We start from the raw sequence: 70,023 nt of genomic DNA, 5'->3' as shown, positions 1-70,023 counted from the left end.
GTGGCTGCCATGGATGCCAGAAATGAGAGGATAAGTAGAGGGTGGGAAAGAGCCCCAAAAGGGAGAAAGGAGGACCAGGACCCAGGCAGGTCCTAGTCCAGGCTGGAGGTGCTCCACCCCGATGGCACGGCTGCCTCTGACCAGCCCCGGGCAGCAGAGGGAAACAGATGATTTTGAGGAAGGAGCTCCAAAGCACAGAGCCCTGAGGTGTAAGGCCCAGGGCAGGAGCCCCAGTTGCCCAGATCTAAGGGAGATATGTTTCCATCTCCCCACACTGATAGTAGATGGTATCTTTGCCCTTAGCTAAAATTCACTGTTTCTCTGTCTCAAACAAAACAAAACAAAACAATACAAAAAAACAAAAACAAAAACACATCAAAACCAAAACCAAACAAAAAAAAAACCCTTTCAGAATCTATAAGTCAGGAGACCAGGTTCTCATGGCTCATCTCTATATGTATGAGGCAGCTACTGCCTTTCTCTGTGCCTCAGTTCCTCCATCTGTCCCATGATGATAATTGTGACTCTAAGGTACCACGTCGCCCAGCTTCCTCTTAGGCCATCAACACAGCCCAGGAGCTCAGCCCATGTTCTGACTTCTGCAGTTGTCTTTATAACTTAACTTGAAGTATTCTCTCCCATGAAACATACAAAATATTCAATAATGACAGAAGGGGATTGGAGATGCAGAAGCCAGGAGGCCTGGAGAAGTAGCCAGACATGGTGGTGAGGGTAGCGGGGAAGAATGCCACTGATCTGGGACAGGAAGAGTAGACAGAAAGGGAAGGAAACCAGGGGGGGTCAGGGCATTTCACTCACGTCTAGAGACCCATGGGTGACAGGTGTGGCAGCCAGGTGTCCCCACACCTTAGAGAGAAACAGATGGCCTACCCACTTCCTACTTAGTGTTTCCCCACCCAAGAAAGTTTGAATTTACAATTCAAAGTTTGAATTTCTCCCCCAGCCACTGATCATATTCCTATGAAACTGGGAAAGGTGTACTATTCTTTTGGCTCAAATGTGAACCAGTGGGAAGCTACCAGGTAAAGCAGAATCTAGGCAAATGTGAAAAATATCCATCCACTGAGGAAGTAGCTGGAGGAAATAACCAACATGGTAGATCTCATATCTTCCTATCGATACTTATCTAAGAGGTGGTTCATGGATAGATCAGGGTTATGCAATTTATTCCTTCAAAGGCTGAGTGTCCCCCTAAAAGAAGACATCCATTTACCATGAGGTTAATGAAACAGAGACTGTGGTTGGTCATGAGGAAATGCTTCACCGTCTGGTAAAACAAAAAGAAAATTGAGTGTTGGACATTAAGAAATTGTGAGTCATACTCCCCGTGGAAGAAAACAGGAAAAAGAAAAGCTGAATTTTTAAACTTACTCAAACTCTTTCCAAACCACCAACACTTAGATAAAGTGCACTCCACCTCTCTCATGAAGGAAGATAACAAAATGTTGCTTCCGGTACTACATTCATCTAGTTCTGGAATCTAAATGAAAGCAGTTCTCTCAGTTAAGTCCAGATAAGGCTCTTTATATACTACGGATTAAGTAAGTTTAGTAAGTTTAACAACCGCTAATGCACCCAACATAAAATAGTAGAATGAGAACAGAATAACTGCAATAAAAAAAAAACCCTCCTATTTTCAAAAGAGAAACATGTAAAGCAACATACAGGCGGTCACTGGTCTACAGAACATTTTGTATATCCTATAAGACAAGGATGTGGGGACTTCCTACCTGGTGATGGAGTGACTTCCTTGTTCAGTGAATCTGGCTGATCCATTCTGCTCTCTGGGAGCCTCACCCTTGCCCATTGTTTCCCATGGCCATATCTCAGAGAAATATTGCAGAGGATGCCCTTTGCGGGGAGGGGGATATACCCCTTTTCAGGAATTCACTTCATAAGAATGCAGCAGGACATCCATATTGACGTGAGCAATCAGTGACCACTGTTGGAGAGGCTTAGGTTTTTTGTTTAGTTAAATCCTTATCCATTTGTTTCAAATAAAAGCATAAGCTAATAACCATAGTTGGAAATCTTGTCATGTTTGTCTTTTATTTACTCTGCTCAACCTTAAATGTACACCTTTAATCTGAATATGTATGTCTTAGTTTTGAACACTTTCTTCTTTTTATCTCTTTGAATATTGCTTCTCTACCATTCTCTCCATTCCCCTTCTAGAACTTTCATTGGCTACTTATTAGATCCTCTATTTATAGTCCCCTTGTCTTCCCTTTCTCCTGTATTTTTCTCTTCATCTCTCTGTGCTGTGTTCTGGGTGAATCCCTCAGTACTATCTTCCAATTCACTAATTTTTCTTTCAACTGCACCCAGTCTGGACTCCATTTTGTTTAACGAGTTTTTTAATTTCAACAATCAGTTTTTATTTCCAGGATTTCTACTATATATATATGTATATATATATATATATATATGTATATATATATATATACATACATATATATATATACATACACACACACACACACACACATATGTGTATATATATGTATATATATACAATATATTTCTATTATATATATTTCTATTATATATATATATATATATATATATATATATATATCTGGTAAAGCTAAATGATGTGTATTTTCTGCTACCCTTTTAGTAAATTAAGCAGAACAACCCTTTGATTGATTGTGAGGTATCTTCATGTCCTGAGCATTTGGCCTCATTGTTTATTTTAAAAGATATCAAAAGAGAGCTAGTCTGAGCCAACAACAAGCACCTAACAATAGCTGTCTTGTTTGGTGTTATTTTTCCTTCTGTGAATGAGAATCAAATTATCAATCATGGTGCTTTCATGTTAATTTATTTTTAAGATACTCTCCAATCAGACAGCTCACTAAGGGCCAATCCCTACAAAAAGAAGACACACAAGTTATATATTGGCGGAGGAAGGAAAGGAAGGAAATTAGCATGATTTACTAACCTAGTGTGTGCCTTATAATTTTCACGTAGGAAATGGAAACTGATATCTCTATTCTGGTTTCTGCCATTTTTTGGAGGTGACTGGGGTGTCTATGAACTTGGCTTCAATTCCTTCTTCTCCCTATAACCACCTGGGAGTGTGGGGTGAGAGGCACTCTCATTCTTTTCCTGCTGAGCTACCCTTCCCCGGTCCTTCTCTGATACACTCATGCGTACACCTCCATGAGGTTTGGAGTTTGGAATTACCTAAGTATCTGCTTCTGAATAATAGCTCTGTCGATGGATACAATCTTAAAAGAGTTGAATTCTCTGTCACTGAGAAATTGGTAATGAATCCTGACTTTGAGAAGAACTCACAGGAAAGCACTGTACTTGAGCAGTGATCAGCGTGCATAGAGGATGGGACAGTACCAGATATCTATCATCTGTAACCTGATTACCATTGGTCCTCATCTTAAAATCATATAACGTTTGCACTGAAAGGTACTTCAGAATAGATTTAGGCCAATCTGTTTCACAGAGGAGAAAACAGAGTCCCAAAGGGAGGGAACCCATCCAAAGTCACACAATAAATTAGTTACCACATGTGAGATGTGACTTCTCTGAATCTAGTCACTCCCAACTTATCCCAGGAGCCTGTTCTATTTGGCTATCCCCCTCTTTTTTTGTTTTTTAATAAATTTATTTTATTTATTTATTTACTTATTTTTTGGCTGCATCGAGTCTTCGTTGCTATGCGCGGGCTTTCTCAAGTTGTCGCGAGTGGGGGACTACTCTTCGATGTGGTGCACGGGCTTCTCACTGCGGTGGCTTCTCTTGTTACGGAGCACAGGCTCTAGGCACGCAGGCTTCAGTAGTTGTGGCACACGGGCTTAGTTGCTCCGCGGCATGTGGGATCTTCCCAGACTAGGGCTCGAACCTGTGTCCCCTGCATTGGCAGGCAGATTCTTAACCACTGCGCCACCAGGGAAGCCCCATCCCCCTCTTGATTTGATCTGGATCCTGGATTCTGACTGCATCTTCTCCATCCAGCCTCTATCATCTCGCCCTATATCCAATAGTCTTAAGGACATTTATTCATTCACTTACTCAAAAAAAAAATGTATTGAGTGCCTACTATGAACCAGGCACTATGCCAGGCCCTGGGGATACAAAAGTTAATGGAACACATAGATGCAGCACAGTGTAGCAGATAAATGTATGAATGTTAGTGTTAACCTAATCTGGATTCAAATCTTGGTACCACAATTTACTATCTGTTGCCTTGGGCAAGTCAGAAGACCTTCTAGTGTCAGTTTCTGTAAAGCAGGCACCATTAACATTTTTCTTCTTATAATTGTCATGGGGAGTAAATGCCCATCTGGCCCAAGGCCTGGGATATAGTAGACACTTAAAAATGGTAGCCATTATAAGTATTATTATTATTATTATTATTATTATTTCAAAATAGTGTCTCTCTCATACACACACATGCGTGTGAGCACGCATGTACGCACACACACATACCTCGGAGCTCACAGAAAGTTATCAAGTCTTCTGCTAACTCAGATTATTTATTATATCTCGAAAGATCTTAGTCCAATTGACTGTCTATGTAATCTACTTCTGTATTCTAGAGCCTCTGTCACTGACTCGCTGTGTGACCTTTGTCAGAACACTGCAGCTCTCTGAACCTCAATTTCCCCATCTGTACAATGAGAGGGTTAAACTAGGAGGTGAAGGTCTCATCTAGAACTGGTATTGCCGTGACTGAACAGCCCAACACAGACTGAGGGCCCTGCTGGTAGCCTCTCCTACTCTCAAGGCCCGTCTTGGCTATGCTCACAAGATGGCCTCTTAAGACCGAGGGTAGGAAGAGGGACCAGGAGAAAGACTGGTGGCTATTCCTTCTTAAGGAAGGCCACCATACCTCATCTCTGGTTCTTGGCTGTAAGACTCACGGTCATGCCTCTGATTGGCTCTCTCTCCTTCACTCACAAATACCATCTGCCTTGCCATCCACTGGTGCTGGGGGAAGGGAGAGTAGGGGATCTCTGACATCCTTTATGTTAGATGCTCTTCTCTGGGCCTCGCTTTACCTACTTCTTTGCCTATTGATTTGTTTCCACACAAGACTATGATTTCTTTGAGGGAGAAAATATGTCATTAAAAGATCACAGACTTTGGAATTACACTGACCTGGTTTCAAATCCTGACTCTCCCACTTAATAAATGTTCCTTTACATAATTATAGCTAATAATTACTGAGCATTTGTTATGTTCCAGGCACAGTGCTGAATACTTTGCGTGATTTATCACCCTTAAACCTCATAACAATATATTAAGTAGGTACTATAGTCATCCAATTTGGCCTGCCATACAAGGTGAGAGGAAGAGGGAATACTTTGGGTGAGGTTGATCAGGGACTGCCTAAGAACTGACGTTACTTGCCCAGACATGGAAAGCAGCCAAGAGGTACCGTGAGTCCAAAGCTGGGGTCAGAGGTGAGAACCCCTGTGAGGGTCACATCTATAGTTTGTGCAATTCATGTGCCAGATGTGCAGATGATAAATGCGCTCCAGAGAGAAATATCAGTTAGCATAAACTTTGTTTTTGGTGTCATCTTTTAAAAAGGATAGGGAAATCCCTGGTGGTCCAGTGGTTAGGACTCGGCACTTTCACTGCCGTGGCCTGGGTTCAATCCTTGATGGGGGAACTAAGATCCCGAAAGCCGAGTGGCGTGGCCAAAAAAAAAAAAAGAGGATGTATATTTTTATTTTGATGGAGTCAGTTTTACCCATCTGTCCCTCTATGGATTGTACTTTTTACGTGAAACTATCCTTACACAATCCCTTCCATTTTGTTTAAATATTTTTACAAGTTTTGTCTTCCACATTCAAGTCATTAATCCATCTGGAATTTATTTCTTGTGAATGGTTTGAATTAGGGATCTTGTTTCCATTTTTTCCTAATATGGAATGCCAATTGTTCCCCCGTATCATTGATCCCTTATTAATTTATAAAACCACATCTATTTTGTACCAAGTTTTTGTATATAGATGGATGTGTTTCTGTGTTCTATTATTACTCAATTTGTTTATTCTCAAACCAGTCTTCCTTGGTACGCTTTTCATTAACATCTACGTTTTACATACCTTGGTGCTTTGCAGCACAAGTCTTTTCTGTTTTACTTATTCAGAATTGTTTTGGCTATTCTTGCACTTTTCCTCTACTACATAAATTTTAGGATCAATTTCTCAAGGTCCTCAAAAAAATCTGTTGAGATTTTTATTACAATTACATCAAAGCTATAAATTACTGAGTGGAACCAAATTATTTACCATATTAAGTCTTCACAAATATAAAAAATGAGTATCACTCTATTCAAGTCCTCTTCAAGTCATATAATAAATTTTAATTTTTTCATGTAATTCTTGCAAACTTTTTCTTGGTTTATTTTTAGGTAGTAATAAAATTCATGACTATTGTGAATAGGAGCTTTTTCTCTCTTTAATTTATTTGATAGTTTTTGGTGTGTAAGCAAGCAATTGGTTTTTTGTATATTGACTTTTTAAAATAAATTTATTTATTTTATTTTTGCCTGCTTTGGGTCTTTGTTGCTGAGCGTGGGCTTTCTCTAGTTGCGGTGAGCAGGGGTTACTCTTCGTTGCGGTGAGCGGGCTTCTCATTGCGGTGGCTTCAATTGTTGTGGAGCATGGGCTCTAGGCGTGCGGGCTTCAGTAGTTGTGGCATGTGGGCTCAGTAGTTGTGGCTCCCGACTCTAGAGCGCAGGCTCAGTAGTTGTGGTGCACGGGCTTAGTTGCTCCATGGGATGTGCGATCTTCCAGGACCAGGGATCGAACCTGTGTCCCCTGCATTGGCAGGTGGATTCTTAACCACTGCACCACCAGGAAAGCCCTGTATATTGACTTTTGTAATTGCAAACTCAATATATTTTCTCATGAATTTTAATAGTTTACCCATGACTCTCTTGAATTTCATCTGAAGACATTCATATTATCTGTAAGCATTAACCATTCTATCTCTTCTTTTCCCACCCCTATTCCTCTTTATTTTTATGTCCAGTTTTATTGCATTGGCCTACGATCACTAATTTGATATTGAATCAGAGTGGTGATAGAGGGCAGTCTGGCCTTGTACTGACTTTAAGGATGCTGCTTCTAGAGTTTCACCACTGAGTATAATACTTCCTGTAGGTATTTGTAAATACCCTTCATCAGGTGAAGAATATTCTCTTTTGTTCCTAGTATAGTGTGTATTTTTATCATGAATGAACATAGAACAATATGGAATGATTTTTATGAATCAATTTAAAGATTCATTTGAATTTTTTTCTTTAAACTTTTAATTTACTTAATCACATTGATAATTTCTGGTTCTTGAACTACCCTTAAACTCCTGGGATGTACCCTATCTATTTACAAGGTTTTTTAGCACACTGAGAAATTCAACATCCTAGCATGTTATTATACTTGTCACTTTGAAATAATGTCAAGCGTATAGAAAAAATTGGAAGAATAGTACAAAGAATTATCATCATATTCCTTTCACCCAGATACACGAAATGTTAATATTTTGCCACGTTTATCCTTCTCTTTCTTCCATGTGTGTGTGAAAATAATGGTTTATTCTGACCATTGAGAGTAAGTTGTATACATCACACTCCTTTATACATGAAGACTTCAGTGTATATTCCTTATGAATAGCTTGATTACATCATTACAGTAGCCCTGATGGAACATTTAAATATTGGGGTACATATCACTTTACTGTAACTTTTCCTTTGCTTTTACTTCATTCCTATAATTACAGTTAGGACACCATATTAACTTGTTTTTGATATTGCATGTGTAGCAAAGTTATATTAGATATTAATTTCATTTCAGATTAGTAAAGGGGATATGACTAAAAAAAAAGGCATCAGGGTCTATAGGGTTGAAATCACTTATATGAGAGCCTCTGACTATGGTACAAGTTTGGGTTTGACTCTAGGCAGCAACCCCTCATCCATTTCCAACCCACCCAGAGATCCCAGCAAACAGGGAGGATCCCAGCAAACCATTTCAGAGATGGAGAGCAGAGGCTGTAGCAGAATCTATGGATTGACTTACTAACATCCATTTCAACCTCTTTCCTGTATCTCTATATAGACCAGAGTCTGGAAAGTTAAAAGCTACAATTCTGAGACCAACACTCCGCCCCACTCCCAGAGCTGTGGTTCTGGATGTGATTTGAGTTTCACCAATCAGCTTCATTCTCTAAAGTGTCCGACCAGAACTTAGTCTGGAAGGAAGCAAAACGCAGGGCACAGACCATGGCAGAACAGCATTCCTGAACTGTGGCCAAGGCAACATGACTCAGGATGTGTTGGGGCGTGGGGAGGAATTTATCCCGGAACCTCAATTTACAGCCTCCTTCTCCAGCCCTTGAAGCGATTTTATAGGGACACAAATTCATGATAATGAATAGCTTTCTGCTTAAGCTAGCCAGAGTGACTCCTGGTTTTGCAACTGACCGTTAACCAATATCGAGGATGAGAGAGATACAGGGCTTGCCTGTAGTCAATCAGCCAGTAGATGGCAGAGCTGAAGTTCAAACCCAAGACTCTTTAGGATGTGGCCTCCTGCTCTCCATCCTCAAGCAGCCCTCACTTCCAGGACCCTGATCAAAAGTAACTGGGGTAAAAGCACTTCTCAGGGAGACCCCATTGGTGAGGGAGTGATTCCTACCCTAGGGTATAAGGACAGCCAAACACATGATCCCCAGCACTGACTGGATGAGATCAGCAGCAGTTTATCGGTTCTCAGCTCGAGGGAGAACACCACACACCACACAGGACCACGTGAGGTTGCACTTGGGAACCGAGTGAGCAACCACGGGTCGTGGGAGGCAGGGTTAGTAGTATCAAGAGGGCGGGGTGTTCCCTGGTTCCCATATGAGGATGTGATTGGCTTGTTGAAATAATTCCACGAGCTAGCAGGGAACTGAAAGGCGTTACTCAGGGGTAAGCAGGAACTGCGCCTGGCCCTTGATAAGGGGGTTGTTTAGCTAGAAGATCTTACCAATGGGAGCAGAGTTGAGAGGGGACCCTGAGGTTAGGACATTCTAGGTCTCCTCCTATCTTACCATATGTCAAGGCAACACATCATATTGAATCCTAATTTGAAGTCTTGCACCACAGCTCCCTCGCACAAAATTGTTAAAGTGATGGAAGAAGGTGTTGAAGTTAGAAATGCCAGGTAGATGCTCTCCCTAAGGGTGAACGGGCAGGTGATCTCTTATCCATGGCCCAGGGCAACAGAGGTTGTGCTCACAAATGGGTTTTGTGTGAGGTCAGCCTCCTTTGATCTTTCACAATGGGGATACATGGGAAATACACACCCTTGCAGTTGTGTGGGGGTTTGAGCATCCCATACTGGCCTCTGGATACATCTAGGCTTGCATCACAACAGGGGAGCACAAGGCCACAGGTTATCTCCATCACTATGCTTCTAACCAGCTACTCCTGTAGGTGCAGTAGAGCCTGAGGATTACTTTCAGGGATGGGAAACCCAACTGTTGGCCAACGTTGGACTTGCCCTGCCAGTACAACCTGTAACTTAGTCAGCTTCTGGCCTGTTGGCTTCCAATCAATGCCATGAACTTGCAAGCTTCTGGAAAGCAGCTGACTTGATTGAAATCACTCACCCCAGCCCTTCCCCCAGTCTCCTCTCTCCTCCCAGACCTCTGCCTTTTGGCTGCTGGTACTAAGTCAAGGGAAAGCCTCCCAATTTCACTCCAAACATTCTCCCCATTACTGATAAAGTGGAAAGAGCCCTGGACGTAGGTCTGCTCCCAGAATGGCTTTGGGAACATCTCTTCCCCTCTCTGGCCTCAGTTGCCTTTTCAGTGAAATGGAACTGGTGATACCAACCTCACAATGTTGCCATAAGAATTACATGGGATCGTATAGGATAAAGAGCCCATCACCATCCCTGGAACATAGGATGGTCTCTGTTCAGGTATGTGACCCTGGCTGCCTGAAATCCCACCGTGAACAGTGTGCCCTCTGGGTGAGCCTTACTCCCTTCCTTCCAGGCTTCTTTTAAAGTGCAGATGCCCCTGGGAGGGGCACACAGAAGTCACTGGTCCCTCAAGGCATCAGAGGCTGTGCAGATGTTTCCTCCCATGCTGAACGGAGATGATGAAGACCAACATGGGGAGGGGAGGGGTCTGGGCGTGAGGGGCCCAGGCTGGCTGCCCAAACACACCTGCCTTCCCAGAATCATCTGCCACTCACTTCCTGGCCCACTGAGCTCCCTGCTGTTCTAAACGTTTAGCCAATCCTGCCTTGATCAAACAGGCAGAGGATCACAGCCACCATGTGAGCCTGTGGATGAGGCCACTCCCCACCCAACTGTGTGCCTGTGGGGGTAGGGAGAGTCAGAGATGAGGTTATAAGGGCTGGAAAATAGGCTCTAAGAAGCATGTCATTGTGTCTGTCTGTGGAATGTCAAAGAGCTGTAAATTACCCAGATATCCTCCAATAAGGGGTGCTGAAATGAAATATGACACATACATAGAATGGAATACTATGCAGCCCTTACAAAGAATGAAGCAGAGCATGGCCAGAGGTCTTAGGTGCAAGCAACAGACACACCAAGCCTGGCTCACTAAGCAGAAAGGGCTCTATTGGAAGGCTAACAAGAGGACCATTTCACAACGCTAGGGGGCACCATTCACATTGTGTTCTGAGTATATGCCTCTCTCCCACCAAGACTTTTGAAATTGTGCAACTTGGAAGCCTTGCCAGGATATCAGGTAGTTCGTGGAAATAAAAGTCAGAAGCCAAGAAAATCAGCCAAGGTCACCAGCAAGAATCATCTGGTTAGGGTTCCATCAACGGACTCTCAATACAGTAAGTCCATACATACGAACAAGTTCCATTCTGAGAGTGCGTTCCTAAGTCCAATTTGTTCGTAAGTCCAACAAAGTTAGCCTAGGTACCCAACTAACACGATCGGTTGTATAGTACTGTACTGTAATAGGTTTATAATACTTTTCACACAAATAATACATAAAAAACAAACACAAAAATAAAACATTTTTAATCTTACAGTACAGTACCTTGAAAAGTACAGTAGTACAGTCCAACAGCTGGCATACAGGGGCTGGCATCGAGTGAACAGGCAAGAAAAGTTACTGACTGGAGGAGGGAGAAGAGGTGGGAGATGGTAGAGGTGAAGGATCGTCAGCAATAGGAGATGGAGGGCAAGCTGCAATTTCACTCTCACCTGACGCTGATGGCAGAGGTTCTGCTTCCTTGCTGGATTCAATTCTATCTACCGTCTTGAAAAAATGGTCCAGTGATGTCTGGGTGGTAGCTCTTTTTTTCTCTTCATAGATGACACGGTAGCACTGGATGGCATTCTGAACGGCTGCTGTAACCTTCGTGTACCATTCTACATTTGGGTCCTGTGACTCAAAAACTAACAGTGCCTCCTCAAATAAAGAAAATTCCCTTGCCGCTTCCTGTGTTGTGAATCTCTGGGGTTCTTCAGTTACTTCTTCTTCCTCTTGTCGCTCCACTCTCTCAATTATTTTCACTTTTGTTTCCATCATTATCACTTGGCACTTCTTAGCAGTACCAGCTTCAACACTGCTGCTTTTACACTTGCTTCCGGACATCCTGGGCTACTGTACAGTACTGTACAATAAAGTACACAAAAGCACAACCACTTGTACGGGATACACGCATGTGACAATTTACGCCAGACATGTGAACTAACTTACGTGATTGGACATGCGAACACACGTTCGCCTCTTTGAAAGTTCACAACTTGAAGGTTTATATGTAGGGGACTTACTGTACTATCACTGCACTGTCTTGAATGACTTCCCAACTGTCCCTGAACCTTTGCCTTGTTCCCTCAAGATTCATAGCCCAAGGAGAAAGCATAGAATTTATTAAACCTCAGCTGTGCTTTTTTGTTTTTTACATTTTGTACATACTATGTACCAAGCAGAGTTCTAAGAATATAAAATGGATTATCTCATTCAATCCTCACAAAAACCGAGTGGCATAGGGAATATTATCATCTCCATTATATACAGATGAGAAAACTGGGTCTCCTTTGACAGAAGCACAGAGAAATTCAGAAACTTGCCTAAGGTCACACAGCTCATGGCAGAGCTGGGATTCGGATAGGCAGTCTGGCTCCCATGTCTGTGCTCTTAACAGCTGCACTGTGCCATCATGCCCACATTCTAGCTTCCAAAGAGTGGATAAAGGAGTTCTGGCTCCTGCAGCCTCCCCGAAAGAGAATCAGGAAATGGACAAGGGAACCAGCCCTTATCAACACCTACACACAGTTAGTAAATAGCAGGGCTGGTCTTCAAATCCAGGAGTGTGTGGTTATTGCCTAGGAAATGAAGCAGCTTCTAGGCTGGGGTGGTAGGGTCCGCCAGAGTGGGGGGAGGGGTGTGAAGGGGGAGGAAGGTCTTTCCGAGAAGGGCAGGCCTGGCTCAGCACAAGTGCCAGCCGCCAAGGCCTGTAAGGGCTCTGGGACCCAACTCCAAATCAGAGCTCCAGGCGCCATCCAGTGGCTACTGTGGAGATTGCAGGAGAAGAGCAAGCGAGAAAAGAAACCCCACAGGAGCCAGTCCTGGCCAGCGCCAGGGAGGAGGGAAGGAGGAGGCCTCACCTGTGCCACCCCCATCGTTGAGGTCCCTGTTACAATCAGACCCCCTCCCCTCAGGCTACTGCCTGATCCAGCTACGGTTCTCTCACTGTGATCTTGGGCAGACAACTCTGCCCTCTAGGCCTGGTTTCCCGGCCGTAAAACAAAGGGGTTGGACAGGCACTTTTGCTCATCTGACCCTCAGGTCCAGGTGAGACCTCAATCATCCTGTCACCCTGTAGGTTAAGGATTGGCTGGAAGTCACCTCCTCTGTGATTTCTCCCTCCTTACCCACCCTTTGCTCCATCCCTTCACCTGAAGGGTCCTCTTTCCGCTACCGTTATAGTCAGGTGGACTTCACCCCCTCCAGCCCTGGGCTCCCCCAGCTCGGGGGCTTTTCTCAATCATCTTTCTTCCTCCTCACCATGGTCAGTGAGGGGCCAGGCATATGCATGCTTAACAGTGCCTGCTCTGAGCTCTGTCCTCCTGGCTTCAAGCCCTGTGTGGTAAGCAGAATAATGCACCCCCCCCCCCAAAGATGTCCACATCCTAATCTCTGGAACCTGTGAATATGTTACTTTACATGGCAAAGAGCGTTTGCAGATGCGATGAAGAGCTTGAGATGGGGAGATTATCATGGATTATCTGGGTCAGCCCAGTATAATCACAAGGGTCCTTACAGAGACAGGAAGGTCCGAGTCAGAGAAGGTGGTATGACGCCAGAAGCAGAGGTTGAGGTGATGAGAGGAATTCGGGTAGTCTCTAGAAGCTGGAAAGGGCAAGGAAACAATTGTCTCCAGAAGGAATGCAGCCTTGCCAACCCCCTTTAGACTGCTAACCTCAAAAACTATTTGTGTGTTTTTTAAGCCACTAAATTTGTGGTGATGTTACAGCAGCCACAGGAAATGAAAACACACTGGTTCAGCTTCTTTTTTCTTAATCATTTTTATTTGTTTTATTTATTTATGGCTGCGTTGGGTCTTTGTTGCTGCACGCGGGCTTTCTCTAGCTGCGGCGAGCGGAGGCTACTCTTCATTGTGGTGTGCAGGCTTCTCATTGTGGTGGCTTATCTTGTTGCGGAGCACAGGCTCTAGGTGCATGGGCTTTAGTAGTTGTGGCACACAGGCTCATCAGTTGTGGCTCATGGCTCTAGAGCACAGGCTCAGTAGTTGTGGCGTACGGGCTTAGTTGCTCCGCAGCACGTGGGATCTTCCCGGACCAGGGCTCGAACCCGTGTCCCCTGCATTGGCAGGCGGATTCCTAACCACTGCGCCACCAGGGAAGCCCTGGTTCAGCTTCTTACTTGTCATGTGACTCTGGGAAACTTAACCTCTCTTTGACTCAGTTTCCTTGTCTGTAAATGGGAATGATAAAGGCAATAATTCCTACCTCACAAGGTTGTGAGGATAAAATGAAAATACCTGCAAATCACTTTGAATAATGCCCAAGACTAAACATGTTAGCTATTAATAGTTAAAAGCTGCCATTAACTGAGAGCCTAATACATAGTACCAGGCACAAGGTCAGATGCCTTAGAATAATTTCCTCCATTCTCACCATCACCCTTGGGCATAACGATTTCCATCCCCATTTTACACATAAGGAAACAAACCCAGAGTAATTTGCCCATAATCACTCTAGGACTGGAAGCATTTTCATCTTTGCACTTGGGAAATTGTACCGGTTTGTGCTCTTTACCTAAAGAGGGTTCGTTTTTATTTTGTTTTTTTGGAGGTAAAGCACAGGCTGGGAAGGCTACTCTGGGCCAGAGGTCCTGGCTGACACCCCTCCTTTTCCTATCTAGTGCAGGGAGATAAAATCCAGGCGAAACTCACCTATCCTCCCCGCTCCCGTCCCTTTAGGGGATTCGATTACTGCCTCCCGCTCCTCACCAACACCCCCGCCCCCGCCCCGCCCAGTTCGAACAGTTTTTGAGCCAGACTCGGGGACACCAGGAGATGGGCACGGCCAGAGAGCGAGGTGTCCGATCCGCTGGGGGATGGAGGGGCGCAGACTTGCCCAGACCCCAAGGGTACCCGTGGAGCCCCCTCCCTTCCCGCAGCCTGCATAAGGAGCCATCTGTTCTCAGCTGAATAAACAAGCGGGGGGAAGCAGCCCCAGGTCCCCTGCCCCCCGGCCCGACCCCCGCACAATGCGCCTTTCTCCGAGGAGACGCCGCCCGGGCGCCGCCGGAGCGCGCTCCGTCTGGCCTCCCCTCCGCCTGGCGGCACAGCAAGACACGCACACCGACCCCGTGGAAACCAGATTTTTTTTTTCCTTTTTTTTGGTAAGAAAAAGAAAACAAAAAAAGAAATCCTACAAAGAACTGAGCGCAGCACGCGTCCCCCACATCCCCTCCCACGATCCCCCGCAGTCCGGCTTCTGGTCCAGGCGAGGCCAGCTCGATAGCAGCGCTGGGAGCCCGCCAGCGCCTCCTCCCCGACAGCCCAAGCCTGGGGGACCCAGGTTCTGCCCGGCCCCAGCGCCCGGACAGCGCACGAGGGTGCCCAGTCCGCGGGGCCGCCCCTTTTGCCCGGGTCCGGGCCACCCGCGGCCCTCACTTCTGGGTGGCCAGTTGGTTCTCCAGATCCTCCAGGCGCGCCGTCAGCTGGGCCAGTGAACGGTTAAGGAAGCCGCCGGGGGTCGCGGGGGGTCCCTTCTCCCCTCCAGCCCGTGCCCCGGGACCCAAAGGATATGATTCTGCGACAGACTCTCGAGCGCCTCCAGCGTGCGGCCCTGGAACTCCACAAGACTTTCGCACTCGCAGGGGCTCCGAAGCTCTGTCCCCGCGCTGATGCCCTCCTCTGGCAGCCGGGCACAGAGAGTGGGGCAGTGAGAAGCTGGAGGAGGACCAACCAGCCCTGGCTGAGGCTCTCCGATATCCCTCCACCCGGCCTACGGCTGGGTGTTCGGGTTTGGGATTCAGACAGACCTGGGATGAGTACCAGCTAGGTAGCTGTGAGATATTGGAAAACCCCCTCAACCTTTCTAAGCCTTAGTTTCCTTATCTGTAAAAATGGATACAATGAGAACACCTATTCGTCCGGCGGTGCTCAGGATTCAGTGATTTTCGTGTGTGTATGTGTGTACACATCTTAGAAGGTTTCTCAAACCTTGGTGCTCATTGGAATCACCAGATCTTGTTAAAATATAGATTCTTGTTCTTAACAGGGAAGGGGCTGAGACACTGCATTTCTAATAAACTCCCAAGTGATGTTGATGCTGCTGGTCTGTGGACCACACTTTGAGTAGCAAGAGTCCACAGCAGCACTGTCCAAATGAAACTTTATGTAGTGATGGAAATGTTCTGTATCTGCCTTGTCCAGTGTGGTAGCCACAAGACACAGGTGGTTATTTAACACTTGAAATGTGGCTAGTGCACTTGAGGAACTAAATTATTTAATTTAATGTAACTTAATTTAAATGGGCCTATGTAGCTAGTGGCTACCTTATTGGAGGGTGCAGATCTAGAGCATTCCCTGACGCAAGGAAACACTTTATAGGGTATTTCAACTAGGCCAATGGTTCTCCAAGTGTGGTCCCTGGACCAGCAGCATCGCCTAGGAAGTTATTAGAAATGCAAATGATCAGATTCCACCCCAGACCTACTGAATCAGAAACTCTGGGGTTGGAGCCAACAATTTGGGTTTTAACAAACCCTCCAGGTGAGTCTGATGCACACTAATGTTTAAGAACCACTGATCCAGGGGACTTCCCTGGTGGTCCAGTGGTTAAGAATCCCCCTCCCAATGCAGAGGACACGGGGTTAGATCCCTGGTGGGGGAACTAAGATCCCACATGTCGCAGGGCAGCGGGGGGACTAAGCCCGTGTGCCACAACTACAGAGCTTGTGTGCTGCAACAAAAGATCCCATGAGCCCCATGCAGCCAAAAATAAAAAATAAAATAAATAAATAATTTTTCAAAAGACCCACTGATCCAAGTCTATTTCCTCATACATTTCAACATCTCTGAAATCAAAATAGTTGCCTTACAATTAAATTTGGCATCCTTTTTTTCTTAGCAGTATAGAAAATAATGAATCTTACAACGGGTGGTATCTTAGAGTCACTGAATTCTGTAAATGTGTGCCATTTTTAATATTACAGTACAATGCCTGGCACTTGGCCTTCAGTACAGAGTTGCTGTTATGATTTAAAAGTTATATCTTAGTCTGTATGTCATGTTTATCAATGATATTGACAACAGTTCCAGAAAGGCTCCTAACTTTGCAGATGGGGAAATCAAGGAAATAAATATATATTAAATATATATACTTAATACACATCTTTGTGTACCTGAAACACACCCAGTCCTGCCACTTTGCCAGGTCTGTAAAGTTGAATTCCAACAAGGTAAAGGGCTTATGATGTGGCTCCCCTTACCAGTGCTGAGTTGGGTGTGCCTTTGAAAAAATTCCCCCCAAATTATTCTGAACGCCCACTAATTTGGGGAACAGGTAGTTTAGTCCAGTGCTTCTTGCACTTTAACATAATACTAATCCCCTGAGGGTCTCGTCAAAGTGCAAAACTGTATTCGGTAGGTCTGGAGAGCGCTGGAAATGCTGTAGTTTTAACAAACCACTAGGTGACAGCCCTGCCGCCGGTCCACGGACAACACTTTGAGTAAGGAGGCTCTGTCCAGCAAGCCCATCCCCTGGCTGTCACTCAACGAAGGGGAAGGGAACGAATAGGACCGGGAGATCTCGGAGGGTGGGCAGTGAGGGAAAGGGAGGGGTCCCGAGACCGATGTGCTCACCCGGGCAGATGCTGCCTTTGAGGTTCTCCAACAGGTGCGTCATGGTGCTGAAGTCGGGGGAGTAGGACACGTGCAGCTCGGCTGGCTCCGAGGCGATCTCTCGCAGCTCCTCCTCCACCGCCTTGCCTACGCCCACGGCGTACATGACGATGCCTGCAGGGTCGAGGGACTCAGGGGGCACCCTAGATCTCAGGAAAGCCGCCTCCCCGCATCCAACCCAACCTCAATCCAGCGCGGCCCGCGCCAAGCCCACCTTCCTCCTTGGCGCGCGCCGCCCACACTGAGACATCATCCTGGGAGCGGCCGTCGGTGAAGACCAGGCCCACGCGGGGCACGTTGAGCGCCCGGGGCCGCGCGCCCTGCGCCTCTGAAAAGCTGTGCTCCACCATGTAGCGCAGCGCAAGCCCGGTCATGGTGCCGCGCTCCATATACTCCACAGCCAGGACCGCCTGCTTCACCTCGGCCGCCGTGCCGTAGCGGCCCAGTGGGAACTCAGTGCGCACGCGGCTGGAGAACTGCACCAGCCCCACGCGCGTGCCTTCTGGGGACACGTCCAGGAAGTCCACGATCTGGTTCACGAAGCGCTTCACCAGCTCGAAGTTCTGCGGACGCACGCTCTTGGAGCCATCGACGAGCAGAACCAGGTCCACGTGGCCTTCCCGGCACCCTACACCCACCCGAGGAGAAGAGCTGGGGTTAAGGGATCAGATCCTTGGCTGGCAGCAGCCACCTGCTCATTCATTCACTCGCAAACATTTATTATATAACAGATACTATGTGTGAAGTCCTTCCTATGCCAGGCACTGTGCTAAATAATAATAATTATTATTATCATCAGCGGCATCATTATAATCTTTGCCATTTATTAAGTGCTTAGCACAAGCCAGGCAATCTGCTAAAAGCATCTTTTTAATCATCATCATCACCACAATAGCTACCATTTATTGATCATCTACTATGTATCAGACAGAATTCTAAACACTTTACCACTACTAACAATAACAAATAAAAACAAAAACATGACTATTTGACAGCTTTCCATGTACCAGGCACTGGGCTAGGTGCTTTATATATTTTTTCTCAATTCTCCCAATACCCTTGGGTATTATCCCCATTTCCTAAGAATCTGAGATTCTGAAGGATAAAGTCATTTATTTGCTCTGGATTCCACCACTAGTAATGGCTGAGCCAGGATTTGAAGCCAGGTCTGTCTGACCCCAAAACCCAAGCTCCTAATCACTCTACAAGATTGCCTCCCCTGTTCTGAGACAGGGACCTTGCTAGGCCCTGAAGGAGGTTCGCCGATAAATGAAACATAATCCTGATCCATAGGATATCAGGATAGAGCAGAGCAGTGAGACATGCCATTTGCTACCATCAAGGAAAGTGCTTGAATAGAGGGGCTTGCAGGGAGCAAGGTAGGAGTAATTCATTCTTCCTGGAGTTAGTGAGGAAGGCTGCATGGAGGTGGTGACATGTGATTTGATCTTCAGGGATGAGTAGGAGTTCTCCAAGGCAGGAAGGGACATTCTAGATGTTGGGGGCAATGTGTGTAGAGGCATGGAAGCCGGGAGCCCTGGACACGTTTGGGAATGGGCAGGCCAGTATGGCTCAAATGTTCAAGTTTGGCAGGAGACAGGCTGATGGGGTTGGCTCAAGCTAGATTATAATGACCTCAGGCGGTGGTTTCAAAAATTTGACCACGACCCACAGTAAAAAAAAAATAATAATAAATAATAATAATAATATAACAATACGTCATGATGCACTTACACTCAGATATAATTAAAATTAAGTTTCGTGAAACAATACTTACTCTTTCTACATCCATGCAGTAAACTCTATTTTCTCTCTCTCTTTTTTAAAAAAAATTCTAGTTTTTAACCCACTAATTTGATTTTGCTATCCACTGTGGTTACACCCGCTGTCTGTGTATCCACTGTGGTTACACCCGCCATTTGAAAAACTCAGGGGTAAGGCATTTGATCTTTATTTTGTAAGCACTGGTGAGCCACAGAAGGCTTTCGAGCAAGGGAGAAGTGTGATCAAATATGTATTTTTGAAATTAACCTTGGCAGCAGGGTAGAAGATTGAGGGGAAAGACATGGAGGCAGGGCATGGCACACCCTCCAACTCCACCACCACCACCAGCACACACACACACACTCATACCACATTCTTGGGCCACAGCAAGGACAGGACAGAGTCAAGGATACTCAGAATGTGGGCAGTGGGTCAGAGGCAGACAGAAGCCCCTCCCACCCGTAACTCACGGCTGCAGCTCTTGCCATCTGCCTGGAGCTGCCACCGCTCAGGGCACAGGCAGCGGTAGGAGAAGCCCTCACTCACGCACTGGAACTCGCATCCATGGTCTACGCCATTGCAAAGGTCCTGGGCTTAAAGGAGAGACAAGACAGAACGAGTCAGGGTGGACTCCACCAGCTAAGATCCCTCGTCCCTCTGCACAAATGCAGGAGACCCCTCCTCACCCTGACAGCTCCTGCCGTCGGGCAGCAAGTTGTAGCCCCCTCTGCAGCGGCACCGTGGCCCACCAAAGGTGCTAACACACTCATGCTGGCAGCTGTGGTTCCCAAAGCTGCAGTAGTCAATGGCTGGTGGGAAGGAAGAGACAGCAAGATGTCACTTCTGACTGGAGCCATCAGAGACCTTGGTCCAGGTGCTAATCGGGGGGTTCGCTCACCCCTGCAGCTCCTCTGGTCCTGCTGGAGTACAAAGCCAGCTCGGCAGCGACAGAAATAGAAGCCCGGGGAGCTGATGCAGTGATGCTCACAGCCATGGGTCCCTTCAGTGCACAGGTCGAGGGCTGAGGAAGAGGTGAGGTCAGGCTATGCCCTGGGGCTGCCCTTCTCAGCCCTGACAGCACAACCACCTGGGGAGCTTTTTAAAAATGCCTATGCCTGGACCCCAACCCCCCAAAATCCTGACTTAATTAGTCTGGGGTGGTACCCAGGCATCTGCGATTTCTCCAAGCAAAGGCCCCCTTCCTACTGAGCCAAGCGGCCCTCCCAATTCAAGCCCCAGATGTATCCCAGTGGGCCCATGACTGAGCCACGCATAAGAATGGGAATCCACAGTTGTAGAAGACAGGACCCCTGCCCTCAAGATGTTCACTAACTCACAGAGGAGGACCAGAGTTAGTGAGGCTCTGCCACTTTACCTGTCTGAGCCTCTATTTCCCCATCTGCAAAATGGGGATATAATGGAAGAGAACAATTGCTATTTACAACTGCCTTCTGAGGAGGGTGAACTATTGCCCCGCTGAGTATCTTCATGGTTTCGATGTGCAAATATGGCCTAGAGCTGAGCTGGGGAATAGGGGCTGGAGAGAGATGAGATGCCCTGCATAAAAGTGTGAGAATGTGGGGTTCCTAGAAAAGAGATGGGGAGTGGAGAGAGGAAAAAAAGAACAAGAGAGATGGTGTGGAGATGAGTTACTGTGGGTTGAGTTTGCCAATGGAAAATCCCCTATAGTGGGGTGACTGAGGACTTTGAGGATCAAGGGTGCCTAATATTCAATTATACATAATGGGTGTTTCTTTTTCTGTGTGTATGTTTGACTTCACTTAGATGTAAGTCACACCTCTGTCCACCCCTCATCTTTAGTAAAATAGATGTATGCACGACTTAACATATACACACACATGCCCTTGTGTGCACAAGTGTGTCAACCAAGGAAGAGGCTGATTTACATGCACAGGACAAGAACAGCATGTGTGGATTGAGAAACTGCGCGAGGACCCATAAACTGAATTCAGCAGAAGCTCAGAGCTAGAGGTGACCACAGAATGTAAGCACTTGGGGAATTCCCAGAGATCTTGGGAAGGGTTTTGAATGTTCACAGGTCATCAAATGGGGCTTCACGCCAGCCTTTTCTAAGCCCCAGAAACAAGAAGACCCCAGCTGACATCTGGGTTATTGGAAACAGAGGACCTCTTTTTCCAGAATGTTGTGAGGTTGAGAGATGATGCATGTAACACTCCTAGCTTAATGTCTGATGCTAACCTGGCATACAGTAAGTGGCAGCTGCCGTTATGATCAAAGGATTGGACTTATATACACAGGGGGGGAAACCCCAACTGTATAAGCAAGGCATTGTGTGTCATAGCTTTTCAGAAAGCAAAAATGAAGAACCAGGCCTTGAGAGATCTGCAGGTGCAAAGAGGAGTGGCAAGAGCAGCCCAGGTGAGCAGCCCGGAAAGAACTGAGATGCAGAAGCAGGAATGAGCAGCGTACATGGGGGTGGGGAATGGAGGGGATGTATGGAGACCCCAACTCTGTCAAGTAACAGAAACAGTAAGGATATGCCTGTGAAATTACACACGTTTGGGAGCTGTTTTGGAGCCAGGTGGGAGATGAGCCTGAAAGAGGGGGGAGAGAAGGCTATAGAAAATACACTTAACTGTATTAACTGTATGACCTCTGTGAGGTCAAGATTTCTAGCCCTGGTCCCACCAAGGACTTATGTGACCCCAAGCGACACCTTCCCTTTCCTAGACCTGTAAAGTGAGGGAGCTGGACTTTGACCTCCAAAGGCCCTTCCAGACCCATTGTACTGATGCTAGGCCAATGGGGAGCCACAGAAGGCTCAGGAGCAGTGAGACTGAAGGGTGGGGGTAGCTCTCACCCAAACAGCTCTTGTCATCTGCTGCTAGCCGGTAGCCGGGGTTGCAGGCACAGTGGAACGTGCCGGGGGAGCTGACACATTGGTGCTGGCAGCCGTGTCCCCCCTCAGCACACAGGTCCTTTCCTGAGGACATGCAAGAGTAGAATCAGCAGGGGACAGATGGGGAGAACCCTCCAACAAGAGAGAGCTGAATGCGGTCAGAGCAGACCCCGTGCTCAAGGATGTCTTTAGATGGGACATGACTCGGTTGAGAGGGGCCAATCCAGGTGGAAGGGCTTAGGGAAAGTATAGGGCCTCAGTGGCCCCTGCGAATAGGCTCGGAAGACCGGAGCACCGGGCCAGAGCTGTCAGTGGGATAAGGGAGGACTACAAGGTGTAAAGTAGAGGAAGAAGAGAGATGCTAAATCAAGGTAAGCGGCATAACTCAAGGTGTGACGAGAACAGATCTTGCAGCATTATGCGAGGGGCTAAAACGAGAGTGGGAGGGGTCATCCCCAAGTGGGCGGGGCTTGACTCCGGAGTGGGCTACGGCTCTCAGCCTTGAGGGGTGGTGCTTCTTGTGTAGAGAGGCGGTTTTGGAGTTAGACGTTAAGCCTGTGGTAAACCACAACAGCCCATCAAGGTACGCGGGCACGCGAAACGTTGCTCCTTGTGGGCGAAGCCTTGAGCAAAAATGGGCAGAGCTGGAATTCCACACAACCCGCGGTAGGCCAGGGCAATTCCACGGCCTGTTGGGCGGGGCTAAAGATGGCGTGGGCGGGGCCAGCCGGGAGGGGGATGGGATTCACTGTGGTGGGAATGGGAATCGGAGCGGTTGGAGAGTTCGAGTCTCGCTCCAGCGCTCCCCTCACTCACGACACAGCCGGCGCTGGAACTGAAGGCCAAACTCCTGGATACGGTCGAAGGACTCGACGAGGAAGACGTGCTCGTCCAGCGGGGGAGACGCCATGGCGCGCAGGGAGGCCACGTCTGCGCGCTGAACCCCCACGGCGTAGATCTCGATGCCGCGGGCGCGCGCCTGCGCCGCCACTTCGGCCACGCGATCCTGGGGCCGCCCGTCGGTCACGATGACAGCGACGCGAGGCACGCGCGCCTCCGGCGGGCGCGCGCCCTCGGCCACACTGAAGGCCACGTTCATGGTGTACTGGATTGCCAGCCCGGTCATGGTGCCCTGCGCCAGTGGCACTAGAGCGCGGATGGCGCGCTCCATATCCTCGCGGCGTGAGAAGGTTCCGAGCGGGAAGACGCTCTGCACTTGACTCGAATACTGGATCACGCCGACGCGCGTGGCGTTGGGCCCCACGTCCAAGCTGCGGAGGAGGCCCACCAGGAACTGCCGCATCGTCTGGAACTCGAAGGGGCGCACACTGCGCGAGCTGTCAATCACGAACACCAAATCCAGGGGCCCAGTACGGCACCTGGGACCTGCGAGGAGATCAGGGAGGACTTTCCTAGGTTAGCCAAGCCTCACCTCCCGGGAGAACCCCACAGAAACCCAAGGGGGAATGGTGCTGTCCCGGTGTAACAGCGCCCAGCACAGTCTTAACCTAGCAAATGCAGGTTAGCTCCATCCACTCACCCAGCATTTGAGGAGGGCCTGGGCTGGGAGACTGCACCAAATCTCTATCCTACAGCTCTGAAGGCTATACTGAGGAGGTGTTATCCATTTGGGAGGAGGGCGAGGGGACGTCGCAAACTCAAATGCCTACAGGAGCTAGGCAGGCAACATAAATAAATGAGTGAATGTGTTGGGTTAGGACGGAGGACCCAGAGAGCCCGTATAGCTCATAAAGTGGGCAGCTCCAGACAAACGTTGCCTTGCAGCCGTGAGGACCCCATGTTGGCAGATCTTTGGTCTTTTCAAGAGAAGCCCGAAATTGGGGTTTTTATGTGAAATCTCCTGGTTTTTTTCAATTAACTTTTAAAAATTAAACGCCAACTGGACAGTTCTGCATGAGCCCAACTTGGGTACCTCCAAGCCACATCCTACAGATGGGAAAACTGAGGCCCAGAGAGTTGAAGCTGTGAACTCGAACCCAACCCCTATGGTTCCAAAGCTCTTGTTTTTCTCTCCCCAGCAGGCAGTTGGCTGCAGATGGAGAACCTGCTTTTGCTCCCCTCCCCCTGCTTCTGAGGGCTGGGCTCTGGCTCACCTGCGAACTGGAGCTGGGTTTCCCAGGGCTGGAGAAGGAGTAGCAACATGGGCAGCAGCGAACATAGAAGCCCCCCCATTGCCCTCGGGGAACAGAGAACAGAGGTATCAGAGCCTGAAGGGAGGAAGGAAAATAGCAAAGCAATAGAATTTACAGAGCTCTTATTCTAGGTGATGGGCATTTTGAGGGGGAGGAGGGTCATGGGTTTATTTTACTAATCTCCCTAGTTTTGTGTATGTTGAAATTTTTCGTAATAAAAAAATTTCATCACGGTGAGATTGCTGGAAACACAAGGAATTCCGCTTTGCAGAACTGCAGAATAGTAAATAAATAGAAAGTAGATTAAAAAGATACAGAATTTAAAAAGGAAAAGCCTTGGGACTTCCCTGGTGGTCCAGTGGTTAAGACTCCGCGCTCCCAATTCAGGGGGCCCGGGTCTGATCCCTGGTCAGGGAACTAGATCCTGAATGCCACAACTAAGACCCGGTACAGCTAAATATATAAATAAATATTAAAAATAAAATAAAATAAAAAGGAAAAGCCTTTCCTTAACGCCAGCCACGATGTTAAACGTTTTTCACGCATCGTGGCATTCTTTGAACCCTCTCGACAATTCTATGGGTCTAAGGCTGTTGTTGTTCCCATTGCAAAGATGAGGAAACAGGCTCAGAAAACTTCAGCGCTAGTACCCAAAGTCGCGCGGCAAGAAAGTGGCTGTACCAGGATGTAATCCTACGCCTGGGGGGTTCCGAGAACCAGCCCGCGTGAACCTTTGCAGAGGGAAACCATTCCCCACCGCGCCCCCTCCTCTCTGCACACAAGGCGCCTCTGTGTGACTGTCCTCCCGCCCACCCCCCCACCCACCCCACAGCCAAACAGGCACCGCCCCAATGCAGGCCTGCATCGCGTTGGCCTAAACCCTCCACGCAGATGAAGTCGCGACTTGGCGCCGCCCCTTCCCGCCAGCTCTCAGGAGAGACCGCCAGGCGGCGCCTTCGCGCGTCTGTCTGTGTTGGCTAGGTGGCCGTGGGAAGCCCACATCTGCCCAGCAGGTGCCCCTGCCCAAAGCAAATAGGGGGCTGGGAGCCCCAGGGCCTTGGAGATAAGGCCCGGGCAGAATATATCCGGCGCTAGGGCCAAAGAGCAGAAGTGCGCAGGGTTCCGGGGACAGTGGCATTGGATGCGCCCCGGACGCGAGCCGGCCCGGGCCACGGAGCGCAGCCATGGACCCTGCGGGGGCAGGTGAGCGCTCACTCTCCCGCGGCCCTTGGCGACGCCCCTTGAGAATCATGAAGGACTCCCATTGTACAGATGGGAAAAGTGAGGCCCAAGAAGGTGGCCCGCCGAGCTGCAAAGGAACCTAGGACTCCTGGCTCCCCTTCTCCCTTCTGAGCTGTCTGGCAACCTGGCCCCTAGGCGTCACCTCTTTTCCTGCCATTCGTTCCCTGGGGTCCCTATCCCCCCCCACCCCCGCACCCCCTGCTGAAGCTGTGTTAGCCATTTTTCTGTTTCTTGGCAGAGGGGGCCAGCTGCCCCTAATCCAACCGCAGCCCCGCCCCCCTCCCCAATTCCGTGAATGGTCCTATTCTGAGCAAGGTCGGGTGCCTGGAGAGAGCGACAGGCGCCCTTCCCGTCCTGGATCCTCACCGTCTTCGCCTTTCAGGCCTGGTAGAGGAACAAAAATCCCTCTGGCAGGACCCGTTGTGGGAGGGTGACTAAGCCAGATGTGCCAGCTGGAGGTGGGAGGGTGTGGAATGCCTTCTCCAGCTTGGGCCACAGTCTAGGCAGGCGAGCACCCCTGGGGAGTATGAGGGTAAAGGCACAAGGGGCCTTCGCTGCCTCCCATCCGTTCCTACCTGCAGAAGCCTCTGAGCCCCAAAACCTTGATTAAGTTTCCCCTTATCCTGCACTTGGCCTGAGCCAACATCTCGCCTTGCACCCCACCTCCACCCAACCCTAGAAAGTCGAAATAGCGCTTGCCTCAAAGTTCATCACCTTTCCAACCCCTCATTCTACAGAGGAAGGAACCAGGACCAGAGAGGGTAATGTCTTGCCCAGGTCACACAGCAACGTGGCAAGGTGATAAGGCTGACACTAGAACCCGGAGCGCCTCTGAGGCGATTAATCATTGCTTTAAGAAGAAATGCCCTTAGGGTGGGGAAAGTGGACTCTTGAGGGAGGAGAGGTCTGCGAATAATTCCTCAAGAGTTGGCTGAAGAATAAACACTTTGAGGACGTTCCGGGGAGCGGAGGTGGGGGCGGGGAGCCGGGGGGTAGGTTCCTGCAGGGAGGAGGTCAGGGAAGAAGTTCCCCCTCTCCATTTTGGCGGCTGTGCTGGTGGGGCCTCAATTTGGAAAGGACCCTACATAGGTGGGAAAGGGCACGGCAGGTCGGACGGGGGCATCGTAGGCGTTGCAGCCGCGCTTAAATACGGTCTCCAGGTCTGGCTGGATGCCTGCTCCCCGCAGACCCCTCAGCGCACCCAGGCCCTCTGACTCACCTGAGCCTGCCGGACAGCTCGGAGGCGCGGCCGCAGAGCGGAGCCGACGGGCGGAGCCTCCCGGGCAGTTGGACCAGGTAACGGCGCGGGCAGCGCGCCCAAGGTGCGGACGGCCAGGCAGCTGGAGCGAGCGGAGGCGGCGGCCGCATTTAACCCGGGGGCTGGCAGGTGGGGAGGGGGAACGCGGGCCGCGACCCCTCCCACTCGTAGGGAGCGACCCCCCTTCCTCCGAGGGCTGGGGCGGGGCCAGCGCGGCGCCCCCTGCTCCGCCACCCCTGAGCTGCAGACGCCTGCTGCGGGGCCGGAATCGGGCTACAGTTGGAGGCTGGGCGGCTACGCTCTCCGCAGCTGGAATGCGTTGGAAGCCGCCGAGGCCCTTCCCCGGGGAGAGCCCCAAGGGGCGGAGCGGGGCCGGGCTCGGCCGCCGGCTGCTTGGCTCCGCTTCCGAGGGCGCGGCCAGGCTCTTGTCCCCCGCCGCCCCCTCCAGAGGTGGGGAGAGGCCCCGCACTTTGATCCTGCGAAGAGGGTAAAGGGTTCAGAAGGGCAGCCTCAGGGTTCATTGCTCTTCCCAGGCCCCACCTGGTGGTCCCTCAAATTCTGCCATCACCGACGCCTTTCCACGGTCTCTGCAATTACTTAGGTCTTGGGCCCATCACCCTCATCAAAACTCCCAGGCGGAGACGCCACCAGGCCCCTAGGCTCTTACTGGCCCACTCCACAGGGCCGATGGAGGCCCTGAAATCAGGAGAAGGAAAGCTAAGACAGCAACAGGCGCCTTCTCTTGGGAGAAAGGGGGTTGAGAGTGTTGCTTTAACCCGGAAAAGATGAAAATATTCCCCCAGGATCCTGGGCACACAGTTTGGGGGGCCGTCCATTTTTCCAGGCATCTGCAGGTAGGCAAGAGAGCACTCTGGTCCAGGGGTCCAGCAAAAGCTCCCCCCCCATCAAGACTGCACTGGGGTGGGTCCCCCCAGGGTGCAGGGAAGCCAGGCGCCCTCACAAACTCTGCCTCCATCACAAGACGGGCACAAGCGGGGCCTTTGTGCCTCTGAGGCCTCTCCCCAATGCTCCAGGCTGCAATGGGCTTGGAGCCAGACCTGCGGAATGGCGCCTGGGTGGTCCCGGGTGGGCTCCAGGCAGACCTCAGTGAGCATCACACAACCCAAATATTTAGCCCACAGCTTGCCCCCAAGTCCCCTCCCTTGCCTAAGGCTTCTTCTCTTTGACCCCGAGGGGGCAGACCTAGAACGGTCCCTTCCTCCCATTCATTGCATTCCACCTGCCCCCTTCGGGCGCTATGCCACCTCGCCCCTTGACGCTCCCTGCTGCGGGCGGCTGGCCTGTCCCCACTCCCAGGTCATCCCCAGAGCCCGCCGCGGTCCTGAGGGAAGGTGTGCGCCAGTGCCTACAGCAACAGTGCGAGCAGACGGTGCGGATCCTGCACGCCAAGGTGGCCCAGAAATCATACGGAAATGAGAAGCGGTAGGTCCCTCAGTGGCCCTCCAAGGTCCCTGCGACCCGACATTCTGCCCTATGTGCCCCTCCCTTTTTAGTGTCTTTTAGAACCTGGAGCGGACTCAGGGCTCAGCTATTGGCCAATCAGGGGCCTTTTCCTTCAGCCACCATCAGCCCTGACTTTGGTTTATAGCAGAACCTCCCTGCGAATCTCTAGTCCCCATTCACTCACTCATTCACCCATTCGTTCATTCTTTCATTCCACAACGACCTACTGAGTGCTTATCATGTGTCAGGCTCTCTGGCACTGCTGGGCATCAGGCATACAGTTGAACAAGACAGCTATGGTCCCTGCCCTCCTGGCATCTTCACTCTAGTGTGGGAGAGACACACAATGAACTCCACACAAATCAGTAAACAAGAGGCTTCCAGATTGTGATGAGAGCTGGAAGGGAAATAGAACAAGGTAAGGTGATAGAAACTGAGGAGCGGGGATGTACTTTAGCTAGCAAGGTCAAGGTGGTAGAAAGGCCTTTTAAGAAGGTGACATCTGAACTAAGACTTGAATGTGAAAATGGAGCCAGACATGAGAAGATCGCGGGGAAGCGTGTTCCAATTAGAAGGAACAGAAAACACAAAGACCTTGACACTACTAGCTTGGCCTGTTCCAGGACAAAAGAAGTCAGAGTGGCTGGGATTAGAGAAAGAGGTGGGCATTGCAGGAAGTAAAGTTGGAGAGGTAAGCAGGGGCCAGATCATGTGAGGACTTTGAATTTAAACCACTGGAGGATTTTAAGAAGATGAGTAACATACTCTAAAAAAATTTTAAAACAGACACATTCTGGCTGCTGTGTGAAAAACAGGTTGAAGGGGGTAGGAGTGGAAGCAGAGAGACCAGTTGGAAGGCTGATGCAGAGGTCCAGGCAAAAAGTGATGGCAGTAGGGACTAAGGTGGAGGTGGTGAGAAGTCAGTGGATTCTGGATATGTTTTAAAGGTAGTGGATAGGACTTACCGATGGATTGAATGAGGAATGTGAAAGAAAGAAAGATTCGGGTGTTAATGGGGTTCACAGTCATGGAGAAGCCTGGGGAGAGCGGTGAGAAAGGTGTGTGTGGGGGGCGGGGGGGGGAATCAAGGATTCTGTCGGGTCTTTGCTACCTTTGAGACGCCTACAGGACAGTCAAGTGGAGATGGATACACGAGTCCAGCGCTTACATGTCTCCGCAGGTTCTTCTGCCCCCCGCCCTGTGTCTACCTCGCAGGTCCCGGATGGAGGGTGAAGCCAGTGCAGGGCCAAGGTGAGGGCGGACTCCAGGGATGCCGGGCGCCTCCCTCTGTAAGGCGACCCTCAGTAGGGCTCGGGAGCGGGGCGGTTCTCAGTCGCAGTCTCAACGCGCCCTCTGGCGGCGAGAACTAAGCTTGCCTGACACCTGAGTCCCAGAGCCCGCTCGCGTCCCTTTCCAGCCCACCAGGCAGGGGAGACCGGGCCCGTCGTCTGCGGTTACATGGGACTGGACGGCGCGTCCGGCAGCGGCGCCGAGACGCAGAAGCTGAATTTTGAAGAGCAGCCGGACTCCAGGGTGAGAGCGCATGGGAAGGGGGTTCGATTCTTGCTCCCATCCTTGCCTCTCTCTTTGGTGCAGGGGGGCTCCTTTACTCCCCTGCAGAAGCCAAAAGATAGGTGGGGATGCCGAGAGAACGGGATTCTGCCTTGAGGGTGAGCCCAAGAGCTTGGACGTGCAGCTTCATGTCACGTCCGACGGGGCGGACGTCAGATAACTGGGGAAAGTCAGTTCATCCAGGGACTTAGGGCTGGGGTGAGACGACCCCATCTCCGCCAACCCTGTAGGAATTCGGTTGCGCCAAGACCCTGTACATCTCGGACGCAGACAAGAGGAAGCACTTCCGGCTGGTGCTGCGGCTAGTGCTCCGAGGGGGGCGGGAGCTGGGCACTTTCCACAGCCGCCTCATCAAGGTCATCTCCAAGCCCTCGCAGAAGAAGCAGTCGCTGAAAAACACCGACCGTGAGCGGGGTGGAGCCTGGCCGCTGGGCGGGACGGGGAGGTGCCCCAGGTCTGGAAGCTGCTAGGTTTGGGAGGGGGGAGGGGGAGATGCCTGGATTGTAGGGGTGGGGTCAGGGTGGGAGAGGTGGAGTCTGAGCCGGAAGGGGGCGGGGTCTGGGTGAGTAGGTGTGGCTTAGGTCGGGGAATGGGAAAAGTTGGAGAGGCAAGAGCAGAGGAAAGGGGACAGAGGCCGACTTGAGTTTGGGGTTCCCCAAAATGGCCGGCAGGTGCTGAGCTAAAGACAGATTAAAACTGATAATGAAAGGGCAGAGGAAATTCAGTTAAAAATATTTATTCAGTGCCTGATGTATATGCAAGTGTCTGTTCTGGAGGAACGGACAGCCTAGCAGAGGAGAGAGACACACATAGCTGATCAAAGAGACAGTTTGAGATAAGTACTGCCTTGGCTGCCAAGTGACAAGTCCCAGGGCTGATGGCTTTGAAAATATGAGGAAACAAAGCCTGAATGACAATGACAACATCACTGCTACCCTCGCTGGAAGATGGAAGGGAGACATAGGGGATGGGGGACTTTCTTGGCAGGTATATACATACAACACCCTGTTTGACGCTCATCCTTGTAAGGTGAGTCGTAGATGACGAAAATGAGGTTTGGAACATTCATCCGTTCATTTAAGAAATATCTGGGCCTGGGACTTCCCTGACGGTCCAGTGGTTAAAACTCGGCACTTCCACTGCAGGGCACGCGGGTACAATCTCTGATCAGGGAACTAAGATCCCACATGCCATGCAGCGTGGCCAGAAAAGAAAGGAAGAAAGAAAGAAAGAAAGAAAGAAAGAGAGAGAGGGAGGGAGGGAGGAAGGAAGAAAGGAAGGAGGAAAAGAAATATTTGGGCCTGTCACCTTACAGGTGACTTGCCTAAGTTTGCCCAGCTAGAAAGTGGCCCACCCAGGGTTTGAACTTGAGTCAATGTGACTGTGAAGCCCAGCTCCCACCCCTACACCTTACTTACTGTCTGTTAAAAACCTTGAAGAATGTCTCAGATCCAGGCAGTGCTCTGGCTGGCCCTTGGTGTCAGGAAAGGGCCAGGGAGGGGTAAAGTGGTATAGTGTGATGGTTTTTTTTTTTTTTAAAGCTTGAATGCATTATTTATTTATTTATTTATTTATTTATTTATTTATTTATTTAGGGCTGTGCTGGGTCTTCGTTTCTGTGTGAGGGCTTTCTCTAGTTGCGGCGAGCGGGGGCCACTCTTCATCGCGGTGCGCGGGCCTCTCACTGTCGCGGCCTCTCTTGTTGCGGAGCACAGGCTCCAGACGCGCAGGCTCAGTAGTTGTGGCTCACGGGCCCAGTTGCTCCGCGGCATGTGGGATCTTCCCAGACCAGGACTCGAACCCATGTCCCCTGCATTAGCAGGCAGATTCTCAACCACTGCGCCACCAGGGAAGCCCCAGTGTGATGGTTTTGAGTGCAGATTCTGGAGCCAGGCGGCCTGGGTTTCAATCCTGGCTCTGCCACTGGCTAGCTGTGTGATCTAGAGGGAGTTGTTCTCTTGAATAGAGATAATATTTTCTACCTCAGAGGGTTGTTAAGAGAAGCAAAAGGGCTAACACATTTTAAGCATTTAAAACAGTACCTGAAACACAATAAGCTTTAGCTATCATCATTATGCAATGGATAGGAACTTGGGTTAAGTATACATTGAGCACCAACAGTATACCTAGCACTGTCAGGGGAGAGAGGGCGATGACCCAGTGCTTTCTCCCCAGGTGGTCAAAATCCAATTAGAAAACAAAGTGGCTGCTCTGAGTCTGTTAAAAGGCTGGAAGAGATCAATGTCAAGCCCTAGAAATATACTGCTGTTTCACACCACGCAGCCTTTGCTTATGCAGCCCCCTGAGCAACTCCTACCTACTTCATGCTTCCCAGCTGAGAGTATAACCTCCTCCAGGAAGCCCTCCTTAACCCAGCCAGCCCTCACTATATCATATTGAAAATTTATATTTATTCCCTGTCTCCCCTCTGAGACTGTGAACTCCTCTAGAGCAAAACTGGGTCTACTTCACCCTTTGGCACCCAGGACCCAGCACAGTGCCAGCCACCAAGTAGGCACTTAGTAACTACTTGATAAAATTCTGTTTATTGAACTGAAGGATGCCCAGGCAGCAAAAAGAACCAGACAAAGGTACAGAAGCAGGATTACAGCAGGTGCTAGATAAATAGCAGTGACATATGAATGCCCAGTGTGTCTGGGAATTTGAGCCAGACTGGCTCAGGGGACAGAGGATGGGAACTTACCTGGCAAGTCCAAGGGACCAAGCCAGGCAGGGGCACTGATTCCACCTCCCCTCACAGTGTGCATATCCTCGGGCTCAAAGGTCTCCCTCTTCAACCGCCTGCGCTCCCAGACGGTCTCCACGCGCTACCTCTCTGTGGAGGATGGGGACTTCGTGGCCAGTGCACGCCAGTGGGCTGCCTTCACTCTCCACCTGGGTAATCCCACCAGCAGGCCTCGGGCTGGGCACTTCACATGCATTCCCTTTTTAAATCTTCATCACAACTCCTCAAGGAAAGTAAAATTTGCCCCATGGAACTGAGGCTCAGAAACACAAAAAGACTTGCCAAAGGTCCCAGTGAGTTGGTGACTGATCCAAGCTATTCAGACTCCAGTGTCCAGCCCCTTCCCTCAACTCAGCCCCCACCCCAGGGGGCAGACATTTGCAAGGATGGCCACAAATGACATCTCCAGGCTGAGAATCTTCAGCCTTAGCTGCCTTCCTCTGTGCCAACCTTGCCCATAAGACCCATGTGCAATGTGAGGTGGAGCCAGAGGCAAGAAGGGTGGAATTTGGAGCAGAAGCTTGGGACCCCTGAATCCCTCCTTCCTTCCCTCCTTCTTTTTACTCCCAGCTGATGAACACTGTTCCCAGGGAGACTTCCCGCCTCGAGAGGGCTACGTCCACTACGGCTCCCTGGTGCAGCTGATCTGCACGGTCACGGGCATCACACTACCTCCAATGGTATGGGAAGGGAGGGCACAGCTGGAGGGGTCCCCCCAGATCCACACAGAAGGTGTGACCCACAAGTGCAGCGCTGGAGAGTGAGAGCCCAAAGCATGATAACACCTATCCTCACTTGGGATACTCAGTGCTTTGTGGGGCTGGATGGAGGTCAAGCGCTGGCGTGGGGGGAATATGCCAGTGTCCTGCCTGGCTATCGAAGTAGCAGAAAGAGGGAAGGGAAGCCTGTGGGCACCCAGGCAACTTGCTGCCACGCTTCCTCCCACTCTTTTGCTGTAGATCATCCGCAAAGTAGCTAAACAGTGTGCACTCCTCGACGTGGATGAGCCCATCTCCCAGCTGCACAAGTGTGCATTCCAGTTTCCAGGTGGTCCTCCAGGAGGGGGTGGCACCTACTTATGTCTCGCCACAGAGAAGGTGGTGCAGTTTCAGGTGAGAAGCAGAGAATATCAGCACCAAGGCGTCCCAGAAAGTCAGAATACGGAGAACGTAGAATGTAAGGTCACCATCACCATCATGGCTGCTACTTACTGAGCAATACTGCCTCCCGTGTAATGTTAGAATCGTAGACCATCAGGACAGAATCAGAGAATGTAGAAAAAATAGTGATAATGGTATTGAGCAATACTCCTTCCCAAAGGATATTAAAGTCATAGAATGTTGTGATATAAAATTGTAGAATGTAAATTAAAATAATAATAAGTAATAGTATTGAGTATTATTGAGCAAAGACTATTAGAATCGTAGAATGTTAAGACAGAATTGTGGAAAATTACTATTATTATTATAGTAATAATATATTACTATAAATATAAATAAACTATTATATTATCATAAGAGAGAAAACCATAACATGTAGAAAATAACATTATTATTGAGCAATAATCCCTCCCAAAGAATCTTAAAATTTTGGAATGTTAGGGCACAGAATTGCACAATGTTTAAAAAAATGGAATATTCTAGAATTCTAAGAAAATACACCTTTAGAAACCAGCTAGTCCAGCGAGCTGATTTAACTCCAAAGAGAGAACTTAAGGGTTTTGTCCAAGCTCGCACGGCAGGTAAACCGCAGAGCCGAGGACCGGAACGCTAGGAACGCGGAAGCCTCTGCACTGAGCTGGATGGACGCGCTGACAGCCACCATCCGCGGCTTCTGCCCCATCCCCTCGGATCTCCCCCCAGGCCTCCCCCTGCCCCAAGGAGGCGAACAAGGCGCTGCTCAACGACAGCTCTTGCTGGACCATCATCGGCACCGAGTCAGTGGAATTCTCCTTCAGCACCAGCCTGGCGTGTACCCGGGAGCCCGTCACTCCGGTGCCCCTCATCAGCACCCTCGAGGTGAATCGGGCGCTGGGGGGCGCTGGCGGGCGCTGCCGAGCGTGGATACCGCCTGCGCTGGAGGGTGGGAGTGCAGGTGAGGGAGGGCTGCGGGCTCTCGGCCACCGCTTCTCCCACACCCCCTGATCTCACCCTCCCCCAGCTGAGTGGCGGGGGCGATGTGGCAACCCTGGAGCTCCACGGTGAAAACCTCCACGCGGGGCTCAAGGTTTGGTTCGGGGAAGTGGAGGCCGAAACCATGTACAGGTATGAGGAGGGGGGGACTCCCATGGGTCCCAGGGAACGGAGCAGGTTAGGGGTGGGGGGATGCGTGCCATCAGTATCACTGCAGCCCTGACCTCGATGCCCCACCCCCAGGAGCCCGCGGTCCCTAGTGTGCGTGGTACCAGACGTAGCCGCCTTCGGCAGCGACTGGCGCTGGCTGCGCACACCCATCACGGTGCCCGTGAGCCTCGTGCGCGCCGACGGCCTCTTCTACCCCAGCGCCTTCTCCTTCACCTACACCCCCGAGTACAGCGTGCGGTCCGGGCCCCCGGGCGCCTCCGCGCTCGCCGCTGACGCCGATGCGCTCCTGGAGAGCATCCATCACGAGTTTACACGCACCAACTTCCACCTCTTCATCCAGACGTAGTAGGCGCGGCCTGGACGCTGGGCCTGACCCCCGGCCGGTTTTCTGGGTCCTGGGCCCTGCCCTCTGCCCTGTGCTGCGGAAGTGAAGGCTGCAGCCCAGGCAGCAGAAGCCTCTCGCCCTAGAAACTCGGCCCTGCGGGTCTAACACGGGTCACTCACTCGTCCTTTTTCAGCTACGAAGACACGACCTGAGTGACGCTCCCTTTGTGTCCAGTCAGGAGTGTGGCTTTCCCTGTCTTTGTTTCTGGTTCACTCTCTAAATCAATCACACACTCTCTCTCCCTCAGTAACTTTGTAAATCTCTCTTATTTGTGCATCCCTAGCGCTCCATCTTTGTCTTTCTCCATCTCTCTATGTGTCTTGCATACAGTGTCACACACTCTGAAAAGTGTGTGAAATTCCAAGCCTAGAGCATTTCCCCTCCTGGCAGCTGTGTCTCCCCTAGAAGAGGAAATCCATAGTTTCACACATCCGGGCAAGGGACAATGGGCTCCTGAGGCACGGCCTGCTTGCCCTGATGCACCAGGTCTTAACGTGGAACCCTGGATCCCACTCATAGCACTGAGTCCCTTCTGGAGCATGAGGGCCCTGCCCTGGAGTACTGGGTTTCACCCTGCAATACCAAGCCCTAACCCTCCATATTCTTCCTATGGCTGGAGCCAGGCACAGTACCCATGCGGGCTGTTTGGTCTCTGGTCCACAACTTTGGTGGCTGGTTAGGTCCCTGGTGTGGTGGTCAGGTCTTGCCATCTTAACTGTCTACCCAGGCATTTCTCTCACAGGCCCAGTAAAATGCAGTCCTGAGGGTCAGAGATTGCCCTGCTGTGCTAGCATCAACTCCTATCCAAGGCAGAGTCTGATCTGTATGACCCACCTCCACACAGAGGGAGGTGCCCCAGTGTACTTCGCCCCCCATATACACAGAGGAAAGGACCACACGTGCGATGGAGCAGATAGCTTACATTTGTGACCCTGTCTGGAGGAGGAATGGGGATTCAGAAGCAGCCAGCATCCCTGAGTCCCTGTCCCTGCCCTGGGGACCACCTGTTGCCTCTGGGGATAAGTTACCCTACTAACTATCCCTCCACCTCAAGCAAAGTTGCACCCCAGGCCCAGGGGCAACCACAGGACACAAAACAAAACTTTCCGAGGACAACTCCAGGCAGAACTCCCAGGATCGACTGGGCGATAAGCCAGCCAAGAAAGTAGCTTCTTTGCTTGGAGCCCAGGGACCGAATCAAAATTCATCCCTGCCCAGCCTTCCCACCCTCTGCCAAGTCCACGCTCTACAGGGAGGGTCCTGGCTCGGGCTTTTGGAACAATGAGGCAGATCTCAGAGGTGCCAGCTACTTGTACCAGCCCCTGGGGGTGCTGAATGGGGAGAACTGGTCTGAAATGTGGGTTGAGAGCTCTCACCCCTCTGGGTCTTCCTTTGAACTCTAAGTTCATTTCCTGTGACACTCTTCCCCTAGAACATGGAAACCCCCGTGAAAAAGAAGAAGCTGACATTTCCCAAGGGGGCGGAATGGGCTTTGCTCTTAGGCTCCCCAAAGTCTTGGCTAAGTTCTGTCCTCTGTCATCAGCAAGCTGAAACCCATGATGATGGGAAAAGAGAAGCTTGTTCAAAGCCTGTCATGGCCCCTGAGAGTGGATCCTGGCTGAGGAACGCAGAGAGCAAATTGGTAGGAAATGTCCTCGACGTGAGTGCCTGCCCTAGGAGAGTTTGAGCTCACTGCCCCGTGATGATGTTGAAGCAGGAAGCCACTTGTAAAGAGGCTAAGAGGAGTTTCATAGCACATCACATGGGGAGTTAGGGCTCAAGGGCCTTTCCAGCCCTGCCCTCAAGAACTTCCTCTACCACTCCACAAGGCAGGAGTCCCAGAAGCCAAGGACCTAGTTGGCCTGAAAGCCCAGGCCCAGCCATGCAGCTCTGTCTTTTTTTGCACTCCCCTTAGGGCACCCCAGGACCCTTGTTCCACCTACGCACCCACCTGAAAGTCTGTGGCCTCAGAGCTCCAACCCTGGCCTGTCTTCTGAGTTCCAGCTGCTGGACTGTCCTTGGAGGTCTTCCCTGCCGTGAGCCTGAATCCATCTAACATCAAACTCCCCTCCCTCTCCCCCTCCCTTTGCTAGAATAGGTTTCTTCCTCTACTCCACTGCTGCCCTGTTCTCCAAACTCAGCTCACAGAGTAACTTCTTCAAGATTTCCACAAGGCAAGACTGGCTACATAATTTGTAGGGCCCAGGGCAAAATGAAAATATATGGCCCCTTGTTCAAAAATTATTAAGAATTTCAAGACAGCGAGAGCACAGCATGAAATCAAGGCAGGGCCCTGCTAAGCACAGGGCCTTGTGTGACTGCCAAGGTCACAAGCCCACGAAGCTGGCCCTGGCCCCAGGCTTTCCACCTTTTTCCCATAGAATCCCACTGGGACCATGTACTGCCCACCTTGGATCAAAGGGCTTTATATATGCGTCAATTGTCCCCTCTAGACTGTGACCTTCATGTGGAAAGGAGCTCATTCTGGTGTGTCTTAGGAGGTGCATTACAGCGCCTTGAACACTGAGTCGGCGCTCAATAAATACCAAATTGTATGGCATTGCATTGGCAGGTATTTGGATTTTGCACGTGCAAAGTGAAACCAGCAGATGGCACTGTTCTCCTCTCAAGAATTGAGTTTTCATTTATAGTTTGAAGAACTGTTAGGGTCCTTAAAGATAATCTTAACTCTTCCATGCTCTCAGGATTAGAACCCCACAGGGTTGAGAGTCATTGCTGTGGTCCATATTTCCTTCTCATTTTACACATGGGGAAACTGAGGCTCTGAGAGAGAAAGTCCATGAAACTGAGAGCAGCTTGATGGCAGCACCTGATTTGAATCCTATACTTTTAATGCTAAGTCTGGGGCTCTGAGATTCTTTTAGCTTTCTACTTAATACTCTTTAATACTCTTAATTCCCTGCTACGTGTAGGTAGAATGTGTATGTTACAAGGGGCGGGGGGTGGGGGGATGGGGTAGGGCACATAGTGTACTCTCACTATGAATAAGGTCAAAATCTCCGTTTCAAAAATCTCCCAATTTACCAGCTCTCATGCTGCCTGAGACCCCACTGGGAAAAAGCTAATCTTCCGGTTTAAGCATTGACCTTTGGGTTTCACTCTCTGTTCTGTTTCTTTTCAGTTGTTTCCTCAAGTAGAAAGTCATTATAACCAGTGTGGGTACAATTCTCAGACCCCTACTCCCTGAGGAGGATGCTGACAGCTGTGGGCACAGACCGTGAAGATGGCAAGGGAGAGAGGAATTAGCTTTAAGGGGAATGAAACCAGTAAGATGATATATACTAAGTTTTGCAACGTCAGCCCTGACCATATTCACCCAAAAAGGCCCCCCAGGCAGACCTGGCTCTGTTCCAGACTCCAAGGGACAAAGGCAGGCCGGGCAGCGGTGCTACAATAATGATTTCTGTGGTTAAGTGGTAAACACCTGTTACGGCTGGCTGTTCGCCTCCTGGGGGGACGGGAGGGGCAGATAAAGTTCAGGGATGGGGGCGGGGGGTAAGGCAGAGCCTTGTGACCAAGTTCTCTATGGACTCACTCTGGTTATAGGGCACTGAAGTGGGCCCCACTCTGCCAAGCTCATCCCCAAGCCCCCATCTGGTTCTAAGCATCCTCCTCCAGACCCTGGCTGGGGTCCGGAAGTACACCAAGAGCCCCTCATCCAGGGTGGGAGTATCCTGGGCTCGGCTGGTTGTGTCCTGGTATAGACGTATACAGATGGTCCCCAACTTACTATGGTTCAAATTACGATCTTTTCACTTTGCGACGGTGCAAAAGCAATACGCATTCAGTAGAAACCGTACTTTGAATTTGGATCTTTTTCCGGGCTGGCGAGATGCAGTCAGATTTTCTCTCCTGATGCTGGGCAGCGGCAATGAACCTCAGTTCCCAGTCAGCCACGTGATCGTGAGGGTGAACAGCTGATACACTGACAACCATTCTGTTTCTCACTTTCAGTACAGTATCAATAAATTACATGAGAGATTCAACACTTTATTATAAAATAGACTTTGTGTTAGATGATTTTACCCAACTGTAGGCTAATAGAAGTGTTCTGAGTACATTTAAGTTGGGCTAGGCTAAGCTAGGATGTTTGGTAGGTTAGGTGGATTAAATGCATTTTCAACTTATGATATTTTCAACTTAAAATATTTTCAACTTACGATGGGTTTATCGGGACATAGCCCCATTGTAAGTCGAGAAAGATCTGTATATACGTACACTATATGTATATACATACATTGCCTTCTCCTCACACTAGTGACTCGTATGTATTTTCAGAGAAGTCACCTTAAAATGAAGGAATGCAGAGCTAACAGTGACATTTCAGACGACAGCCAAGCTGTATGTACTAGGTGGGTGAGTTTGTCTAGTTCAAGGCACTTAACCTCTCTGTGCCTCAGCTTCCTCGTCTGTAAATGGGGAAAATAGGATTGGTTTCGCAAGATGTCATGAAGAATAAGATAATACATGGAGAGTACGTTCAACAGTGGCCCAGAGTTAACCACTTTATATGGGCTAGTTGCTGCCATTGTTACTCCAGAGGCACTTTTAGAGACGATCCAAACACTGCAATTTTCCTCCAACGTACAGATGAGGAATTTGATGGTCCAGAGGAGGCAAGTGACCTTCCTGTATTCATGGTCCATGTTCCATAACTAATTACCACAAACATAGCAGGTTGAAACAACATGGCTTACTGTCCCACAGTTTCCATGGGTCAGGAGTCCACACACAGCTTGGCTGGGTCTTCTGATGAGGGGCTCCCAAGGCTGTCATCAAGGTGTCAGCCAGGGCTGCAGTCTCTCCGAGGCACAGGGCCCTCTTCCAAGCTCACGTGGTTGTTGGCAAAATCCACGTCCTTGTAGGTGCAGAACTCAACGGCAGCTTGCTTCTTCAGGGCCAACAGGAGAGCGTCACTCTCATCAGGAAGGTCCCAGACCCTCTTATACATATCTTCAACTGATTAAGCCTGGCCCACCCAGGATAATCTCCCCTTTTACTAACTCAAAAACCAACTAATTCAGGACCTTAATGACATCTGCAAAATCCTTTCACCTGTGCTACCCAATGTGCCCTTACCATGGGGGTGACATCCATCATATTTAGAGGTCCTGCCCATACTCAAGGGGAGGGAATAGACAGGTTGTGTACTCCAGGGGGCAGAAATCTTGGGTGCCATCTTGGAATTCTGACCATCCCACTCCCCAGAACCACATAGCAAATTATTGGCAAGGGGAAATCTATTTGGCCTGTAGGCCTCCCTCTGCCCCAGGAAGGAACTGCCCCATACAGGGGTCAGTGCTTCTGCTGCTTCAGAAGATTGGCAGGATCATGAACAAAACTGGCCCAATATTGTCCAAAACCACTTTGCATCCCCTGCCCAATTCTCAGAAATAATATTATACCAAGCTCCACTCAGAGTTAGCATTCCACATAAATTAACCCCTGTCCAGAGTTGACCAGCAGTGGTGCTATAAGAACCAGTCTTTAAGATGGCTTCTGATGAGTCTCGCCTCCTGGTATTCCTGCCCTTCTGTAGTCCCCTCTCACAATGAATAGGGCTGACCCCTTTGATCAATGGGATTTAGTAGAAAAGACAGTGTGTGACTTCTGAGGTTTGGCCATAAAATGTATTATAGCTTCCACCTGTCTCTCTTAGATCACTCTTTGGGAAGAGCCAGCTGCTGTGTCATGAGGACGCTCAAATCAGCCCCATGGGGGTCCACATGGCAAGGAACTGAGGACTCCTGCCAACAGCCAGCACCAACTTGCCATGTACGTGTGCCATCTTGGAAGTGGATCCTCCAGCCCAGTCAAGCTTTCAGATGACTGCAGCTCTGGCCAACATTTTGACTACAATCCCACGAGACTCCAGAACCACCTAGCTAACTCCTGACCCATGGAAACTATGTGAGATATTTACATTGTGATAAATCCCTAAGTTTGGGGGTAATTTTACACGGCAATAAAAGATACAGGGCCTTCTGGAACTAATACCTCACCCAAAAGATGTGTTTATGATGAGAATAAAGTACCACTTATGGAACACTTTCTATGGACCAAGTTCTGACCTACCTCCCTGGAGCCCATTGGAGCCCAAAGTAACAGCTAATGAAGCTGAAATCCAAATCCTGGGATCCTGACCTAATCTCACACCATCCAACCTAGCCCTACCACAGTCAATATGTTCTATATCTGTTCTATCCAACAGAGTAGCCACCAGCCACATGTGGCTATTGAGTACTTGAAATGTGGCTAGTGCCACTAAGGAACTGAATTTTAATTTTTTGAATTTTAATTAATTTTAATTTAAATACTCACATGTAACTAGTGGCCACTGGATTGGATAATGCAGATCGAACAGATGGGAGGGACTGGGACTTCCCTGGTGGTCCAGCGGTTAAGACTCTGCGCTCTCAATGCAGGGGACCCGGGTTCCATCCCTAGTCGGGGAACTAGATCCTGCATGCATGCCGCAACTAAGACCCAGCGCAGCCAAAATAAATAAATAGATAAATTAAATTAAATTTTTTTAAAAAAAGGATCTTACCCACCTCAGAGGGTTGTTATGAGGATCGAGAGGCATCAATGGTATCTGACCAGAGCCCACCAGCTTCGATGCCCAGAGGCCAAGCAGGTGGACAGACCGTGGCAAAGCAGAGAACCTGCATCTAAACGGGCACCTGCCCATCAGCAACTCCCAGTGGTGGCCATGCAACCTCAGAGTTGCCAAATCTTGATTTTTTTCCCCCGAAGAGAAGTAGGGAATCAGTCTGGATTTTTATGGGAAACATCCTCACTTCCATAGTTGGCAACTAATTCAAGGATTTCTGTGTTTGTTTTTTTTTTTTTTTCTGTGTTTGTTTTTTAAACACGGTGCCTCCTAAACAAAAGTCCGAGGTAGGCAAGACATGACCCACAGGCCAGTGTGCACGTTCTGACTTTCCTCCCTCCTTTCCGGCGTCTTACATCTCTGCCTCTGGTGTCTGGCAGCAATTATCTCAGGCTCCACTGAGATCAAGGGAAAGGATGACGACTGATGAACTTAAAAATGATAGAGGCAGGCGATCTAGAAAGTACCAGGTTTTATTATCTTTTTATCAAAAATTCAGTAACAGACAACAGTGTGAGGTGCTGACTCCCAACATGGCCAGAGGAAAAGGACACCAGGGGAGGAAGAGGACCCAGCCAGCTGGGACACTGGGGTTATGGTGATGAAAGGCGAGGGAAGCAAGGGTAATCCCCCCCCCAACCCCAGCCAATGGGGTCAGGAGATGTGGCCTGCCCTGGCTAAGCCACTAGGCCTCTCCTCTCTGGAGAGGAAGGGTCACAGATAACAGGGCCCAGAGCCAGGGCCTGATCAGCCCTCCCCCATCCCCCTTTGCCTAGGGAGACAAAGGTCATCCCAGCAAAACTGGGGCTGTGACTTGTTAAACCAGTTTAGTTCTCAAGCTGTGCTGTCCAACAGATGCCAGTGGGCTCTGCCTATATGTTTGGTACACCAGCCACCAGCCACATGTGGCTGCTGAGCACTTGAAATGTGGTTACTATAACTGAGGAACGAACGTTTAACTTTGTGCAGTTTTAATTGATTTCTATGTGGTTAGTGGCTGCCATATTGGATAGCACTGCTCTCCAATTTTCTCTTAAATTAGGAGACAGCAAATGAAGGAACCCTAGCTAGGCTCAAAGCAAAAGCTAGAGAGACGGTTTCCAGCCCAATCAGGAGAAGGCACCAAGGAACAGGACCAGAGAAAGAGGCAAAAATCCACTCAGCCACACAAAAATTCACTCACTCAACCACCCAGCCAACTTCACATGGGAATATCATATCACGCTATTTCCTGAAAAAATATATTTATCTATTTTGCTAGAACCAAGGAAGAATAATAATATATTACATGAAAAAGAGACACAAATATCCCACCATCCCCTAAGTTATGTTTTGGGGTCTGCTAGAAGACTATATTTCAGCAAAAGCTTCTTAGAGGAAGCAGCTTTAGAAAGGGCCAAGGTCATGAGCAGGGAAGTATGAAGAATTAAAAAAACAAAAAACATGGGGAGGGGATTTAAAGAAAAAGAGGCAAGAGGAAAGGAGAGGCCCTCTCTGAAGCTATAAATAGTAAAAAAAAAAAAAAAAAAAAAAATTAATAAAAATTATATCTCCAACTCTTCTCTCATTTTCGAGTAACAAAAACAAAAAAACATTAAATACAAACTTAGCAGGTACTGTGGAAAGGTGCAAGAGGGAGGAGAATGCCTCGGCTTCTGTGTACTCTTGCCCAGGTAGAGAGAGGCTCTGTACAAAGGAATGAACCATAAAAAAAAAATCCCACTAAAAATAGACTTATGAATATTCTACAAGTCCATTTCACAATGAACTTTCAGCTCTTCTCCCCACCCTCCCCAAATAAAAAAGGTTGATTTCCAAAAGTCACTTGGAAGAGCCTAGAATGGCCCAAGGTGTACCACAGACTCCCATAGTGTGGTTGCAGGTGCCCTTTGAGGGACACATCTCCAGGTGCAGATAGATGGTTCTAGTTCCTTCTCCCAGCTCCTGGCAGAGGGGTCAGGCTGTGGAAGGAAGGGAGGGAGGGAAGAAGGCCGGGGGTGGCGGCCGACCTCCAGCAGGATTCACACAATAGCTTAGAAAGGCTCTGGATGAGGCCTGTTCAGTATAGGCTCTCAGCTGGGCCTCGATTCTAAACCGGAAGATGAAGAAACGATCCAATCCCAGACTTGGCCTTGAGAAAGGCCAAGTTTAACCCTGTTTTTCTGCTGGGACAATGGAGGCCCAGAGAATCAAGAAGAGGCAGGCAGGAACAGTAGAAGATGATGTCACTTCTGACACTGAAACCCTAATCGGAGCTGGAGATGCTGATAGATCAGGACTGGGTTGCCCTCCCCCTCCCCTAACGTCCACCCTTCAAAATCCTTCAGCGGCCCTCCCCCGTAAAGTCCAAGCAGGTGCCCAGGAGGAAGCTTCAGGCGTAGAACTCGTTGGTGGGGGCTTTTTTGTAGATAGGTTTCTTGCCCAGGTCGTAGCTGCCCTCATCCTTCTTCTTCATGCGGTACACCAGCAGCAGGACCAGGAAAATGGCAAAGAGGATGCCCACGCCACCGCCCACAATCAGAGCTGGAGAGGAGAGAGGGGAGCAGCGAGGTGAGAGCTGGCTGCCTGTCGCGACCTCGGGTACACTGGCCACTTCCGCCTGGTCGGTTCTCCTACCACTACACATCCTCGCCATCACTCCCCTGGGTGTGCTCTGCTGATGCCTTACTGAATTTGATTCTCACAACCTCATTAATGAGAAGAGGGTCACTGTAAGTCACCAAAAATACCATAGAACCAGAGTGACAAAGGCACCATTCCAACCCACATCTGCTTGAGTCCAAAGCCAGGTTCTTTCTCAACACTAGGCCAACTCCCAGCTCAGCCCTGAGCCAGGAAGAAGAGAAACTGCAGGCTGTGGAAATCCCCCTTAAACCTACTTACCCCACAGTCCTTAGCACAGCAAGCTCTCTAGCTGACCCCGTGTGCATGCATCCCTGTGCAGACCTACATTTCTATAGACTGGTATATACATTCTGTACACACGCAGGTATACGCTACCGTACACAGTTACCACATGCGAATGTGTCCACACTCCTACGTTATAGATAATTATATATGTGGTTTGGGACTTCCCTGGCGGTCCAATGGTTAAGACTTCGCGCTTCCACTGCAGGGGGCACGGGTTTGATCCCTGGTACGGGAACTAAGATCCCACATGCCGCGCGGTGCGGCCAAAAAAAAATTATACATGTGGTTTATGTCCCTACGTGCAAACTCAGTGCTTAAGGCCTACGTTCCATTCCCATCTCTGCCACTTACTGGCTGCAGGATCTAAATAATAAAATTCCTTCATCTCTCTCATTGTAAAATGGATACAATAGTACCTTTCTCATAGGTTTGTCCCCAGGATTAAATAAATTAATCCACTTAGAGAGCTCAGAACAGTGCATAGCATATGCTCAATCCTCATTAATGATGAACCTTTGTGGTTTATATCTGTGTCCCTAGCACCCTGAATCATTCTGGCACAACAGCGGGTGCTTAATAAATGACACAGTTTGGCTCAGAGAGGAACATTGGCCGAGGGCACCTGGTTAGTGTCAGGCAGATGTGGGCTTTTCAGGGGAACGTTATGTTCTCTGTATGACACCAGGCTTCCCGGAGGGCTCACTCCTGTTTGTTGAGCGGGCAGGGATATCTCCCGGAATCCTTTCTGTAGCAGATTGAGTCCCCTAATTCAGTCTTAACCTAAGAAGATTAGTTTTCTGCCCCTGCACACACTCCAAATCCATGCACAGAATGGGGACAGAGTGGCAGAGAACCAAATCAGGCTCTTTCTTGACTAAAATGACGAAAAAGCAGCAGCAAAGTACCCCCAGGAAATACCGGAAAAAGGACGTGGACTATCAGGTATCAACCCCCTTCCCGTTTCTATCGCCTTTCCCTCTGATGACTCCTCTGTTAGACCCTTGGTCTGTGCTGGGATTCCCCACAAGGTCAAGGCTCAAGGACAGTCTCAGAAGTGCCTGTGGTCCTAGGTTCCAATGCCAGGTCTACCACTGTCTGGTCTCGTGCCTTTGGACAAGTGACTAGGCTTCTCCAAGCTTCAGTTTCCTTATCTGTAAGAGTATAGATAACCATACCTGTCGGATATGGTTGTTATATGGATTATATGGATATGTTATATCCGTTATATGGATAACCATATGTCGGATACGGGGACTCAATGAGGCAGGTGCATGAATCACATGGCACATGACAAGCACTTGATAAACTCCCAGGTGCTGTTAAAAGCTACTGGAATGGAGGGTCCCACCTCAGCTAGCTCAACAATATAACTTTTCAAGTGAAGATCTCACACTTGTGTAATTCTCCAATGGAAGTATTAAGAGATGACCCGGTTCTCTCTTGCTATGTGACCCAAAGCCAGCGGTTTGCTTTCTCTGGGTCTGAGTCTCTCTATGTATAAGAAACAGTTGTTTGGACTAGATCAGTGGTTTTCACGTTTTTCTTTAAAAGCAGTAGAACGCTTAGTTGGTAAAAGCCGAAACCTTATGCTTATCCCACATCCACCAGCTAAAAGTGAAACTCTGTGGGTGAAGAAAGATGGGGCAGGCTTTACCTCTGAACTTCCACCAAATAGTTTGAAACTTACAAAGACTAAAAGGTCTCTAAGGGCCCCTCTAGTTTCGACAGCAGCCCTCACCCCACCCACATCACATGTAAAGTTCAAAGAACATTGACTCAGGGACCCGTGGGCCAGGGTCAGCACTGAGCTGGGCCCAATGTCCCCAGGGGTTATACCCTACAAGATGCAGGCAAGATCCTTTATCTGTCCTGGTTGCAGGCAGCGCACAGGGCTCTTTCCCTGTACCTCCAGCCTCCTCGGAGCTGCCGGCCCAGCTGCTTGCCAGAAGACAGGAAAAACCCAGCCTGGGCCCAGGGTGCCCCTTCACCAGGCTGGTTCATCCAGGCTGGCCCTCGGCCTGTAGAACCTGGCCAGAAAGGGAGTTCCCTCTGACAAAGCCCCCCACCCAGCTTTGGAGACCCCTACAGCTGCCAGGGAAGAAGAGAAGGAGCCAAATACCACCCCAGCTGAAGGCCCCATAGCCAGGCTAGACAGAGCCACTCCTGAAGTCTCTCCGCGGGACAGAGCTTTCGCCGCACAGCACATTATAGTCAAGAATGCTACAGCTCTTGCCAAACATGTACTCTCTCTAGGCCTCTGTTTCTTAATCTGGCACATGAAGTTTCCCTGGGTGCCACCTACTACTAGTACACTATACTATACCATCTACTATTGTGAACTATACTAACAAACCAGAACAGCCCTTTACAGTTTGCCAAGTTATTTTAGATTCTACTTTTCATGAAGTCATGAAACCCAAGGGGGTAGCCCTGTACCCATTTGCAGACAAGGAAACTGAGGGTCACTTCATCAATTGAGGCTGGAAAGCTTCTCAGCCTAGGTCACAGGGCTGCCAAGTGACAGCAGGGGGAGGGGAAGAAAGCCCAACCCAAAGGAGCCTCTGGGCTTTCAGGGGAAGTTTTCAAGGGAAGTTAAACTTTTAATAATTGACTCCCCAGGTGCTAAACTCAGGCTGGGAAAGTGCCTTGTAAATGAGAGGACTTAGGGCAAGTGAATGACTCAACATCTGTTTTTTTTAGCCCTTGATATGTAATTCTTCCTCTCTGTCCAGCAGGCTGCACACAGAGTCAGAGGGGAAGTGTCATCCTTCAAGGCCCCAGGGCACCCAGGGGTTGTAAGGAAGGGGTACCAAGTTGCCTAATGGGCTAGAGGCATCCTTGCCTGCAGCTCTATTCCGCCCCCACCTGAAGCCCTCCCCCCACTTTGGGGTATCTTGTGGGACGCATGGGACCTTACCTGCCAGAACCTCTGTCCTCTCAAAGATGTTGCTGCCCTGGGCTGTGCTGGACATGGACACCTTGTTGGACACATCCTCGTCCCCATCAAAGGGTGACATCCTCTTGGGGATGACCTCATTCTCCTCCAGTTCCTTGGGTTCAGTGGGGACCCGGCTCCCAAGCCCTGTCTTCTCAGGGATGTGGTTATCTAGAGGCACCTGGATAGAGGGAAGGAAAAGAGACCAACACTCAGCGTGGCTTGGGGAGGGACCCAGGGCAGGGGACAGGGACATTCAGCCAGGTGAAGAATCTGGTTCTGCATCTCGCTGGCCAAACCATGTGGTCCTAGAGCAGAAATCAGCAACAACCTCTCAGCAATTATGCTGTCAACTTTTTAAGTAAATCTATCCCAAAAGGGGAATGAATAATGTGACCAAGGGCACAGGGAAGCAGGTGTTCTAGAATATTCTAGAGTAATAGAATATTACTATTCTATTCTGGAGGGTGGTTTGGCAAAACTGCAGAAATAGCTTCTCCATTAAGGCAGCAATTTTGCCTCTGGGATTCTGTCCTAAGGGGCTAATCAGAGATTTGTGTAAAAGATGCTTGCTGTAGTGTTGTCATTGAAGGATATCGAAAAATCATAAACCTCTTTCCCATCAATAAGGGAAACTGGGTGAACTCTGATTATGCAGGCCATAAAAATGAATAGGAAAAACATTTAATTACTTGGGGAAATACTCGTGATCACTTTAAGTGAAAAACGAAGTACGTAGAACTGTATGTATAATTCAATATTAATGTTGGGAAATACCTAGAAGCGCACACCGAAAAAGAGGCTGGAAACACATCTAAGTGTTTATCACTTAGTGATTACCCCTGCAGAGAGGATGGCCTGCCCATGACCCACAGTTGTGCCTGTCCCAAGACTCCAGGGCCACAGATAGAAGCCTTCTTGCAGAGTGAGGTCAGACCCCCACTTACTCTGTCTGCTCCCCTCAAGAGGTACTAAGAGCAGGAAAAGCAAAAGTGTGTAGCTGCTTACCAAGGGATGGATCACTTCCGGGAAGATCAGGGTGCCCTCCGAGTCATCTGTAAGGACAGAAAGGCCGTGTGAATGTGAGGTTGGTTACCCCCAGGTCAATGACCCAGGGCTGGTGGGAGTTCGAATTCACAATCGGCCCCCCAAATGTTCAGTGTCCAGCAAGTGATCATTCCCACCCCAGCCGCAGTCATCTCATCTGTAAAATGGGGCTCCTGAGACCTGCCTCCCTGGCTCTTTCACAGGAATTTTGAGCTGGTAGCTGGGCAGATTTTTTTGTCAGCTCCAAACTCTTGCTCCATATAGATCCCAGGACCAACAGCATCACCCGGTAGCTGGTTAGAAATGCAGAATTTCAGGGTCCACTAAGTCAAAATCTGTATTTTAACAAGATCTCCAGGGGATTCATTTGAGAAGAATCTAGATTGCAATAGTAAATATTAGAAATTGCAATATCCATGTACTTCCTGAGTGTGTGGTAAATGCCGAGGGCTTTCACTCAGTCCCAACTCCACAACACAGACGCCAATGCACTGTCATTTCTACTCCCATCTTACAGATGAGGAAACCAAGGCTTAGAGGTCACCGAGTGGCAGTCTGAACTCGGGACTATGTGTCTCCAAAGCTCAAACTTCAAATTATTACAGCACCTCACACATAGGAGGGATGCTTCTTGCAGTTCTGTCTAGCCCGGCAGCCAGAGCCAGGAAGTCACAGAAGACCAGGAGAGATACCGGCCCCTGGGTCTGGCCCCAAGCAGCCTGGGCCCCTTCACTACTCCCACCCCCTCTGAAGCAGGGTGTTTGTTCTCGGTTCCCACCCACACCTCTTGTCACCTTGCCCCCAGGCTTCTGAGCTGCTCCCTTTCCTTTTCAAAGGAAGAAAAACACTCAACAGTCCTCCTCCCCACGCCCACCCCACCCAACCCTGTCCGAGCAAAACGTAGAACTAAAATTGAACTCAAAGCAACAAACAATTTGCCCAGAGAGGGTCTCAGGGATGGGTTGATCCAGCAACTTTTGTTTCCCCTTTTTAGGGGGAGGGGCACGATAGGAAAATCCAAGCTTCAAGGAGGGGTCACCCTTGTGGGAGGAAGAGGATGGGTTCCCTCCAGCCCTGGGCCCCGGCCTGCCCACCACACCCTCCGTACCCAGATCTCCAGAGCCAGACAGCTCAAAGTCATGGGGCTCCTGCTCAGGTACCCCAACATCTTCATCGTCCGGTAAATCTCCGGAAAAGTGTCGGCCTTCTAGGAGGTCTTGGGGGTCGATGACCTCAGTTTCTCGGATCTAGGGTGAAAACAGGAGACACATCAGCCAGTCGCCCCCCAGTGCTCTCTAGCAGCCCCTGAACCCCGGAGAGGCAGTGAAGTGGGCGTTCAGGACGGTGAGCTGGGGTGCTGGAAGAAGATCAGGCCAGAGCCTGGAGACCTGGGTCCTGGCCCCGTCCTGGCCCCTAACTTGCTGTGTGACCTTAGACAAATCCCATTCCCATTCTGGGCTAATAAAAATAATAAAGGTGGTCATAATCAGAATATAAATATCCGAGGTGCCCTGTACTGAGCACTTGCTATATGCCAGGCTCTGTTCTTAATAACTCTAAAAGCCAGTCTTTAACTCCATTTTATAACTGAGGAAGTTGGGTATCAAAGACATTAAATCATTTTCTCTTGGTGACTGGAGTAGCAGATAGAGAAGTGAGGACTCCACAGAGGGCTGCCTGCCTTCAGAGCCAGTGTTCCTCATCCACACTCCAGGGCGCTATGAGGCTATCACAGCTGATTCACCCACGGCAGGGAGAGGGCCACTGGTGCTGGTCTCGCCCTGTCCAGGACAACTTTCCCAGCTGAGTCGGACTGGGCTGGGACAGACAGGGCTGGCTCACCCACACCCCCGGACAGCTTCGGGCCAGGGCTCTGCCCGGAGCTAGGGACTCAAGAGTACATGAGCACACTCGTGTATTCAGCCTTCCAAACATCTCCCACAGAGTCATTCTCCGGTGTGCTAAGTAAGCCCTGCCGCTGCCCTCACGGACCATCCACTCCAGGACCCATATGTATCACTCAGCTGCCACCTATTGGGGCCCTAGCTGTTCACAGCAGAATCTTAGGTCCATCCCCACCGAGAAGCTTTCAAAAGGAAAGTATGAAAGATCCAGGAAGGCGAAGAACTTTCCCCAGATCCTACAGAATATCAGCTACCCTGCTCCCATCCCCTCAAGTTCAGCTGAGTGGAAAACAAAGCTCCTTCAAGAGAGTCTGGAAATATTTGGGATGCGAACCACCCTTCCCCCTAGCTTCTGGGCTAAGCCTTCCTCTGCCCACAGAACAGCAGCCCTGGGCAAAGTTCATTCTTTCACTAATGAATTCAAATATTAAAGTGCCTACTATTTCCCAGAAGAGTCAGGGTTTCGAATACATTCAGTACACACCCCTGCCCAAGACATTCTCCTTTCCCCAGCCCCTTAACTGCAGGAGGTGGAAGGTCTCCTCAGAACTGGGGAACACCAGCTGGAGCCCAGGGAGGTCCTGTCCTCCCACTTCACAGAATTTGCAAGATGAGCCCCGACACAGCAGTGACTTGCCCAAGGTCACACAGTGAGTTAGCTACATAGCTCAGAGAGGAAAGAGGCCAGGGCTCTGCTTCTGACTGCCCCAAGCTGTCCTTCACCCAGCGGAGACTTGCCAGTGACACAGGGGGGAGCCTGAGAAGGAACATCCGTTCCTAAGACAAGGTTACCATCTGTGGGAGAGGCCCAGGCTTCCGGGGAGAGGTGGGCGGAACCGGACTATCATATCAGGTCCCCTTCCACCCTGTCAAGAGCGGTTGGATTCCTGGAAGGGAGCAGGGTCAGGTCGGGAGGAAGGCAGTGGGCAGGCAACCTCCTCCCACCGCCAAGGCGAGAATCTCTGCTGAACGCTTGGTACACGTGGGGGTGGGGAGCCAGAAGGGGTTAAGCCCTGGTGAGGGATGACTTCATGACTCGGGAATCAGGAGCTGTGGGGCTGCCGGCGCTGGAATTCCAGCCCCCGCACAGCCCCATGCCTGTGGCTTCAGTTTGGCAGCACTGGAGGAAGGCTCCTCCGTGGTTGCACAAGCTGCCTGTACCTAGGGTGGGGTCCCTGTGCTCTACCCCCATCGCCTGCTGCAAATTCCCCTGGGGCCCAGAATCAGAAACAGCAGGACCCCGGCTTACCAGACTAAGCACTTAGCGTGAATGAGCTCCTCCTCATAGCCCTTATTTGCAGAAGTATTAAGAGGCAGGGGGCGGGGAGATGCTCAGAAAATTAGTCACTTGCCCAAGATCACCCAGGCAAGAAAGTGCCCACACTGGACCAGAACCCAGGCATGGGTCACCTGAGCCTTTAGCCACATACGGATAAACCCGTGCATGAACACATGTGTACACAGAATGCCTACCTACCTCGGTTAGGAGGGAGCCCTGTCAAGCGGAGGTCAAACCCAGCCCAGGAGGGAAAGAAGGTACTTTGGCCACTTGCTTATCTGGCCTGGAGACCAGTCAGAGCTCAAAGTCCTCAAGATGGGGGCTGGGGTCCCAACACTGTGCTGTTTCAGGCTGAGACCTTCCCCTACCTTCTCATTCCCAGGAGCCACGACTGGTTATTTATGAATCCTGCCTTTCTTTTAGTGGGTGAAAGTGCTGAGGAGTGTTTCAAAACAACGCACGGGATCAGCACACTGATTGGTTGGTAGTAGCTCTGTTTCACATCAGGAAATGAAGACCAAGTCTGCAGCAAAACCCAGGCTGAAAACTAGATTGATTCCCAGTTCAGCCATCTTGGGGGTCACCGGGTCATCCCTAACCCTTCATTTTTATACCAGGTTCCTTGAGAGCATAAATGACTTTTCTTAAGGTCAGGAATGGCCAGAATTAGCCAGGATTAGATCCCATCAGATACCTATCTCAGCTCTAAAAGGACAGGGATTGGGAATTCCCTGGCAGTCCAGTGGTTAAGACTCCGAGCTTCCACTGCAGGGGGCACGGGTTCGATCCCTGGTAGGGGAAGTAAGAACCTGCATGCCGCGTGGTGCGCCATAAATAAATAAATAAATAAATAAATAAATAAGCGGACAGGGATCCCTAAAGGAACCTGCATGGCGTGTGGTGCGCCATAAACAAACAAACAAACAAACAAATAAATGGGCAGGGATCCCTAAAGGCTGCATTAGATGAGCCCAGGTGCCCTCCTACAGCAAGTTAAAGGGCTTAGGAGGAGCTCTGTGAGGCGTACTGATGGAGGACACAGGAAATTAAATCCTCTCCAACTCCAGAAGTGGCCCCTTCTCTGCCCAAGAGACCCCTGACAAGAGGGTAATTCCCAAGTGGGCAGAATCCCTAAGACTAAGCCAGCAAAACTCAACCAGGCTCCCTGGGATTGTGGGCAAGTATCCCTTTGTGTGTGTGTGTGGATGGGGGGATGCCAACAGCCCTCCCTTCCCCCACCCTCTTTTCAGACAAGGCCCATTCAGTCTGAGGTGGCTTTGAAGAACCAGGCCACCCAGCAGCCAGGCCGAGCCCTGACCAGAGAGGGACTCCAACCTGCTCCTGGCTCACCCCATCCCTGCCCGGGGAGCGTGTGTTCACACGTGTGTGCATGCACAGGCACCCTCTCTGGGCCCTCAGGTCTCTCTATATCTTTGTCCTACTCATAGACACACAACAGAAATCAGCAGCTGAATAAGCAGACCCTGGTGGGCACCTGGGGTTGCTGCCTGGAGGTTTAGAGATGCTGGATGCTTCCCCAGACTCTCCATAGAAGAGAAGAGGGGTAGGCGCTATTTTGTGCTGTAAAGACTAATGCCTACCTACAGAAGGTGTCTGAGGCCCAACCATCTCATTTTATTACCCAGATTAAAAGATAAGGGCCTTTGCCAAGGTCGCCCAAGCAGAACTGGACTTAGAACCTAGGTTCCTAAAAGACAAAAAAAGAATCTAGGGCAGAAATACACAGATGTAGAGAACAAATGTATGGACACCAAGGGGGGAAAGTGACGGGGGGTGGTGGTGGTGGGATGAATTGCGAGATTGGGATTGACATGTATACACTAATATGTATAAAACGGATAACTAATAAGAACCTGCTGTATAAAAAATAAATAAAAATTCAAAAAAAAAAAAGAACCTAGGTCTCTGGGCTCCTGGGCTGGACTTGTCTTCCTTTCCCACTTCTAGGGTCTGGGCTGCCCCTAAAGGTCTCAGCAAATCCACGAGCAGCAGCTGTCACTCCAGATATAACCCACATCCAGTCCTTAGGCGATTGGCATGAAGCTAGGAAAAGTCACCAACCCTACTGCAAAGTCCTACAGCTTCAGTCACCCAGGAAAATCATGGGGCAAGGCACTAGTATCCACGACATGCTGGGCACCATGCTGGGTTCTTCTCCATATGAGCTCTTTTTATTCGCACAACAGCCTTGTAAGGTGCTCTACCCATGTTGCCGGAAAGAGAGCTTCAGTTCAGTCATTCATGTAAAGTCACAGAGCTAGAAAGCGACAGAGCTGGGATTCAAACCTAGATCTTTCTCAAGACCATGTCTTAGCCACAACCAGACTTCTCACTGCCACCCACAATTTACCTCTCCACCCCAGTGCCACAGCCCAGAGCATACAACTTCCAGGCCAGGGCTCCAGGGCACCCCTTCCCCTGGTCAGGGAGTAAACAAAGGTAAAAGTGATATTGCTTAAACAAAAGAACAGAAACTTGGCTGGGACACCGGGGAGAAGTTCAGGGTCAGAGCTTGCTTAACTGTGAACTGGTGGGAAGAAAAGAGAGGCGAGTCTTCCCCCACCTGGCCCTTCCACAGGGGAGGAAGCCACCCCCAGGGGTCAGGGACACACTCGACCCTTCTTTTGGGGGTGAGACCAGAAGGTCAATTAGGCAAGCCAAATTTTGGGGGAAGCGGGGACGCTGAGTACCCTGGGCCCTAACTGCTGAACCCAGCACAGTGGTCCTGGCAGGAGATCCCCAGAAGCGGCCACTGATACAGGCATGGTCCTCCCTCATCCTCCTTCTGAAGGGTCAGATACCCCCTAGAATGAGCAAAACCTGGGTACCACAATCAGGACTCTACATGTTGGCAGAAATGGAAGGATCCACCACCAGAGTGGTGACCTGTAAAGGCAGTTTCACCAGCAAACCACAGTCCTATCACTTCCTACCTATACGAGCCTGGGCATTTATTTCACATCTTAAAGCCTCAGTTTCCTCTTTTTGTAACCAGGGCTAGTAGCACCTTGCTGAAGGATGAGAATTAAGTGAAACGCATTGGGGTGTGCAAGGGACCCAGCACGTAGCCTGGTACACAGCAGGTGCTCAATGAGTAGCAGCTATTATTAATCCCTATCTGCCTTCCTTCTGGCTAAGGGGATTAGTGCTCAAAGGGTCAGAGAGACCTGGGAAAAGTTGTAGAAGCAGTTGCATTACTAGAAAAGTGGTTGGTGGGTGGGGAGGTGCTTTGCAAACTGCGCAGGGACATACCCTATAACTTGTATTTATTTTGCTTCCGAGACCAGAGACTCTTCAACAACCAATCAGGCCCCCTGATAGGAGAGAGAAAGGCCCAGAGATGGGCAGAGATCTGCGCAAGGTCACACAGCTTGGAGCACGTGTCCTAAGCAGATAGAGGCAGAGGAGAGACCAACTGCATTTTTCCAAAAAGAGCAAACGGCAGTGACCGGAGACACTTGAAACTCTACTTGGGGACCTGTATCCCCAGAGTATTTCCTGACCTGCCTTGGGGATGAAAAAAATATCTAGAAGGCCAGAAGAAACCCCACACCAATCCAGGACCTGGTGTGCTGGTATGGGAAGGGTTAAGCCAGGTCTGGGGATGGGGGTTCGAATGTCGGCCCTGCCCACTCCAAGGTCGGGTTACTAGGAACACAATCGCTCAGGAGAGAAGCCAGGCCTGGCATTGCCAGCAGCTTTTCACCAATTCCCCCCTGCCCATCCAGGGCAGCTCCAGGACCCAGGGGTGCCAGCTAGTAATAGAGGCTGGAAGGGGAAGGGTGGGGGGAGCTTCTGGAGCCTCTGGACATCCCCCTGGCCACAGCTGATGCGGCATCCTTGTCACTAACACCCCGGATGATGGTGGGAGATTCTCTCTCTGGGCCTCGGTTTCCCCACCTCTGAAAGGCGATTCTCAAAGAGACAAGCCTTCCTCTGTCTGGAGGCCTGGTAACAAAGCTGGGGACTGCTCCGATTACCGATTACCGGTGGAGACAGCCGGGAGGGGGCTGGTTCCCTCAGGGCCGCAGAGACAGAGGTGCATTGAAGCTGGGCTGGTAATCTAGGCAGCGGATCCGAGGTCCCTGCTGGATCTGAGGGCGGGGTATAAACAAGCCTCCCGTGTTCTCTAGAGCAGAGTTGATATAGCCTTGTCTCGGCCGATTAGATCAGCCCTGGGTGCTGGCTTCCTGCCCCTTCCCAGACTCCCCCGCCGCTCGGGGAAGCCACAGCTCCAGATCGGGTCAGTCTGTCCCACAGACATCTCTTGGCCGGGCTTCCCCAGGGCAAGGAGTGTCCCAGCCGTTGGTCACCACTGCCCCCATGCCCCGAGGTTGGACAGTACAGCCAGTCCCCGCAGGCCTGGCCACGACTGGCCGGGCCCCACCAAGTCACTGTTTCCACACATACCAGCCTCTCCCTGCCTCCCCTTTCCATTACCCCAGGTGTCACCTGACTAGCAGCCTCTGCTACTGTGCCAGAGAAAACTGGGGCAGCCGAGCTCCAAGCCTGAAGGAGGGGGAGGGGGGATGCAGAGTAAAGCAGGGGGGAGGGGGCTGAGTAGGAGGGCCTGGGGGTGGGATGGGAGTTAGGGAGTCACAGGGGTGGGTAGGGGGGACCACAGAAGGCTGAAGCTGGAAAGAACTGCTAAGATCACAGTGATCTTTTTGGGGACTCCTGGAGCCCTGTGAGAGGGATAAAAAGTTCTGAACCCCAAGAACCATAACTGCTGGTTTACGTTTCTCAGCGCGCACACAGACAGCCACCTCCCCACGCCAACCTCTGGCCAGGTTAAGAACCCTTGTCTAGCCACTAATAATAAACTAAACTTAAACCAGAACTTCACAAGTTTGCCAAACACTGATGACGACCCCGGAGTGACACAGGTGTTTGATAGAGGACGCTGGGGCTCACACCGGCCAAATGACTTAGGAACTAACTGCGTGTCCCTGGCGGAGCAGCAGAGCTGAGACGGGAACTCAGGTTTTTCTGACTGTGAAACGTACCCATTTTCCAGTCACCCAGCCTCCCGGGGACAGGGCCAGAGGGGACCACGCCCAGAGATCACCAGTGAGTTAATAACAAACCCGCCCAAGTCAGGTTGCTTGAACTCTTAGGGTTAAATCAGGCCCCAACTGTTGACACAAGCCTTCTCCTCTCTCCCCAGGCATCACACGATGAAAACATCTGAAAACTGGCATTCCAGAACACTGTACCTTTTCTGTCCACCATCACACTCCCTCCCCCAGAGCCCAGGGCGTTTTTTTTTGCAATTCCCTCGGCCTCTGGACTGGAAACACCGGCCCTCCCCCCACTGCACAAGGCTCCTCCAGCATGGGAGGCCAACCCCTGAGGCCTGGGCAGTGTCCTGGCTGTCCGGGCCCCCTGCCCTGTCTCTCTCCAGGCTGAAAATTGCTCAGCAGGGGGATTCCTACCGATCCCCGCAGGAGGGGTGGGGCTGCCGGGAACTGGTTCTTGTTTAAATATCAACCCATCCGATAATTAACAAACTTCTAAGACAAACAAATAGGGGATTTGGGCTCTGTCAGCCCTACCCTAGACTCCTCCCTTCCCACCTTGCAGCTGTTGTGGGGAGGGGAGACAGCTCTCCTGGGGCCGCTGAGGGTGGGATCCTGAAAAGGAAAGGACCACCTGGCATCAAGGCAGCCTGGGCAAAGCTGGGAACCTTCACTAAGAAGGCCTCCTGCCTACCAGGCGGGATCCTAAGAGCTTCACTTGAGGCCTTGTCATCTCCTACAAGCCTCCCCACAATCCCCATCTTCTTATAGACCAGAAAGCAGAGGCTTGGAGCGGTCCAGTGGCCTGTCCCAAGCCATGGAGCTAGTAAGAGGGGGGCTTCACATCTCTGGAGTCAGGTCTGCCTAAATCCAAATCAATGTTCCAATCCCAAGAAGCAAGAGAGAGCATCAGAAAAATCAGAATCCTGGGATCAAATCTGGACTGTACCAGCTTTGCTCTGTAAACTCAGACCAATTGCAGCCTCAGTTTTGCTTTAAGTGGGGTTGGGGGGGGGAGCGCTACCTGCACTGCAGAGGTCAATTATTTTTTTCTCTTTTGCTCTAAGTAATCTTTTTTTTTAATTGAAGTACAGTTGATTTACAATGTTGTATTAATTTCTGCTGTACTGCAAAGTGATTCAGTTATACATATATATACAATCTTTTTTATACTCTTTTCCATTATGGTTTATCAGAGGATATTGACTATAGTTCCCTGTGCTATAGAGTAGGACCTTGTTGTTCATCCATTCTATGTGTAATAGTTTGCATCTGCTAACCCCAAACTCCCACTCCATCCCTTCCCCACCCCCTTTCCCCCTTGGCAACCACAAGTCAGTTGCAGAGGTCAGTTTTGAGGACTGGCTGAACTCTATTCCGTCAAAGGCCACACACAGGCAAGGCGCTGCGAAGGTCTGGGGTCTAGTACTAGTATTTCCTGTATGTCCCTTCAAGGCCCTGGACACTAGTTGACTATCCCTAATAGGCCCCCAAAGGACAAGATAAAACTCTGGAGCCCATGCCAACATGCCCACTGCAGAGCCATCCTATTAGCCAAGAGGTTGATAGGAAATGGGTGACTCAGGCAGGCCAGCTACCACTCTCCTCCAGTGACTCACAGAGCCCTGTCCAGCCCCTTCCCCCAATTTTAAGTCATCACTTGGAAATCACACCCACCAGTCTAGGAGGCTGAGGACAGCTAGGAGCCAATTCCTCCCAAGAGGGACCTGGGGCGGGAGAGCCAGGCCAGGCTTCCCGCCCCCTCATTCAGGCCAGCTCAGCACTCCAAGTACTTGGAAAAGCCCTGTTTCCAGGAGCTGGGGATGGCAGGATCTGAATGTCTCCACCACCCGCCTCCCCAGTGTTGCTTCTTGCGTAGGCTCTTAACCAAGGATGCCAAGAAAGCTCCTCTCCCCCTGCCAGAAAGGACCCTTTAGAGGGCTTTGGTCCAACCTTCTCATTTCAGAGTTGGGGACACTGAGACCCAGAGGGCATGTTTGCTCAAGGTCACCCAGCGATTCAGAAGGAGGACCCAAGGCATCTACTATCAAACCCAGCCAACTTCCTCATCTGGAATGTTCTCCGAGGACCTGCAAATCAGACACCTTGTGTTACCTGACAGACCTGGTTCTGACCTTGGCAAGCCCTTACGTTCCTCTGAGCGTCACTTTCCTGTAAAAATGGAGATAATAATACCTACCTCACAGTATCACCGGGAGGCAATCATGTTAGTAATAAATAACCTCAGTGCACCTTTTAGAATGAAGTTACATGCATACATTTATTTGTTCATTCATACAAACATTTCCTGAGTACTAACTACGGGCCAGGTATTTCACTGAAAGTGAATAGAGCAGAGTTCCGGGCCTGGGTGTGTCGGGGTGGAAGAGGGGTGGAGGAGGAAGGGCTCAGAATTTGATGGGGTATGTTAATGCCCTCATGAACCATAAGTTTCTTCAAGGGAGGGAATGCCTTAGATGTCTTTATGGTTTCCACAACCCTTTCAAAGAGTAGTTACTTAATTATTAATAGAATATCCGAGCTGGAAGGGGCTCTCTATTGAGTTCAAACTCCATTTTACAGATGGGGGATGTCAACCCAGAGAGAGAAAGGGACCCAACCTCACAGAGCCCTCCAAAGCATGGCCCAAATATTTTCCTTTGGTAGCTCTCTGGGCTTCTAAGAATTCCAAAGAGCTCTCTCTGGCCACTCAAGGGTCCTAGACCCCCTGGGCTTCCGTCCCCACCGCTACTTCTGTGCAATCAAGGAGAGAATTCTCAAGAAGACCAGAAACATCTCTTAGCTAAAGTACACAGGGTGCATGGGGGACACTTCCCCAGAACTGACTGGGCCTGGTGCCACGTCTGTGCCCCTGGGCAGCAATACCACGGGGCGGGGGTCCAGCTCCCAAAACAAGGCTGCCTTTAATTGGCCAGGGAGGGAGTGGCAGGAAGGCAGATCAGGGGAATGCTTCCAGCTGGGCAGGAAGAACTGGTTTGGGACGGCAAGCCCCACCAAACAGAGAAGAGTCTGGCTCAGCCTGGGTTCCCTTCCCAAAACCTGTGGCACTGAGGGGGCAGAAAGGAGGGCACTACCCACGGGGAGGACAGGCCTTTGGCTTAAACCTAAAATTTGGGGAGTGGCCCCAATAGCATTATTGGAGGGGGACTAGAGGACAGAGATTCTGATGGCCTGGAAGCTCTCTGCTACCCCAAGATGGTACCATTTTACCTCATCCGTAAAGTGGGCATAATATAATCCCCACGTGCTAGGGTTTTTATGAGAATAAAATGCACCAGACCTGGTATATGGAAAGCACTCCATAAACGACAACTGTTATTACCAAAACCCTTCTCTCTGGGCCTCAATTTTCTCCACCTGCAAAAAGAAAAGGGTCGACCAGATCATCTCTGTGGTCTAATCCAACTGTGACTAGGTCTGATTTTTCCAGCCACAACCTTGGGAGGAAAAGTGCTGGGAGCAGGGTGCGGGGGAAAGGGGGGAAGCCCTGTGACCCAGTTCAAGGTGGAAGATCTCGTAACATTAGCCAGGAAGGGAGCACTGAGGTCAGGATGAGAGAGACGGACACCTCTCTCAGGAAACAGCTGCCTGGGGCTCACTTCTCCAGCTGATGGGTCACCACATACCCTCCCCCAAACCACATCCTTCTGACTGCCCCCAGGCACAGCTGCCTGCTCCTCCCCCGCCCCCCCAAGCACCTGCAGTCTTGGCAGCCCCTGAACCAAGACTGGCATGTTACCTCTCAACCACCGGGGTCTTTCCCCTTTTCCCCACACCACCCAGGCCGATGGGACATGCCATGCCATTCCTTCGGATGCCTCCACAACTGTGACGCCAACACATCCTTCAGGGACCTAGTTTAGAGCACTGCACGGGGAGCAGCAGGCTTGGGTTCGAGTCCTAACTCAGCCACTCACCTTTTGGCAAGGTTGCCCTTCTTAGTTTGGGGAAGTCATCACCTCACTCTGGGCCTCGGTTTCCTTCTACTCCAGAATTCCCTGTGGCCGGCCCACCCCAAATCTTTTATGGATTCTAAAGAGTGACCCAGGGATGAGACATAACAGCAGCCCCTCAGAGTAGCATCAGACTACAGGTCAAGATACATGCGAAAGAGAAAAAAAAGGGACCTGGAAGCCTGTCTGCTTCATTTACATCTGACTCAGCCTCTTATCAGCGGTGTGACCTTGGGCAGGTTAGTTGACCTCTGCAGCCTCAGGACCAGTTTAAAACAGTAAACAGAAGGGCTAAATTAAACTAGTCGATAGAGCCATTACAATAGCTATTAGAAAGCTATTAGAACAGTACCATAAGCACTAAATGTTTGCTGTCATCACTCAGGGCTGCAGTTGTACGTGGGGGTGGGGAGGAAGGGGGGCTGGGGTCGGGGGTGGGTATAGCTCAGGGTCTCACCCATACCTCAGATGAAGCCTGCCAGGCAGAAACGAGCTCCCCCGAGTAATCCCAGAGGAATAGGAGCCCCATAAAGAATTGACATTAATGATTAAATGCCACTGGACTTGCTCTCCCCAAAACCGAGGTTTAAGCGCACCAAGGAAGCACAAAGCCCAGGCTTTTTTGGCAGGCGGGGGTCAGATTGCCTCTGAGCAATTCCTGCACCCCAACTTCCCAGATGTGATTGGCTCACTCCTTCCCAGCTGGCTGCTGGGACGAATGGAGCTTCTGATGGGCCCCAGGCTTTGTAAACTACAGCAGGGACCAGTAAGCGGTGAGAAGGAGGCTCCTGGGGGCTCACTGAGACCTTCTCTTCCCCCAGCCCCCCTTCACCCCACCCCAAAGTGGGAGCTTCAGGTTTCCCCAGCGCTAAACGCTCTTCTGGCGGAGAGCAGAGGCTTGACTCCTGGCGAAGTGCTGAGCCTAAACCGTCCCCTCCAGTCCGCCCTTGAAAAATCAGAGTCCCAACTTTGTAGCGACCCTAAAGAAGCACTGGTCACCTCCTGTCCCAGTCTCCCACACGCTTTGTGCCGATGGGAAAATCGAGACTCAGAAGGGGCAGGGCCTTGCCCGGAGCCACAGGCCAGCGGCAGGACTGCGGCCAGAACTGAGGTCAGGGCTCACTCCTTGCCCCGGTGTGTGAAACAAGGCCCTGCAGAACCCTAAACCCCTCCCCATTCCTAGTACAGGCAGCCCCCTTCACTCCCAGGCCATCTCGGATTCTAGAGGGCGAGAAGGGGCGTCAGGGTTCCGAGCCTGCCCCAGGATCACCAGGGAAGGGGCGAGAGGGTGAGGGGAAACGAGGTGACACCAGCTTAGTCACGTCCGAGCCTTGAGCCCGCGGCGGGGCTGAGGCCAGAGGGAGGCGGGAAGCGCAACAGGCTGGGGGCGCACGGCGCGCGGGGGAGCCACCCTCCCCCCTCTCCCCGGAGCCTCCCTGGGACCCTGGAGCCAAGTTTCCAACAAAGTGTCCCTGGCCTCTGCGTCTAGCTGGGGGCGGTGCATCCCCCTCCCCATTGCCCCCGCATCGCAGGATCCCAGGAACAAAGGAGGCACCAGTCCGCCCCCCCCCGGGGATCTCCCAGGACCCACCGACTCGGCGGCGACGGCAAGGGCGCCCACGAGGGGCCACAGTAGCGCGAGCAGGCGGGCGGGGGCCATCGTACCACTGTCCGGAGAGAGCGCGAAGGCTGGTGGCCAGGGCTGGCGCGCGTTCCCTCTTATAGGCGGTGATCGGTCCCGCCCCGGCCCCGCCCCGGCCCGCCCCCGTCGCCGGCACCCCGCCCGGAATTCCCCAGCGAAAGCTGGGCCTCCGGGGCGCTACGCCTGCCGGCCCAGCTGGAAACCCGAGGGACCCGCCCCGTGGACCGGGCCGCTCGGTCCACCCGAATCCCTGGCCTCCAGCAACCCGGATCCCCGATCCCCTGCTAGGCAGGTGACCGGAGATCACTGTGCCTAACCCCATTTTACAGCTGGGCAGCTGGGGAAACTGAGGCCCACGGACAGGAAGGACTTGTCCAGGGTCGTGAATTTAGATCAGCGCCCTTCCAACCGGGTACGCTGCCCTCTGAGGGACAGAAGACTTTCCAAATAGGCAGTGACTGCGGGTTGTTTTAAGACAGGGGTCAGCAATCATTTTCTGTAAAGAGTGAAATATTTTAGGCTTTGCGAGCCAGATGGTCTCTGTCACGATTACTCAAACTCTAGCGCTGCTGCTCAAAGGCAGCCTTAAATATTAATACTTAAAAGAAGGACAGTGGCTGTGTCCTGATAAAACACTATTATGGACTCTGAAATTTGAATTTCATATAATTTTCACGTGTCACGAGATAGCATTCGTCTTTTGATTTTTTTTTTTTCCCCAACAATTTAAAGATGTAAAACTATTCTTAGTGGGCTGAACACAAACAAGCTGCAGAGCAGACTTTTTGGTCTTAGGGTGGCCGACCTCTGTTTTAAGGGATTTGTTTTCCAGATTTTGAACTTCTTAAAAAGTTTGATCTCTTTGAGAACTGGTGGACAAGTTTATCTTAATTCTGAGATCTGCTCCCACCCTTTGTAAAAGATAGTTTCATGTTCTCCTTATCCCCTGAATATCCTCCTTACAGCGTGTATGTGTGTGTGGGGGGTGGGGGAAGGGGTTTGGTAAAATTCTCTGAGGCCCCAAGTACAAGTACTGTTGGAATTATTAGGGGGGAGTATCCTATGACAATCAATCAAAGTGCCCAAAGCCCTCTTCCATCCCTTAATTATTATCAAAGGATGAAAATCTTTTGAGGCAGAGAGCCTTGACAGTAAAGCAAGCTTCCAACCCAGATCATGTTTTTCCCTACAGGTTTAAAGGTGAGCAATTATTTTCAGCTCTTCTCAATACTCTTCCTTAGGATTTGGAAATAAACTGAGAAAATAAATGAATTTCAGGTCAGAATAAGAAATCCTTTTGCAAGTCGGATGGTTTTTGCAATCCTTGATTTCCACAAAATGGAAGGCGGGTCTAATCGAGTTGTCAGTAGATAGATCATTAAAAATAATTTTTGATGATAGGTCACTATGCAATTTCAGTTATCTGTCATCACATCCTGTAACAACACTCCTTTTGTTCCCATCAACTTCATTAACTGAAGAAGGTTTCTCAGCACTTACAGCCAGCCCTGTGCTGGTAAATGTGTAACAATAGGTTGAGGGAGGCGGGTAGTGCTAATTTGTACCATTTGCCAATTTCTGTGGTGTAAATACTCCCCCAGGGCTGATTTCAAGCTACCAATGTGATGTCACTGAATGCAGAGTTGGTTAGAGATGAGCAGTATTTCTACCACACAGACACAGTAGTTGCAGATAATATCAAGAGCATAGACAACAGTAAAATGTAGGGGAATAATTAGTAAGTGATGAGTTTTGAGTACTTATTTCCTTTGTTTTAAATACAGTTCATTTAACTGTAAGTTTATATAATTTAATTTTTAGTAATCATTATGTGTTACAACTACTCACAAAATTTCCCCAAATTGAACCAATACAAGCTGGCTTTGGCACACCACTGTTTGACAGCAAGAAAAAAAGAAAAATGGGCATAAAATTATTGCTAAAAACCTATCTCATTCTAGCACAAGCAATATTCATTCAGGGATATGTGACTCATGGAGGGGGGAACCTTACTTTTTCTGCTTAATAATTATCTAAGTTTGTAGGACAGGTTTCACAAGTGTATACATATGTCAAACGGTATGCTTTAAATACATATCGTTTATTTTATGTCAGTTATATCTCTATAAACAGTTAAAATTTTTGTAAAATGTTTTTTTGAATTTTATTTTATTTATTTTTTATACAGCAGGTTCTTATTAGTTATCCATTTTATACATATTAGTGTATACATGTCAATCCCAATCTCCCAATTCATCACAACACCACCACCACCACCCCCCGCCACTTTCCCCCCTTGGTGTCCATATGTTTGTTCTCTACATCTGTGTCTCAATTTCTGCCCTGCAAACCAGTTCATCTGTACCATTTTTCTAGGTTCCACATATATGCGTTAATATACGATATTTGTTTTTCTCTTTCTGACTTACTTCACTCTGTATGACAGTCTCTAGATCCATCCACGTCTCTACAAATGACCCAATTTCGTTCCTTTTTATGGCTGAGTAATATTCCATTGTATATACGTACCACACCTTCTTTATCCATTCGTCTGTTGATAGGCATTTAGGTTGCTTCCATGACCTGGCTATTGTACATAGTGCTGCAGTGAACATTGGGGTGCCTGTGTCTTTTTGAATTATGGTTTTCTCTGGGTATATGCCCAGTAGTGGGATTGCTGGGTTGTATGGTAGTTCTATTTTTAGTTTTTTAAGGAACCTCCATACTATTCTCCATAGTGGCTGTATCAATTTACATTCCCACCAACAGTGCAAGAGGGTTCCCTTTTCTCCACATCCTCTCCAGCATTTGTTGTTTGTAGATTTTCTGATGATGCCCATTCTACATAGTTTTTCAATAATCATTAGCGAGTAACTAGCAGAAAGGATTGAGGAGTGCTAAGTTGAGACAGTTAGTGGAAGCTCTTCTATAAATCTATCCTAACCTTCTGAAATTAAGAAATTAATCTCAGCTAACCATCAAAAAAAAAAAAAAAGAAAGAAATTAATCTCTGCTTGTCCAAGTTCTGAGAATCTCTCTGAAGGCATCCAACATGTTTGAATGTAGTTATTTGTGAATTTGTGGGATTTTAAACTGTGCTCCTTGAATTGGGGATAAAAGTACGTGGATGGTCCCTACTTCTGTTGGGTATGTGTCTCTATGTAAAGTTTTCTGGGGCATAAAATTTGAGTCTCTCTTCAGATCCACAAAGAAGTCCTGACCCTCGAAGAGTTAAAAACAATTTGACCGGACCCTGGGCCCCTTTAAAAAGTTCTAATAGGTTTTTTCTTGGCTCTCACAAAACAAAGTGCAGTAGTCCAAGGTTTGTAGAACTGAACTGAAGTCTCCAATTCCCTGCACCAGACTGAGACGCCAAGCTCAAGAAGCTACGACCAATCCTGTCCTTAATGACCCACCTCCAAGGCCTCCTCCTCCAGGAAGCCTTTGCAAATCCCTCATTCTTTCCTTCTACCTCTCATCTCTCCTTCCCCTGAGATAACTTGTATTTCATCTGTCCCTCTCCTTTGGCAGACATCCCTTTCTCACTCGTGTTAGAGTTAGAAATTAAGATCCCAGGCTTCAGGGTCAGAAAGATCTGGGCTGTAATCTGGATGTGTGACCTGGGGCAGGATACTTTACCTCTCTGTGTCACAGTTTCCTCATTTGTAATTTGGGAGTTGTTATACTTCCCATATCATGAGTGTTGAGAGTATGGTTCTTAGCACATACCTTGCACATAGATGTTACCCGTTGTTATGATAACAGAGGTCTACCTGTGAGAGTCTCGAGTTGGAAGCTCCCTCCCCAACAGGTCTTCACACACAGTAAACAACAGGGAATCATGTCACTATTTTCAGAATATCTGAGAAAGTGAGTCCTGGGGCCTTCTCTCTCCCAGAATGGCACCAACCCTCTCTGGTCTTCTTTGCTCCATGCAAATCTCTCTTCAGCTCCAGATAATGACAACCTGGGGTTTCCAGAGGCTGTGGAATGTCCAGCCACTGCCTTGCATAACTACAGAAACTGGGAACACTGGGCTCAGAAGGATTCTCCCAGTCCATTCAATCCAACAGCACTCCCATTGTGAGACAGGCAAACCAAGGCCCACACAGTGAGTCAGCATCCACAAGGTATTTTAAAGAATTCTCAAAACAGCCCTCCCCTCTTTCAGTCACTCGTTTTTCCTTGCTTTTCTTTACTTTTTTTGTCATAACACTTCTCTTACTTGACATCATATATTGATCCTTTTTCTTGTTTATCATCCACTTCAACTCCAGACATAAGCTTCACAAGAGCAGGGATATTGTCTTGTCCACGGAGAGATCCCTAGCACCTTGCCCAAGATCTGGCACAAGTGGATATTCGGTGACTCTTTGTTCTTTGCTAGTGGATAAATGCCATTTGAATGTTTTTCCGTAGGGGCTCAGACATAGAAATTCATTCATTTGGTCATTTATGTAATAAACTTTTTTTTCTTTTCTTTTTTTTTTTGGCTGAGTTAGGTCTTCGTTGCTGCGCGCAGGCTTTCTCTAGTTGTGGCGAGCAGAGGCTATTCTTTGTTGCAGTGCGTGGCCTTCTCATTGCGGTGGCTTCTCTTGTTGCAGAGCACAGGCTCTAGGCGCGCGGGCTTCAGTAGTTGTGGCACGCGGGCTTAGTTGCTCCGTGGCGTGTGGGATCTTCCCGGACCAGGGCTCGAACCTGTGTCCCCTGCATTGGCAGGCAGATTCTTAACCACTGCGCTACCAGGGACGTCCTGTAATAAACATTTGATGAACATCTATGTGAGAGGCCTTTTGAAAAACCATGGTGGATGAGACCCCATCCCTGCTCTTAAGCAGCTCCCTGATTAGTGAACAGTAGCTATCAGGGGCCAAGAACATACTATATGCCAAGCTCAGGGCTGGCAACTTTATATGCATCTCCTCTGTGTTAGTGCAATGCTTCCAAGTGCAGGGAGCAACGTCTCACTCAGGACTCCTTAAGAAAAAAGGGCTTGGGGGTTATTAGAGGGATATAGGTGGGCTAAAGACTGAAACTGAGGGCTTCCCTGGTGGCGCAGTGGTTGAGAATCTGCCTGCCAATGCAGGGGACACGGGTTCAAGCCCTGGTCTGGGAAGATCCCACATGCCGTGGAGCAACTAGGCCCATGAGCCACAATTGCTGAGCCTGCGCGTCTGGAGCCTGTGCTCCGCAACAAGAGAGGCCGCGATAGTGAGAGGCCCGCACACCGCGATGAAGAGAGGCCCCCACTTGCCGCAACTAGAGAAAGCCCTCGCACAGAAACGAAGACCCAACACAGCCATAAATAAATAAATAAAATTAAAAAAAAAAAAAAGACAAACTGAAAGGAAGATATCAATAGCTGAGGTGATTTCAGGGGTTGGCAGACTTATCTTCAGCTCTTGAAGCCTGCCTGATCTTTATTTGAGGGTATCTCCTCTTCCTGGATGTGTGCCTCTGTCTCTTTTACTGACTTACTGGCTCTCTATTGTAGTCTGAATTTGGGGGACAGCCAGTCTGATTGGCTTGGCCAGTAGCCTTCATTGTCTCCTAGAGTGAGAGCTTTCAGGTCAGACCACTTCTTGGATTACTAGTGGGCCTAGAGGGTGAACATCATCTAGCTTCTAACATATCCTGAACAGAGGGTTTGTTTAGTTAAAAGGGAAGGTTGAACATCATCCTCACTCTGACCCTGTAAAGTAGTATTACTTCTATTTTACAGATGAGAAAACAGGCTCAGAGAGGAGAAATGACAACAAAGTTGTAACAAAGCTGCCCTGGCTGACCTACAAACCCACCATTGAGAAATACATGCTGATTGCCCCTGAGATTTGGGGGTTGTTTGTTATGCAGCAACAGCTGACTAATACAGGATTGAAATCAGGTTTCATTGATTCTGTCTCACTGTGTTGTCCCACTGAGTTTGCAGCTCTCATTCCTGCTCTCCCCGCAAAAACGTCTTTGAAGTATACTGTCCCCAAGGGAGCAGAGAGGAAGATGCTAGAAAAGAGGTTGAGAGATTGGTCCCTGAGAACCTCCTGCATACTGCTTCCCCTGCAGTCCCCTACCCTGACAGCTAGAGAAAGGCACAGATATTAATAATTCCAACCATTCACAGAGTGCTATGTAGTTCTTCAAAGAGATTTCATCTAGGTTATTGCAGCTATACACCCCAAACAGTCCTAGAGGGTAGCCAGGGCTGGTGTTATTATAACCATTTAAAAACGAAAGCTCAGAGAGATGAAGTGAGTTTCCCAGGTTACGAAGATTTCATCTAAACCCAGATCCCTTGGTTTCTAGCCCTGGGCTCTTTCCACAACACCCTATTGCTTCTGAGTCCTTGATAGAGAGCATCCTCTGAGCACTTAGATGTGGTTGGCTTAGTGCCATGTGATTCACACCCGGCAGCGCCAAGACCAAGGGCTGGAGTGCAGCGCACAGAGCAGGGCACTTCCATCCTCAGCCCAACACCTCCCTTCACCAATCATTCAGCTCAGCTTTCCATTTTCTCCCATCTTTCCTTGTTCCCTTGAGGTCTTTTTCCCCAGGCTCTAGCCACATCTGGTCAAGGCAGAGATAGCACAATTATTTTCTAGATGCCACAGCAATCAGAATCTGCTCTTCGCAAACAGCAAAAGCTATTGGTGCAACAGAAGGTAACAGGGCAGGGAGGTAAAGAACCTCGGTGGAAGCCTGGCTTGGCCATTTGATTTATCACATGCGTGATTTACATCCCATGTCTCGAGTCTGTTTTCTCCTTTAATAAACGAGAATCATTGTGTGATGACATAGGGACTGGTATAAATGCGCTGACACATCCTTGTCCTGGCTAACTCCACTCATCTTTCAGGGCTACTCCTTTCATACTACTTCCTCAAACAGACCTTCCCCTGAGGCCAAATTATGTTCCTGCCCAAATTCTTTTACATGGCTTCCTTTATCACATTCACTGCAATTTATCTTTATTCAATTATTTCTTGATTTTCCTGCTTTATTGTGTATCTCCCCCGCTAGATCAGAAGATCCCTGAAGAGAGGAACTAAGTCTGTTTTGGATACCCATAGGCTAACATAGTGCTTGCTACATAGTAAGCACTCAATAAATATTTGTGGGGACTTCCCTGGCAGTCCAATAGTTAGGACTCCACGCTTCCACTGCAGGGGGCCTGGGTTTGATCCCTGGTCAGCAAACTAAGATCCCGCAAGCTGTGTGGCACGGCCCACCCCCCAATTTTTTTGTTATTAAAAGAATAATGAATAAATAAATATTTGTGAATCTGCCCTCCTCTTCCCATCCCTCCCACCTACCCCCACCCAGCCACCCTACTCACCTCCCAGGGGTGTTGTAAGTTGAAAATAAACTGTAAGCTGTCAATTCTTGGTCAAGGGTGATGGTGTAACCTCCATTCCTCCCTGTGTTCACTCAGATCCTGCCACACTGGCCTCCTTGCTCTCCCGTGAATATGCCAATCT

At 49.7% G+C, this 70,023-nt stretch overlaps 3 protein-coding genes across 3 annotated transcripts; 1 reads left to right on the top strand and 2 right to left on the bottom strand.

Moving 5' to 3' along the window:
• Positions 1 to 14,932: 14,932 nt before the first annotated feature.
• MATN4 (matrilin 4) lies at positions 14,933 to 27,051 on the bottom strand. The gene is made up of 11 exons (XM_061210251.1): positions 26,679 to 27,051; positions 24,179 to 24,261; positions 22,881 to 23,450; positions 22,026 to 22,148; positions 20,082 to 20,204; positions 19,870 to 19,992; positions 19,654 to 19,776; positions 17,634 to 18,047; positions 17,381 to 17,533; positions 15,320 to 15,427; positions 14,933 to 15,239 (listed from the first exon to the last, which is right to left on the bottom strand). Exons 1-11 carry the CDS (start codon positions 26,825 to 26,827, stop codon positions 15,181 to 15,183), a joined length of 2,028 nt encoding a protein of 675 aa, XP_061066234.1. The 5' UTR covers positions 26,828 to 27,051; the 3' UTR covers positions 14,933 to 15,180.
• A 924-nt stretch (positions 27,052 to 27,975) lies between these two features.
• RBPJL (recombination signal binding protein for immunoglobulin kappa J region like) lies at positions 27,976 to 35,148 on the top strand. The gene is made up of 9 exons (XM_061209809.1): positions 27,976 to 28,160; positions 29,362 to 29,432; positions 29,599 to 29,714; positions 29,984 to 30,158; positions 32,515 to 32,652; positions 33,070 to 33,179; positions 33,459 to 33,611; positions 34,660 to 34,763; positions 34,875 to 35,148. The coding sequence occupies exons 1-9, from the start codon at positions 27,976 to 27,978 to the stop codon at positions 35,146 to 35,148; spliced, it is 1,326 nt and encodes a 441-aa protein (XP_061065792.1).
• A 7,130-nt stretch (positions 35,149 to 42,278) lies between these two features.
• Positions 42,279 to 62,598, bottom strand: SDC4 (syndecan 4). Its single transcript, XM_061208732.1, has 5 exons — positions 62,501 to 62,598; positions 49,822 to 49,960; positions 48,675 to 48,721; positions 47,649 to 47,847; positions 42,279 to 44,344 (listed from the first exon to the last, which is right to left on the bottom strand). Exons 1-5 carry the CDS (start codon positions 62,567 to 62,569, stop codon positions 44,193 to 44,195), a joined length of 606 nt encoding a protein of 201 aa, XP_061064715.1. The 5' UTR covers positions 62,570 to 62,598; the 3' UTR covers positions 42,279 to 44,192.
• Positions 62,599 to 70,023: the final 7,425 nt, after the last annotated feature.

The sequence above is a fragment of the Eubalaena glacialis genome, chromosome 13, assembly GCF_028564815.1.
Source record: "Eubalaena glacialis isolate mEubGla1 chromosome 13, mEubGla1.1.hap2.+ XY, whole genome shotgun sequence".
NCBI classification, from domain to species: Eukaryota; Metazoa; Chordata; class Mammalia; order Artiodactyla; family Balaenidae; genus Eubalaena; species Eubalaena glacialis.
Note: the sequence above shows the minus strand (reverse complement) of the source record. Positions and strands in the feature narration are given on the sequence as shown.

Bases quoted from the DNA above. Each gene is read 5' to 3' on its own strand.
- MATN4 (XM_061210251.1), bottom strand. From the start codon at position 26,827: ATGCGGCCGCCGCCTCCGCTCGCTCCAGCTGCCTGGCCGTCCGCACCT. The intron at 24,262-26,678 runs GTGAGTCAGAGG...CTGTTCCCCGAG, and splicing joins GAGCTGTCCGGCAGGCTCAG to GGCAATGGGGGGGCTTCTAT. The intron at 20,205-22,025 runs GTGAGAGCTACC...CCTCTTCCTCAG, and splicing joins AGATGACAAGAGCTGTTTGG to CCCTCGACCTGTGCACTGAA.
- RBPJL (XM_061209809.1), top strand. From the start codon at position 27,976: ATGCCACCTCGCCCCTTGACGCTCCCTGCTGCGGGCGGCTGGCCTGTC. The intron at 30,159-32,514 runs GTGAGCGGGGTG...CTCCCCTCACAG, and splicing joins GTCGCTGAAAAACACCGACC to TGTGCATATCCTCGGGCTCA. The intron at 34,764-34,874 runs GTATGAGGAGGG...CCCCACCCCCAG, and splicing joins GAGGCCGAAACCATGTACAG to GAGCCCGCGGTCCCTAGTGT.
- SDC4 (XM_061208732.1), bottom strand. From the start codon at position 62,569: ATGGCCCCCGCCCGCCTGCTCGCGCTACTGTGGCCCCTCGTGGGCGCC. The intron at 49,961-62,500 runs GTGGGTCCTGGG...TTTTCACCCTAG, and splicing joins TTGCCGTCGCCGCCGAGTCG to ATCCGAGAAACTGAGGTCAT. The intron at 47,848-48,674 runs GTAAGCAGCTAC...CCCTCTATCCAG, and splicing joins CGGAAGTGATCCATCCCTTG to GTGCCTCTAGATAACCACAT.